We start from the raw sequence: 51,852 nt of genomic DNA on the forward strand, positions 1-51,852 counted from the left end.
GTAGGTGCGTAGGTAACACTATGTGGTGGGTACAGTTGAAGTCAGAAGTTTACACACACTTAGGTTGGAGTCATTAAAACTTGTTTTTCAACCACTCCACAAATTTATTTTTAACAAACTATAGTTTTGGCAAGTCGGTTAGGACATATACTTTGTGCATGACACAAGTCATTTTTCCAACAATTGTTTACAGACAGATTATTTCACTTATAATTCACTGTATCACAATTCCAGTGGGACAGAAGTTTACATAACACTAAATTGACTGTGCCTTTAAACAGCTTGGAAAATTCCAGAAAATTGTCATGGCTTTAGAAGCTTCTGATAGGCTAATTGACATCATTTGAGTCAATTGGAGGTGTACCTGTGAATGTATTTCAAGGCCTACCTCCAAACTCAGTGCCTCTTTGCTTGACATCATGGGAAAATCAAAAGAAATCAGCCAAGACCTCAGAAAACAATTGTAGACCTCCACAAGTCTGGTTCATCCTTGGGAGGAATTTCCAAACACCTGAATGTACCACGTTCATCTGTACAAACAATAGTACGCAAGTATAAACACCATGGGACCACGCAGCCGTCATACTGCTCAGGAAGGAGACACATTCTGTCTCCTAGAGATGAATGTACTTTGGTGCGAAAAGTGCAAATAAATCCCAGAACAACAGCAAAGGATTTTGTGAAGATGCTGGAGGAAACAGGTACAAAAGTATCTATCCACAGTAAAAATAGTCCTATATAGACATAACCTGAAAGGCCGCTCAGCAAGGAAGAAGCCACTGCTCTAAAACCGCAATAAAAAAGCCAGACTACGGTTTGCAACTGCACATGGGGACAAAGATTGTACTTTTTGGAGAAATGTCCTCTGTTCTGATGAAACAAAAATAAAACTGTTTTGCCATAATGACCATCGTTATGTTTGGTGGAAAAAGGGGGAGGCTTGCAAGCCAAATAAACACAATCCCAACTGTGAAGCACGGGGGTGGCAGCATCATGTTGTGGGGGTGCTTTGCTGCAGGAGGGACTGGTGCAATTTACAAAATAGATGGCATTATGAGGTAGGGAAATTATGTGGATATATTGAAGCAACATCTCAAGACATCAGTCAGGAAGTTAAAGCTTGGTCGCAAATGAGTCTTCCAAATGGACAATGACCCCAAGCATACTTCCAAAGTTGTGGCAAAATGGCTGAAGGACAACAAAGTCAAGGTATTGGAGTGGCCATCCCAAAGCCCTGACCTCAATCCTATAGAAATGTTGTACTGAAAAAGGATGTGCGAGCAAGGAGGCCTACAAACCTGACTCAGTTACACCAGCTCTGTCAGGAGGAATGGGCTAAAATTCACCCAGTTTATTGTGGGAAGCTTGTGGAAGGCTACCTGAAACATTTGACCCAAGTTAAACAATTTAAAGGCAATGCTACCAAATACTAATTGAGTGTATGTAAACTTCTGACCCACTGGGAATGTGATGAAAGAAATAAAAGCTGAAATAAATAATTATCTCTACTATTATTCTGACATTTCACATTCTTAAAATAAAGTGGTGATCCTAACTGACCTAAGACAGGGAATTTTTACTAGGATTACATTTCAGGAATTGTGAAAAACGGAGTTAAATTTTTTGGGGGCTAAGGTGTATGTAAACTTCCGACTTCAACTGCAGGTAGGTAGATAGCACTGTGTTAAGTATAGGTAGTTGTAATTCAACCCTGAGCTTGGGATCACATGATGGGAGGACAGAAACACACCTCCCTGAAGAATGATTGGATATTGAGCATGACGCCCCCTGAATAATGATTGGATATTGAGGATGACTCCTCCCTGAACAGTAAAGGTTAAAAATACATCTCTTCAAACAATTCATGTGTTCTGTCCTCTGTGACACGTCACCGCTCTGAATGAACTCCGTAGACTTTGTCTGTTGTCCTTCATAGATTTAGCTTGATGAGAGCTGTGACTTCACAGTATATATTTGCTTTATGAGGACACTTGAGTAGCTCATAGATATGTTTCATACAGGAACATAATGTAATGTAGCTGAGGACTTTGCAGCAAGGACTTTTCCAATTCATATTTAGAGTCATAAAAAAAAAAAAATTACCTGAGTCGTAAAAATGTATTTTTTTGTTGCCTTGAACACACCCTTTCTTGGTATGCTTCTTGGTCTTACCGGGTGAAAGGTCATTGATATCCACTACAGACTTTTGGAGCGTAGAACTAAAGTACACACATGATGTGGCCTGACCATTCTTTCCATCAAAATCATTAGATCAAGAGACATACTGAGTGAACCTTTATAGTCAGGCTATAGATTAAGTCAGGTGTTAAAGTTCAGGTGGGGGAAAAAATGATGTTTTTTATTTATTTATGTACAAAATGTCTTGTTTTCATGTAATTGTATTCATATACTGTACAGTACCTGTCGAAAGTTTGGACACACCTACTCATTCCAGGGTTATCCTTTATTTTTACTGTTTTCTACATTGTAGAATAATAGTGAAGACATCAAAACTATGAAATAACACATATGGAATCATATAGTAACCAAATAGTAACAGTGTTAAACAAATTAAAATATATTTTTTATTCTTCAAAGTAGCCACCCTTTGCCTTGATGACAGCTTTGCACACTCTTGGCATTCTTTCAACCAGCTTCACCTGGAATGCTTTTCCAACCTATGCTGTGCACTTGTATGTAGCTCATTTATTTACATTCCAAATATACTATTGCATTCTTATACACCCCCATTGTATACTAATTTGATCACTTAAATTGATTGTCTAGACTGGTCGGCATTGGTTTCTTGTGTGATCGCATCCAGTTTTAAAGGTAACTCAAAGTTTCTGTTTGCAGAGTAGATAGACATTGCTTAGCCAATCAGCTGCTGTTCTGAGTCTGTTCTTCTAAGATGGCTCAAGGCAGGAAGTTATTCTGAAACCACAAAATACTGCTTCCTCTTTATAAACAGTTCTAAAGAGAACCATAAAGAAAGCTGTTTCTGTTACAGCATGTGACACTTTGACTGACTGCTCAACCCGTCGGTGTCTTTGTTTGGTAGGTCTAAACGTCTCCATACTGGTGGAATGGAGCGTCTTCCTCTGCTGCTACTGCTGTGCTTACATGCATTCTGGCCATGCTGCCAGCCACTGGAACAAGGTACACTTTTCTATCTACCAGATCTCGAAATCAACTTCACTACTGTATTACTGCGTGGTTGTTTCCTAATATCCAGTTAAATTCAGACTGTAATGTAATTATACCAAAGAGTGTCTTTGGTTAAAGCACATGACATGGTACGAAATAGAAAATAAGAATGAGATTTTGGTCTGCTGTGTATATGTGTCACCTGTCCTTTAGCATCTCTGCGGTTCGTTGGGCTAGGGGACTGGGGAGGCATTCCGTTATTCCCCTACTACACCCCTCACGAGCAGGCCATCGCTAAAGAGCTCTCCTGGACAGCACAAAGTCTGGGGCTGGACTTTGTCCTCAGTCTGGGAGATCATTTCTACTACAGCGGAGTGGAGGATGTAAATGACCGCCGCTTCAAGGTCACTTCACACTACAGTTCGCAATACAGTCGCTCTGCAAAACTGTTCACACTGCAACATATAGGCTGCGTTTACACAGGCAGCCCAGGTCTGATCTGTTTGTTCAAAAGATCAATTATTGGCAACAACAAAAAAATCAGAAATGTACTACCTGTGTAAACGTAGCCATAGGCTTGGGTTGAGACGCCACACGACGACAAACATTATTGTGATGACAAACTCATCAACTGTTGTGACAACAGCTAGTAAACATATCTTACCACAGGCAGTTAGATTGTAACTTAACATCTCAACATATTTAACCTATCTGTCGTGTGTGGCATTGTGAAGAATGTGAACACGGAACACACGTACAACAGACATACTGAGGGACTTTGAAAATGGCAAGAGAGCAAACAAAATATCTAACGCTCCATTCTGTGTAACAGATTGTGAAATATACGTTGAGATAAGAAGTGCTGCGTAACAGTTGTTCCTTGTTTCTAGGCAGCTAGCCAACTCTTTGAGAAAGAATGTGTTTTTAAAAATTAATAAAATGTAACCTTTTATTAACTAAGCAAGTCAGTTTAGAACAAATTCTTATTTACAATAATGGCTTACCCCTGCCAAACCCTAACCCAGAAGACTCTGGGCCAATTGTGCGCCGCACTATGGGACTCCCTATCACGGCCGGTTGTGATACAGCCTGGAATCGAAACCAGGGTCCGTAGCGACGCCTCTTGTTAGTTGAAGGACCCAGTGACATAACACAAACTGGCAGATGGAGCGGTGTCCAGATCACCGTGTTCTTGTATAGTGAAGAGGACACTTTCTTTTCTCACTCCTAGAGCACGTGATTCTCCTTTTTTTTTCTCTGAAATAAAGTGAAGCATTACGCCCTCTTGTGGTAAAATATTGTACATCAACTATTTCTTCAGAGCATTCAGATTGTATTAGTGTTGGCAGCACACAGAATTTTATGCATTATAACATGACGATTGATATGTTATATATCAGTTATATATCATATCGCTCTGGTTTTTCATCCTTCAGTCATTTTCCTGGGTTGGTAATGAGCTTCTTTTTTTTTCTCCTGCAAGTGTACCTTTGAGGATGTCTTCTCTCAACCCTCGCTGGTTGACATCCCTTGGTACTTGGTGGCGGGGAACCATGACCACATTAACAACGTTTCCGCTCAGATCGCTTACTCGAGCAGATCGAAGAGATGGTGAGCATCTTAGTAAAGATCTTTAAACTGTGTGGTTTTAATCTTTTACGCCACGCATCCTGAAAAAAAAAAAACATTCACATGCCAATTAGCAGATGCTTTCATTCAAATAGTGTATACATTTAGAGTATGTGATCCCTGTTGGGAATTCACCCACAACCTTCTGTGTTGTTCTCTTCTCTTGTTACCTCAGGAGGTTCCCCGAGTTGTACTATGAGCTGCAGTTCAAAGTTCCTCAGAGTAACGTGTCGGTGACCGTCCTGATGGTTGACACAGTGGTGCTATGTGGGAACACCTATGGGGGGACCCAGCCCAAAGGAGAGGAAAACCTGGGGGCTTCTGCCAAGCAGTTAGACTGGATCAACTCCAGACTGGCAAACAGCAAGTACGTCCATATGGTCCAGTTTCCTGGAACCAGATTAAGCATAGTTTAAGCATAGATAGTCTAGGACTATGCTTAATCTGGGTTTGAGAAACTGGCCCTGAAAGACAAGAGGTCAAAACACAGCCTCTCATTAAGTATACACTGTTCAAGCACATCGGTGAAACAGCTGACAACTTGTTCTGTGAGTAAATAATGGCTTGGATGGATTAAATGTTTATCAAGGTGGAGGAAAATAAAAGTATTTGATCTCATAAATTGTCATTTGAGCCTTGAGAAAAGATTTGGAAGATTTCGGACCATGAAGAGATCCCTGACTGACCACACCCCTCTTTTAGAGATCCCTGACTGGCCATACCCCTCTTTTAGAGATCCCTGACTGACCACACCCCTCTTTTAGAGATCCCTGACTGACCACACCCCTCTTTTAGAGATCCCTGACTGACCACACCCCTCTTTTAGAGATCCCTGACTGACCACACCCCTCTTTTAGAGATCCCTGACTGGCCACACCCCTCTTTTAGAGATCCCTGACTGACCACACCCCTCTTTTAGACTCCTCCACTCTCATCACTATTTGAATCAAGAAATACCTTCACATTGCTACACACACATTCCTCAACTGTTACTGAATGTGGAATAGAAAACTCCTGTAACAGAGTTGGTTTGATGAACCCCACGCGCATGATGAGTAACCTTGCCTGAGACATGAAGCTTCCAGAAGATAATACCTCTGCTTTTAGCTCAGGTGGCTAACACAGTCTTGTATCTGTCCTTCTCTCCCAGGTCAGAGTTCATTGTGGTGGCTGGTCACTATCCTGTGTGGTCCATTGGTCATCATGGCCCTACAAAGTGTCTTCTGGGTAGACTACGGCCTCTGCTGAAGAAGTATAATGTCACAGTCTACCTGAGTGGCCACGACCACAGCATACAGGTGGTTATTATACATGTTATGACCATACATATATACATACAACAACAAAGTGACAGTTTGAAGTGACAGTTTGAAGTGACAGTATGAAGTGACAGTTTGAAGTGACAGTTTGAAGTGACAGTTTGAATAGACAAATGTTCCCATTTTACAGTCACTTATTTGAACAACTGATGTTGACCTGACTCTCTATACTCTCACCAGTTTATCAGAGAGGATGATGGGAGTTCCTATGTGGTCAGCGGGAGCGGGAACTTTGTAGACACATCCACCAAAAACATTGAGACCTTCCCGTCGTCATGGCAACGGTTCTCCAACGCTGTCAACCGTACGTCCGGAGGATTCGCTTACTTTGTAGTCACAGAGAACAGTATGACTATAAGCTACATTCAGACTGATGGGAAATGTGTTTACCAAACAGCATTGGCAAAACGCAAGGTCTGACACACACACACAGAGGCATCACCAGATAGTCAACAATGAGCTGGTGTAGGTCTAATATGCTGTCTGTTTTTAACCTCTTACACTCTGACATTGTTGTCCAAACAAGGCATAATATTGTATACTACCTTCATAAAGTACATTTCAGTTTCAGAACTGTAAGTCCTACAAACACATGCTTAGTACTGTTAGAAAGGTAGGAACTGATAAAGGTGTCAGAAACTGTGACTACAACAGAGCCTGAGGTACAGCAGGCCAAAACAACTGAAATTCATATTCGTATTAATTGTTTTCAGGGAGTGGGGGGGGGGGGTCCCCCAATTGTCCCCATGTTGGTGCATAAGAGACTTTAAAGTCAAGGTTTCAAATAAAATACCAATTACCAATCACCAATTACTGTTCTAAAAGGATAACACATTTTTTTATTATTAGATATTTTACCTAATGGTGGCCCTCTACACATTTGTGAATACTCATTGGAACACAGCCATTTTAAAAGCGCAGCTGTTTTGCAACTTGCCAAGCTGAGTCTCTATCTATCCATTGATTTAAATGTATATATCCCCTGTCTGATACCCAGTTTGTCCCCTAGATGGCAGTAAAGAGATCACATGACGTCTCTTGGCCACTTGGAAACCAGTTGCGTCTGGTTTGGGTAGTGAGTCACTGTACCAAAATGGTTGAACGTATTATCAAGCCTGACATCTTAAAATGAACCTAGCAATCAGGCCTTTAATGTTATATAGTTTATTTATTGAAGTAAATCACAGACAGGTGAGGAAACTTCAAATGTAAACGAGTGAGCTATTGGGCGGCAGGTAGCCTAGTGGTTAGAGTGTGGAGGCGGCAGGTAGCTTAGTGGTTAGAGTGTGGAGGAGGCAGGTAGCCTAGTGGTTAGAGTGTAGAGGAGGCAGGTAGCCTAGTGGTTAGAGTGTAGAGGCGGCAGGTAGCCTAGTGGTTAGAGTATAAAGGTGGCAGGTAGCCTAGTGGTTAGAGTATAAAGGTGGCAGGTAGCCTAGTGGTTAGAGTGTAGAGGCGGCAGGTAGCCTAGTGGTTAGAGTGTAGAGGCGGCAGGTAGCCTAGTGGTTAGAGTATAAAGGTGGCAGGTAGCCTAGTGGTTAGAGTGTAGAGGCGGCAGGTAGCCTAGTGGTTAGAGTATAAAGGTGGCAGGTAGTCTAGTGGTTAGAGTGTGGAGGCGGCAGGTAGCCTAGTGGTTAGAGTATAAAGGTGGCAGGTAGCCTAGTGGTTAGAGTATAAAGGTGGCAGGTAGCCTAGTGGTTAGAGTGTAGAGGCGGCAGGTAGCCTAGTGGTTAGAGTATAAAGGTGGCAGGTAGCCTAGTGGTTAGAGTGTGGAGGCGGCAGGTAGCCTAGTGGTTAGAGTATAAAGGTGGCAGGTAGCCTAGTGGTTAGAGTGTAGAGGCGGCAGGTAGCCTAGTGGTTAGAGTATAAAGGTGGCAGGTAGCCTAGTGGTTAGAGTGTAGAGGCGGCAGGTAGCCTAGTGGTTAGAGTATAAAGGTGGCAGGTAGCCTAGTGGTTAGAGTGTAGAGGCGGCAGGTAGCCTAGTGGTTAGAGTATAAAGGTGGCAGGTAGCCTAGTGGGCCAGTAACCGAAAGGTTGCTAGATCAAATCCCCAAACTGATAAGGTCAAAATCTGTCATTCTGCCCCTGAACAAAGGAGTTAATGCACTGTTCCCTGGTAGGCTGTCATTGTAAATAAGAATGTGTTCTTAACTGACTTGCCTAGTTAAATAAAGGTAAAAAAGTGAGCTATCTAAATGGAGCATACAAGGTCATTTGGAAGTAAATGCATTGTTTTACAATGACCATCAGGATGTACCCTTTTCCATGTAGTGGTAGTGTTTTACAATGACCATCAGGATGTACCCTTTTCCATGTAGTGGTAGTGTTTTACAATGACCATCAGGATGTACCCTTTTCCATGTAGTGGTAGTGTTTTACAATGACCATCAGGATGTACCCTTTTCCATGTAGTGGTAGTGTTTTACAATGACCATCAGGATGTACCCTTTTCCATGTAGTGGTAGTGTTTTACAATGACCATCAGGATGTACCCTTTCCAAGCATACTACATGTTTGCAATTTTGATGACTTGACCTACATTGCGTACTCTATGAATTTGACCATAGTGTATGATTTATGGCTTTTACTTTTAGGTATTTGCCTAAATGTTTGGTATAAATATATATTAAATCTCCAGACAATACTATTTACTGATCACTCAAACCTCTAAACCAGGGGTCCCCAACTGGTGGCACGCGGACCGAATTTGGCCTGCGGGTGTTTTTCTGAGCAAAAAAAAACAAATAAAAAATACTTTTATTTTGTGGACATAATAGACTGTAAAAACAGCAGGAAATCTGCTCCTAGTGATTTTAATTTAAGAAATCTTTTCCCAAGTATTCCCACGCATAAAAGAGAGAAATGTGATCTGATACAAATGTAGGCAAGATTTGAAATGACTATCTGTTTGGGCTTCTTGTGTTCAATTTACAGTCTACAAGTGATTTGTAATTATGTTCCGGCCCCCCGACCATCCGCTCAAGAAAAAAATCAGCCCGCGGCTTAATCTAGTGGATGATCCCTGCTCTACAACATAAATATATCTTAAAATAACCAAATGGACAAATAGTACTTCCAGAATGACTACACATAATACATTAGGGATCTTCATAAAAAATGATATATCCTACTAATCATCATTTCGTTTTCAGCCGTCTCCCAAAATCAAGATATATTTTCCCAAAGATCATATCAAGTTAAAAAACGATATAAAACACGCTGGTAGTGGTAGTGGTAGTGTTATTGGTAGTGGTAGTGTTATTGGTAGTGGTAGTGGCAGTGGTAGTGGTAGTGGTAGTGTTTCTGAAAGCTAATATTCACAGCAGTAGAAGAGCCACTCAACAAATAAAAAGGAAAATATTGGAGCAATGCACGGAAACAAAATATACATTACAGTATGTCTAACATATTCACTGTGCGATTTCACAGAAGAATGTTGACCTGCAGCCTCCATTTCAAAGTCCAGTTTAGCTGTACATTGTGTTCCCAATTGTGTGTCGATGATACATTTTTTACACACTTCTTAGTGGCACTCCTTCTTTCCCACTTGTGTTGGCTTTCCTTGTGCGTCGGCAGCACACCACTGTGACTACGATAGCCACCACTATGATCGCAATGACGAGGAGGATGAACCCAGCGATCACACCGATTCCAAACTCTGGAGAGGAAACGGGATAGTGGACTGTTATTGGGCTGCATGATGATTCACACACACACACACACACACACACACACACACACGAGCGCACGCACGCACACACACACACGAGCACACACACACACGAGCGCACACACGCACACAGGAATTTTTACAGTGTTGCATTTCACATGAGTCTAAACATGAGTCAATAATATTTATTTCACCCTTTGCATCCCATACACATCGACCCACTATGACAAATGATAAGCACCGAAAACCCTCTTCTCCTCATCACTCACAGTGAGTAATGATAAGCACCGAAAACCCTCTTCTCCTCATCACTCACAGTGAGTAATGATAAGCACCGAAAACCCTCTTCTCCTCATCACTCACAGTGAGTAATGATAAGCACCTAAAACCCTCTTCTCCTCATCACTCACAGTGAGTAATGATAAGCACCGAAAACCCTCTTCTCCTCATTACTCACAGTGAGTAATTCTAGATTTGTAATTGTCACGCCCTGACCATAGAGAGCCATTGTTTCTCTATGGTGTAGTAGGTCAGGGCGTGACTGGGGGTGATCTAGTTAATTTACTTCTATGTGGTGTTCTAGTTTATTTTTCTATGTTGGTGATTTGTATGATTCCCAATTGGAGGCAGCTGGTGATCGTTGTCTCTAATTGGGGATCATATTTAAGTAGATGTTTTTCCCACCTGTGTTTGTGGGATATTACTTTGTGTTTTGTGCACGTGCACCACGTAGTCACGTTTCGTTGTTTCTTTATTTTGTCTTTATTTAAGTTTCACTTCAATATGTAGAACCGAGATCAAGGCTGCACGTTGGTCCAAGTATGCTTCCAACGATGATCGTGACAGTAATACCAGGTCTTGGCATTTAGCTAAGTGTTCGATATTCTCAGTAGCACAGATGCATATCAACTCCCTTCATTATAATGTCCAACATGAATTATGGAGTTACAGAATATATTAAAACAGGGCCAGATTTCCTTAATGAATGCAGTAACATGCCACTTAACAGATAAAAAGCCACCTACAGTACAGTGACAGCACAGGAGGTTGGTGGAACCTTAATTGGGGAGGACGGGCTCGTCCAATGATTGGAGCGGTATAAGCGGAATAGTATCGTTCCATTCGCTCCGTTCCAGCCATTATTATGAGCCGTCTTCCCCTCACCAGCCACCTGTGAGTGACAGCATCCGTTATTATTAGCATGTGATCCCTGTGGGACTTGAACCGATAACCTTGGCATTGCTAGTATCCTTACCTTCAAAGAAGGACTTATTGGCACCCGGTGAACACTGTGTTTGACTGAGCTCTCCCAGCTGTTTGTCTGTGCTGCGGGAGGGGATGTAGGCCTGGACTTTAAAGCAGTAGCTCACCCCAGGCTCTATATCCCTCCTGTCTAGCTCTATCTCACTGCTGGCAGACATCTTGGTTTTCTAGAGGGACAATTACATAAAGAAGGTCTTGTATTAGCTCTATCTCACTGCTGGCAGACATCTTGGTTTTCTAGAGGGACGATTACATAAACAAGGGCTTGTATTAGCTCTATCTCACTGCTGGCAGACATCTTGGTTTTCTAGAGGGACGATTACATAAAGAAGGACTTGTATTAGCTCTATCTCACTGCTGGCTGACATCTTAGTTTTCTAGAGGGACGATTACATAAAGAAGGGCTTGTATTAGCTCTATCTCACTGCTGGCAGACATCTTGGTTTTCTAGAGGGACGATTACATAAAGAAGGGCTTGTATTAGCTCTATCTCACTGCTGGCAGACATCTTGGTTTTCTAGAGGGACGATTACATAAAGAAGGACTTGTATTAGCTCTATCTCACTGCTGGCAGACATCTTGGTTTTCTAGAGGGACGATTACATAAAGAAGGGCTTGTATTAGCTCTATCTCACTGCTGGCAGACATCTTGGTTTTCTAGAGGGACGATTACATAAAGAAGGACTTGTATTAGCTCTATCTCACTGCTGGCTGACATCTTAGTTTTCTAGAGGGACGATTACATAAAGAAGGGCTTGTATTAGCTCTATCTCACTGCTGGCAGACATCTTGGTTTTCTAGAGGGACGATTACATAAAGAAGGGCTTGTATTAGCTCTATCTCACTGCTGGCAGACATCTTGGTTTTCTAGAGGGACGATTACATAAACAAGGGCTTGTATTAGCTCTATCTCACTGCTGGCAGACATCTTGGTTTTCTAGAGGGACGATTACATAAAGAAGGGCTTGTATTAGCTCTATCTCACTGCTGGCAGACATCTTAGTTTTCTAGAGGGACGATTACATAAAGAAGGGCTTGTATTATCTCTGTCTCACTGCTGGCAGACATCTTGGTTTTCTAGAGGGACGATTACATAAAGAAGGGCTTGTATTAGCTCTATCTCACTGCTGGCAGACATCTTGGTTTTCTAGAGGGACGATTACATAAAGAAGGGCTTGTATTAGCTCTATCTCACTGCTGGCAGACATCTTGGTTTTCTAGAGGGACGATTACATAAACAAGGGCTTGTATTAGCTCTATCTCACTGCTGGCAGACATCTTGGTTTTCTAGAGGGACGATTACATAAACAAGGGCTTGTATTAGCTCTATCTCACTGCTGGCAGACATCTTGGTTTTCTAGAGGGACGATTACATAAAGAAGGGCTTGTATTAGCTCTATCTCACTGCTGGCAGACATCGTGGTTTTCTAGAGGGACGATTACATAAAGAAGGGCTTGTATTAGCTCTATCTCACTGCTGGCAGACATCTTGGTTTTCTAGAGGGACGATTACATAAAGAAGAGCTTGTATTAGCTCTATCTCACTGCTGGCAGACATCTTGGTTTTCTAGAGGGACGATTACATAAAGAAGGGCTTGTATTAGCTCTATCTCACTGCTGGCAGACATCTTGGTTTTCTAGAGGGACGATTACATAAAGAAGAGCTTGTATTAGCTCTATCTCACTGCTGGCAGACATCTTGGTTTTCTAGAGGGACGATTACATAAAGAAGGGCTTGTATTAGCTCTATCTCACTGCTGGCAGACATCGTGGTTTTCTAGAGGGACGATTACATAAAGAAGGGCTTGTATTAGCTCTATCTCACTGCTGGCAGACATCTTGGTTTTCTAGAGGGACGATTACATAAAGAAGAGCTTGTATTAGCTCTATCTCACTGCTGGCAGACATCTTGGTTTTCTAGAGGGACGATTACATAAAGAAGGGCTTGTATTAGCTCTATCTCACTGCTGGCAGACATCTTGGTTTTCTAGAGGGACGATTACATAAAGAAGAGCTTGTATTAGCTCTATCTCACTGCTGGCAGACATCTTGGTTTTCTAGAGGGACGATTACATAAAGAAGGGCTTGTATTAGCTCTATCTCACTGCTGGCAGACATCTTGGTTTTCTAGAGGGACGATTACATAAAGAAGAGCTTGTATTAGCTCTATCTCACTGCTGGCAGACATCTTGGTTTTCTAGAGGGACGATTACATAAAGAAGGGCTTGTATTAGCTCTATCTCACTGCTGGCAGACATCTTGGTTTTCTAGAGGGACGATTAGATAAAGAAGGGCTTGTATTATGTCTTCTTCTGTAGTTCAATTTCTATTACTTGTTCAATACTGTTGTAAAGTCATTAAAATAGTATATATTAATGACACACATGGAGAGATTTCCCATGCAATATAGTCAGAAGTTTCACGTTTGCCAAACTCAAATCATCCACTGCATTTTATTTCATGATATTCCTTGACTTGCTCCTTTAAAGGAGCCTACACCATTGAGAAATGTCCTCTATCTCACTGGGTTCAGTCCCGGGCCCTAGAATACTCTGAGGAACTGTAAATATTACTCTAGTGTAGGTCTGTCCTCCCTTTTGAGCTTACCTTGCCCGTGCTTGTTGCTTTCCCAAAGGTGACTTTGTACTGCAGCTCATCAGCGAAGACATCCCGCATGGTCTTTAGTTTGTTCTGCTCATTGAACAGGGCTATGGGAGGGTCTTCTACATACAGGGTGATCTTCCTCTTATCTTTGCTCACCTCAATCTTGAACTCAGGTCTGCCTATAAGAGCTGGAAGGGAAATACCACGAGACGTTGACATGCTTCCTTGTCACACCTGGCGCCCACTTGGTGACACTAGCATGCTGTTGAACTATAAAATAAAGTATTTCCCCAGTGATTTATAGAAGAACCCTCTTTTCCCAGTGATTTTAAAGAAGAATCAACATTTTGGCACTGGCATGTGGGAAATATGTCACTGTATGACTGTAGTCAGATGGTTGTTACAGCTGGAGTACCTACTGTCTTGGTAAGGGGTGAACCCTTCCGAACTGGTGTGGGGGAACTCTGTGAGGTCAGAGTTCACTCTGTGTAGGGGTTCTGAGAGGACATCAGCTGAGTATGTGGCCTTCAGGTCAGTCAGAACGTTGGACAGGTCACACTCAGTCGACATGGTCCGAATACAGTGTTGGTTCCACTCTCTTATCTGACCAATACTTAAATAGATGTAATGGTAGGGTTATCATTATCTTCAAACATGTTTGTTTTGTTGCATTAGGTCATTCATTAGGTCTGAATTAGCATTTCAAATCAAATCAAGTTGTATTTGTCACATGCTTCGTAGACAACAGGTGTAAACTAACAGTTAAATACTTAGTTGAACACTAAGAAAAGTACAAAATTGCAATCTTTGAACTTGAGTTATAATCTTGAACTCATTGCACCACGTCACACACATTGTACTTCAATTAAACAGAGACTAGTATTCCTTCTCCCTTCTACTGCCCTCCAACACATCGACCTGACTCTTCAAGGTCAGAGACTGAGTCTCCAACACAACGACCTGACTCTTCAAGATCAGAGACTGAGTCTCCAAGACATCGACCTGACTCTTCAAGATCAGAGACTGAGTCTCCAACACAACGACCTGACTCTTCAGAGACTGAGTCTCCAACACATCGACCTGACTCTTCAGAGACTGAGTCTCCAACACATTGACCTGACTCTTCAGAGACTGAGTCTCCAACACATCAGCCTGACTCTTCAGAGACTGAGTCTCCAACACATCGACCTGACTCTTCAAGATCAGAGACTGAGTCTCCAACACATCGACCTGACTCTTCAAGATCAGAGACTGAGTCTCCGACACATCGACCTGACTCTTCAAGATCAGAGACTGAGTCTCCAACACATTGACCTGACTCTTCAAGATCAGAGACTGAGTCTCCAAGACATCAACCTGACTCTTCAAGATCAGAGACTGAGTCTCCGACACATCGACCTGACTCTTCAAAATCAGAGACTGAGTCTCCAACACATCGACCTGACTCTTCAAGATCAGAGACTGAGTCTCCAACACATCGACCTGACTCTTCAGAGACTGAGTCTCCAACACATCGACCTGACTCTTCAGAGACTGAGTCTCCGACACATCGACCTGACTCTTCAAGATCAGAGACTGAGTCTCCAACACATCGACCTGACTCTTCAAGATCAGAGACCGAGTCTCCAACACATCGACCTGACTCTTCAAGATCAGAGACTGAGTCTCCAACACATCGACCTGACTCTTCAGAGACTGAGTCTCCAACACATCGACCTGACTCTTCAGAGACTGAGTCTCCAACACATCAGCCTGACTCTTCAAGATCAGGCACCGAGTCTCCATCACATCGACCTGACTCTTCAAGATCAGAGACCGAGTCTCCAACACATCGACCTGACTCTTCAAGATCAGAGACTGAGTCTCCAACACATCGACCTGACTCTTCAGAGACTGAGTCTCCAACACATCGACCTGACTCTTCAGAGACTGAGTCTCCAACACATCGACCTGACTCTTCAGAGACTGAGTCTCCAACACATCAGCCTGACTCTTCAAGATCAGAGACTGAGTCTCCAACACATCGACCTGACTCTTCAGAGACTGAGTCTCCAACACATCAGCCTGACTCTTCAAGATCAGAGACTGAGTCTCCAAGACATCGACCTGACTCTTCAAGGTCAGAGACTGAGTCTCCAAGACATCGACCTGACTCTTCAAGGTCAGAGACTGAGTCTCCAAGACATCAGCCTGACTCTTCAGAGACTGAGTCTCCAACACATCAGCCTGACTCTTCAAGATCAGAGACTGTCTCAAAGACATCGACCTGACTCTTCAAGATCAGAGACTGAGTCTCCAACACATCGACCTGACTGTTCAGAGACTGAGTCTCCAAGACATCGACCTGACTGTTCAGAGACTGAGTCTCCAAGACATCGACCTGACTCTTCAAGATCAGAGACTGAGTCTCCAACACAACGACCTGACTCTTCAGAGACTGAGTCTCCAACACATCGACCTGACTGTTCAGAGACTGAGTCTCCAACACATCAGCCTGACTCTTCAAGATCAGGCACCGAGTCTCCAAGACATCGACCTGACTCTTCAAGATCAGAGACTGAGTCTCCAACACATCGACCTGACTGTTCAGAGGCTGAGTCTCCAAGACATCGACCTGACTGTTCAGAGACTGAGTCTCCAAGACATCGACCTGACTGTTCAGAGACTGAGTCTCCAACACATCGACCTGACTCTTCAAGATCAGAGACTGAGTCTCCAAGACATCGACCTGACTCTTCAAGATCAGAGACTGAGTCTCCAACACATCGACCTGACTCTTCAAGATCAGAGACTGAGTCTCCAAGACATCGACCTGACTCTTCAAGATCAGAGACTGAGTCTCCAAGACATCGACCTGACTCTTCAAGATCAGAGACTGAGTCTCCAACACATCGACCTGACTCTTCAAGATCAGAGACTGAGTCTCCAAGACATCGACCTGACTCTTCAAGATCAGAGACTGAGTCTCCAAGACATCGACCTGACTCTTCAAGATCAGAGACCGAGTCTCCAAGACATCGACCTGACTCTTCAAGATCAGAGACTGAGTCTCCAACACATCGACCTGACTGTTCAGAGGCTGAGTCTCCAAGACATCGACCTGACTGTTCAGAGACTGAGTCTCCAAGACATCGACCTGACTGTTCAGAGGCTGAGTCTCCAAGACATCGACCTGACTGTTCAGAGGCTGAGTCTCCAAGACATCGACCTGACTGTTCAGAGGCTGAGTCTCCAAGACATCGACCTGACTGTTCAGAGGCTGAGTCTCCAAGACATCGACCTGACTGTTCAGAGGCTGAGTCTCCAAGACATCGACCTGACTGTTCAGAGACTGAGTCTCCAAGACATCGACCTGACTGTTCAGAGGCTGAGTCTCCAAGACATCGACCTGACTGTTCAGAGGCTGAGTCTCCAAGACATCGACCTGACTGTTCAGAGGCTGAGTCTCCAAGACATCGACCTGACTGTTCAGAGGCTGAGTCTCCAAGACATCGACCTGACTGTTCAGAGACTGAGTCTCCAACACATCGACCTGACTCTTCAAGATCAGAGACTGAGTCTTCAAGACATCGACCTGACTCTTCAAGATCAGAGACTGAGTCTCCAAGACATTGACCTGACTGTTCAGAGGCTGAGTCTCCAAGACATCGACCTGACTGTTCAGAGGCTGAGTCTCCAAGACATCGACCTGACTGTTCAGAGGCTGAGTCTCCAAGACATCGACCTGACTGTTCAGAGGCTGAGTCTCCAAGACATCGACCTGACTGTTCAGAGGCTGAGTCTCCAAGACATCGACCTGACTGTTCAGAGGCTGAGTCTCCAAGACATCGACCTGACTGTTCAGAGGCTGAGTCTCCAAGACATCGACCTGACTGTTCAGAGGCTGAGTCTCCAAGACATCGACCTGACTGTTCAGAGGCTGAGTCTCCAAGACATCGACCTGACTGTTCAGAGGCTGAGTCTCCAAGACATCGACCTGACTGTTCAGAGACTGAGTCTCCAACACATCGACCTGACTCTTCAAGATCAGAGACTGAGTCTTCAAGACATCGACCTGACTCTTCAAGATCAGAGACTGAGTCTCCAAGACATTGACCTGACTGTTCAGAGACTGAGTCTCCAACACATCGACCTGACTGTTCAGAGACTGAGTCTCCAACACATCGACCTGACTCTTCAAGATCAGAGACTGAGTCTCCAACACATCGACCTGACTGTTCAGAGACTGAGTCTCCAACACATCGACCTGACTCTTCAAGATCAGAGACTGAGTCTCCAACACATCGACCTGACTGTTCAGAGACTGAGTCTCCAAGACATCGACCTGACTGTTCAGAGACTGAGTCTCCAACACATCGACCTGACTCTTCAAGATCAGAGGCTGAGTCTCCAAGACATCGACCTGACTGTTCAGAGACTGAGTCTCCAACACATCGACCTGACTCTTCAAGATCAGAGACTGAGTCTCCAAGACATTGACCTGACTGTTCAGAGACTGAGTCTCCAACACATCGACCTGACTGTTCAGAGACTGAGTCTCCAACACATCGACCTGACTCTTCAAGATCAGAGACTGAGTCTCCAAGACATTGACCTGACTGTTCAGAGTCTGAGTTTGGGAAGAACAGATTAGTCCAGACCTCCCATGATCATGGGATTATAGGCACTGTCTTTTTTATATGTCATGGAGACATTTAATTTCATGAATAGAAGTAGGAAGTAATAAAAGCATTTGGTAATTACCTGATATGTAGGAAACTGAGCTTTTTCAATGTTTAGTTAATAATAATTGAAGTGGCAGATAAATACACTACTTGGCAATTTAATGGAATAATTGGAATTGTTCGGTCTTCCTAAGGTCTTCCTAAGTGCAAAACACTAATATCAGCATGTAAATGATTTACTTACACAGAATATTCAACAGTGTATGAATAGTTGAAAGGTTTAGGATCCCACATAAGTAGTGTTTTGAAGTTGATAGACAACCAGGAAACGTTCTGTGCCTTGGGATAGTTACCTACATGAAGAACAAGATCAGTTAACTACATGAAGAACAAGATCAGTTACCTACATGAAGAACAAGATCAGTTACCTACATGCAGAACAAGATCAGTTACCTACATGAAGAACAAGATCAGTTACCTACATGCAGAACAAGATCAGTTACCTACATGAAGAACAAGATCAGTTACCTACATGAAGAACAAGATCAGTTAACTACATGAAGAACAAGATCAGTTACCTACATGCAGAACAAGATCAGTTACCTACATGAAGAACAAGATCAGTTAACTACATGAAGAACAAGATCAGCTACCTACATGCAGAACAAGATCAGTTACCTACATGAAGAACAAGATCAGTTACCTACATGAAGAACAAGATCAGTTACCTACATGAAGAACAAGATCAGTTACCTACATGCAGAACAAGATCAGTTACCTACATGAAGAACAAGATCAGTTACCTACATGCAGAACAAGATCAGTTACCTACATGAAGAACAAGATCAGTTACCTACATGAAGAACAAGATCAGTTACCTACATGAAGAACAAGATCAGTTAACTACATGAAGAACAAGATCAGTTAACTACATGAAGAACAAGATCAGTTACCTACATGAAGAACAAGATCAGTTAACTACATGAAGAACAAGATCAGCTACCTACATGAAGAACAAGATCAGTTAACTACATGAAGAACAAGATCAGTTACCTACATGAAGAACAAGATCAGTTACCTACATGAAGAACAAGATCAGCTACCTACATGAAGAACAAGATCAGTTACCTACATGAAGAACAAGATCAGTTACCTACATGCAGAACAAGATCAGTTACCTACATGAAGAACAAGATCAGTTACCTACATGCAGAACAAGATCAGTTAACTACATGCAGAACAAGATCAGTTACCTACATGAAGAACAAGATCAGTTACCTACATGCAGAACAAGATCAGTTACCTACATGAAGAACAAGATCAGTTACCTACATGAAGAACAAGATCAGTTAACTACATGCAGAACAAGATCAGTTACCTACATGCAGAACAAGATCAGTTACCTACATGAAGAACAAGATCAGTTAACTACATGAAGAACAAGATCAGTTACCTACATGAAGAACAAGATCAGTTACCTACATGAAGAACAAGATCAGTTACCTACATGCAGAACAAGATCAGTTACCTACATGAAGAACAAGATCAGTTACCTACATGCAGAACAAGATCAGTTACCTACATGAAGAACAAGATCAGTTACCTACATGAAGAACAAGATCAGTTACCTACATGAAGAACAAGATCAGTTAACTACATGAAGAACAAGATCAGTTACCTACATGAAGAACAAGATCAGTTACCTAAATGAAGAACAAGATCAGTTACCTACATGAAGAACAAGATCAGTTACCTACATGTAATGTCAGACAATGACAATGAGTGAAAGTGAAATAATTAGGACAGTGCGCCTTTACATAAGAGCATCACATGGGTTATTCCCTGTACTAAGCCAGCCTGATCCAAGAAGTTGCCAACAAAAAGTTAGGAAATTGTGGCTTTTAAATGCAGTATGCGATTTATCCATATAGGCTGGTGGGTTGTTTAGCAACAAAACCGACAGGTGTGCAAAACAGACGGTATTGGCTTAGGTTGTTGACAACATGTAAACTATATTTAGTCTCCAATGTTTATTGAAAACATAAATACATTTGCACAATGAGCACTTGTTGTCTCTCAAATACATTGTTACAGTTGTTGGTTAGCTAGCTAGCGGATTCTTTTGACATATTAGCATAGATATGACATCAGTCAAAACACCTCAAAACAAGATATGGTATCAAGAACAAGAACACGATAAAACTATCTGAAACGAGACACCTGATTCTGCACAAGGCAGCTTCTTGTCATTGACCCGTTTACATGCACAACAATATCCCGTTATTATTCAGGATACTCAAGTATTCAGTTTCGCATGTCATGTGTGTTGTGTGATGTCTCTGTCTGATTGTCAAACAAATTACTTCAAAAAGTAGGCTACCTGAGCATTTCAAGACTCCATAATAATTCCATAATAATCTGTATTTTTTTGCTGATACTCTGTACTGGACATTGTAGCCTAACGTTACTTGACCCTAATTTAGACACGCTTCTACTTATAATTTCCGACATTTGGGAGGCCACTGTTGGTCAACTATAGTTAGATACATGCAGCTTCTCTTCTGTCATAACGTGTTGCCCCAGAAGACTAAATAGAGTAGTGCTCACCAGAATAATGTTTTACATTGATATAATTAATGCATTAGTAATCTATTTAACACTGCTAAAGTTGTATGTTCCATTTAGGGACCGGGGGAGAAAAAAATGCAAGAACTCCAAAACAGTGGAAAGATTGTCCCTGTGCGACATGTCCAAATGTCATCCGTTTGACCCGTTTTAAGGAAATGAAAAGCTGAGAAAACTATGAATCACGTTTATGATAAGACTTCAGTTCATCTTGGGTGCATATTTGATGTGGTTGAAATACTGTCTGCTTGCATAACAGTGTTAAAGATAACATGTTACACTCACATTCGTATTTTCTCAAGAGATGCTGAAAGAAAGAAATCATAAGTAGCTCTGGATAAGAGCGTTTGTTAATAAATTACTCAAATGTAAAAAATATTTATCCGCTGCTATATTTATCCGCTGCTGTTCCCGAGACAAAATGAACCTTTATTGTACCATTTCAATGCAAGAAATGCATATTTCTGCAGGAGTTAATATTATATTATATTATAGGCCTACAGTCATTGTCCAGATTTCAGTTACTATTCCATGTAACCCATATGAATTTAAATTAGGAATTGTCTTTATTTATGGTACAGGGATACTCGTGAGCGGGATATTAAAAGTGCATGTAAACAGTTTATCCCGAATAAAATCTTAAACGGGATATGAGCTACTGTCCCGGATACTGTGCGCATGTAAACATGGTCATTGTTGCTAACTATTTGAACATCCAGAATCACAACGACATAAGGATTTATGCCCCATTGAAGCGTGTGCATCGTTTTCGTGATGTTGTCAGCTAACCCGTCTAGACTATTTGTCTAGTGTACAGCTTTTAGGATTGTAGGCTAGTTTTATATTTTAATTGCACGTGGTGTTTTTGACTCACCTGAAACACAGTTGGTAAAGAATAGTACAGTACACAATCTCCTACAAAAAGCTTTCCTTTCCATTTTCAACATGTTATATTCCAACAGGTCAGTGTGAAAACAGTAATCCAATGGAGGTAGAAGTGAAAAGTGACTCGGGTCTCTGGGCGCCACTGAAACGAGTCTCCAGCGATCCACCTCTGATTGAATTCCGCTCCCTTGTCTTGGCCAGCTCCTGTCTGTCAGTTAAACGTGCTTTCTAAAAAAGAAAAAGACACGTGTATCGTCCAAATAAGGATGTGGTTTATTGCCGGGTGGGATGGGCTTCTGATACTAGTGTATGTAACTTGCTTAACTTTTTGTGATGACAAAAACATCGTAGCCTACTGTATTACGAACAGCTGGTGTATAGCTTCCTGTAAGTAGCCTAGTAACATGTGTCATTCATTTCAAAAAAGTTTTATGCACATATAGTCAAAGAATAAGTCAAAGAATAATATTACGTTTGCGCTCAAGCATATGACATCATCATGCGAGAAAAAAAAAACATTTTAGTGGCCCCCCTGTTGACAGCGGAGAGCAAATGTTATGTTTAAAGTTAATCTACTGCAATTCTACACATTTTCCCCATGGGGTGTAGAGAAAATGTTGTAGTTTTAACACTAGAACCGCTAAAGAAAGTCATTTCGACTGCTGATGAATTAATTAATCCGCCATTTGTTTTATCATGCCCTCCTCCGTCCTTGACTCTTCTTAAATAACACTGTCAGTGTTAGAATCTTAATATCACATACAGAACTGGATTTTATAACCAGGTTTAGGAGGGCATGTCATTTCTTGAATGGTTTTCCCCGTCGCCTCTTCTTCTCCCGACAGTTGAAAGTGCAGTGCCCCTAGCTGATAATCACCCAGATAATTGCCTCATACCGAAACTAATTTCACACATATAACAACAGATGAGATAAATTAGGTAACGTATGATGGGGAGAAAGGAGGTGAATGGGTGAGTTGGTGAGTGAGGGGAAGCGAAAGATGCATCATTATGTAATCATTGTGAATGAAGAACAGGGCCGGCCATTTTATGGTTTTGATCGTTTCTAATTCCACTGAACCAAAAATATAAATGCAACATGCAACAATTTCAAAGATATTACTGAGTTACAGTTCATATAATGAAACCAGTCAATTGAAATTAATTCATTAGGTCTTAATCTACTGATTTCACATGACTGGGAATACAGATATGCATCTGTTGGTCACAGATACAGGGTCAGTTAATACCATACGATATACAGGGTCAGTTCAATACCATACTATATACAGGGTCAGTTACAATACCATACTATATACAGGGTCAGTTACAATACCATACTATATACAGGGTCAGTTCAATAGCATACTATATACAGGGTCAGTTACAATACCATACTATATACAGGGTCAGTTAATACCATACTATATACAGGGTCAGTTCAATACCATACTATGTACAGGGTCAGTTAATACCATACTATATACAGGGTCAGTTTAATACCATACTATATACATGGTCAGTTACAATACCATACTATGTACAGGGTCAGTTAATACCATACTATATACAGGGTCAGTTTAATACCATACTATATACATGGTCAGTTACAATACCATACTATGTACAGGGTCAGTTTAATACCATACTATATACAGGGTCAGTTAATACCATACTATATACAGGGTCAGTTTAATACCATACTATATACAGGGTCAGTTCAATACCATACTATGTACAGGGTCAGTTAATACCATACTATATACAGGGTCAGTTTAATACCATACTATATACAGGGTCAGTTCAATACCATACTATATACAGGGTCAGTTCAATACCATACTATGTACAGGGTCAGTTAATACCATACTATATACAGGGTCAGTTTAATACCATACTATATACAGGGTCAGTTATTACCATACTATATACAGGGTCAGTTAATACCATACTATATACAGGGTCAGTTATTACCATACTATATACAGGGTCAGTTAATACCATACTATATACAGGGTCAGTTAATACCATACTATATACAGGGTCAGTTATTACCATACTATATACAGGGTCAGTTTAATACCATACTATATACAGGGTCAGTTCAATACCATACTATATACAGGGTCAGTTCAATACCATACTATATACAGGGTCAGTTAATACCATACTATATACAGGGTCAGTTATTACCATACTGTATACAGGGTCAATTAATACCATACTATATACAGGGTCAGTTCAATACCATACTATATACAGGGTCAGTTCAATACCATACTATATACATGGTCAGTTACAATACCATACTATATACAGGGTCAGTTCAATACCTGTCACGTTCCTGACCTTATTTCCTTTGTTTTGTCTTTGTTTAGTTGGTCAGGACGTGAGCTGGGTGGGCATTCTATGTTATGTGTTTCTATGTTGGGTTCATGTTCAATTAGCCTGATATGGTTCTCAATCAGGGGCAGGTGTTTTACGTTTCCTCTGATTGAGAACCATATTAAGGTAGGCTGTTCTCATTGTTTTGTTTGTGGGTGATTGTTCCTGTGTCAGTGTTTGTACCACACGGGACTGTTTTCGTTCGTTCGTTCGTTCGTGTGTTCTTTCCTGTTCGTGCGCTCTTGTTTGATGTTCTCAAGTACAGGTCTGTTCACATCGTTTATTGTTTTGTAGTTTATCAAGTGTTTTTTCGTGTTCGTCTTTCTTTATCAAATAAACAAATATGTATTCAACCCACGCTGCGTTTTGGTCCGATCCATGCTCCTCTTCAGACGAGGAGGAAAACGACCGTTACAATACCATACTATATACAGGGTCAGTTAATACCATACTATATACAGGGTCAGGTGAAATACCATACTATATACAGGGTCAGTTAATACCATACTATATACAGGGTCAGTTAATACCATACTATATACAGGGTCAGTTAATACCATACTATATACAGGGTCAGTTATTACCATACTATATACAGGGTCAGTTATTACCATACTATATACAGGGTCAGTTAATACCATACTATATACAGGGTCAGTTCAATACCATACTATATACAGGGTCAGTCAATACCATACTATATACAGGGTCAGTTATTACCATACTATATACAGGGTCAGTTAATACCATACTATATACAGGGTCAGTTATTACCATACTATATACAGGGTCAGTTATTACCATACTATATACAGGGTCAGTTAATACCATACTATATACAGGGTCAGTTCAATACCATACTATATACAGGGTCAGTTATTACCATACTATATACAGGGTCAGTTAATACCATACTATATACAGGGTCAGTTCAATACCATACTATATACAGGGTCAGTTCAATACCATACTATATACAGGGTCAGTTCATACCATACTATATACAGGGTCAGTTAATACCATACTATATACAGGGTCAGTTATTACCATACTATATACAGGGTCAGTTAATACCATACTATATACAGGGTCAGTTATTACCATACTATATACAGGGTCAGTTATTACCATACTATATACAGGGTCAGTTAATACCATACTATATACAGGGTCAGTTCAATACCATACTATATACAGGGTCAGTTCAATACCATACTATATACAGGGTCAGTTCATACCATACTATATACAGGGTCAGTTAATACCATACTATATACAGGGTCAGTTATTACCATACTATATACAGGGTCAGTTAATACCATACTATATACAGGGTCAGTTATTACCATACTATATACAGGGTCAGTTAATACCATACTATATACAGGGTCAGTTCATTACCATATTGACAATGTATAGGGATACTGGAGTGATAGAGGTATATATGTATAGGGGTAAGACGACTAGGCAACAGGATAAAATACAAGATTAACTCAGATAGTCCGTGTAGCTATTTTGGTAACTATTTATCAGTCTTATTGCTTGGGGATAGAAGCTGTTCCAGAGCCTGTTGGTGTCAGACTTGATGCACCGGTACCGCCTGCCGTGTGAAAACAGAGAGAATAGTCCACGGCATGGGTGGTTGGAGTCTTTAACGATTTTCCGGGCCTTCCTTCCACACCGCCTTATATTGATGTCCTGGATGGCAGGGAGCTCGGCCCCAGTGATGTACTGGGCTGTCCGCACCACCCTGTGTAGCACCATGCGATCGAGGGCGGTGCTATTGCCATACCAGGCAGTGATGCAGCCAGTCAAAATGCTCTCAATGGTACAGCTGTAGAACTTTCTGAGGATTTGAGGGTCCATGACAAACTTTTTCAATCTCCTGAGGGGGAAGAGGCGCTGTTGCCCCTTCTTCACTACTATGCGTGTGTGTTTGGACCATTTGGAGTCGTGTGTGGCCACGCAGTCGTGGGTGAACAGGGAGTACAGGAGGGGAATAAGCACACACCCAGGTGTTCAGACTCAGAGTCCTAAGCTTGGTGACGTGCTTGGAGGGAACAATGTTGTTGAAAGCTGAGCTGTAGTCAATGAACAGAGGGAGGGAGTTGCAGAGGGAGGTGTTTAGTCCCAGGGTCCTTAGCTTAGTGATGAGTTTGAGGACACTTCATGGCTACAGACGTGAGTGCTACGGGTCAGTAGTCATTTAGGCATGTTACCTTGGTGTTCTTGGGCACAGGGAATATGGTTGTCTGCTTGAAACATGCTGGTATTACGGACTCAGTCAGGGACAGGTTAAAAATGTCAGTGAAGACACTTGCCAGTTGGTCAGCGCATGCTCGGAGTACACGTCCTGGTAATCCATCTGGCCCTGCGGCCTTGTGAATGTTGACCTGTTTAAAGTTCTTCCTCACATCGGAGAGCTTGATCACACAGTTGTCTGGAACAGCTGGTGCTCTCATGCATGTTTCAGTGTTGCTTGTCTCAAAGTGTGCATAGAAGTCATGTAGCTTGTTTGGTAGGCTCGTGTCACTGGGCAGCTTGAGGCTGTGCTTCCCTTTGTAGTCCATAATAGTTTGCAAGCCCTGCCACAACCGACGAGCGTCGGAGCCAGTGTAGTAGGATTCAATCTTAGTCTTGTATTGACACTTTGCCTGTTTGATGGTTCGTTGGCGCGCATAGCGGGATTTCTTATAACCCGTCCAGGTTAGAGTCCCGCTCCATGAAAGCGGCAGCTCTACCCATTAGCTCAGTGCGGATGTTGCCTGTAATCCATGGCTTCTGGTTGGGGAATGTACGTACAGTTACTGTGGGGACGACGTCATCGATGCACTTATTGATGAATCCTGATGTGGTGCACTCAACGAAATCAGAAGAATCCCGGAACATATTCAAGTCTGTGCTAGCAAACAGTAGCATAGAATCTGCGTCATCTGACCGCTTCCGTATTGAGAGAGTCACTGGTACTTCCTGCTTTAGTTTTTGCTTGTAAGCAGGAATCAGGAGGATAGAGTTATGGTCAGATTTGCCAAATGGAGGGCGAGGGAGAGCTTTGTACGCGTCTCTGTGTGTTGAGTAAAAGTGAGCTAGAGTTTCTCTCCTCTGGTTGCTCATGTAACATGCTGGTAGAAATGAAGTAAAACAGATTTGAGTTTCCCTGCATTAAAGTCCCTGGCCACTCGGAGCGCCGATCCTGGATGTGCGTTTTCTTGTTTGCTTATGTCTTTATACAGCTTGTTGAGTGCTCTCTTAGTGCCAGCATCGGTTTGGGGTGGTAAATAGACAACTATAAAAAATATAGATGAAAACTCTTTTGGTAAATAGTGTGGTCTACAGCTTATCATGAGATGCTCTACCTCAAGCGAGCAAAACCTCGAGACTTCCTTAATATTAGATTTTGTGCACCAGCTGTTATTCGCAAATAGACACGGACCGCCACCACTTGTCTTACCGGAGGCAGCTGTTCTGTCTCCCCAATGGACTGGAAACCCAGCCATCTGTATGTTATCCATGTCATCGTTCAGCCACGACTCGGTGAAACATGAGATATTACAGTTTTTAATGTCCCGTTGGTAGGATAGTCTTGATCGGACCTCATCCAGTTTATTATCCAATGATTGCACGTTGGTTAATAGGACGGATGGTAGAGGCAGATTATCCACTCGCTGTCGAATCCACATTGGCTAATAGAACGGATGGTAGAGGCAGATTACCCACTCGCCATCGGATCCTTACAAGGCACCCTACTACTTTGAAGAATCTAAAGTTTAAAATATATTTTGATTTGTTTAACCCTTTTTTGGTTACCTCATGATTCCATATGTGTTATTTCATCGTTTTAATGTCTTCACTATTATTCTACAATGTAGAAAATAGTACAAATAAAGAAAAACCCTTGAATGAGTAGGTGTGTCCAAACTGTTGACTGGTATGTCTCTTCTTCATGTGAATGACGGGGATTTGAGCCTTGTCCGATGTCTGAAGTAAATCCTTTGTGTCCGACTCGTTAAAGTAAAAACCTTCATCCAGTTTGAGGTGAGTAATCGCTGTTCTGATGTCCAGAAGATCTTTTCGGTCATTAGAGACAGTAGCAACAACATTATGTACAAAATAAGTTACAAATAATGCAACAACAACAAAAAAACACACACACAATAGCACAATTGGTTAGGAGCCCGTTAAACGAGCAGCCATCTCCTTCGGCGCCATTCTTCATTATGGGGTATTGTGTGTAGACTGATGAGAAAAAACAACAAATAATTCATCCATTTTTAGAACAAGGCTGTAACGTAACAAAATGTGGAAAAAGTCATGGGATCTGAATACACTGTATGTCCAATATACCACGGCTAAGGGCTGTTGTTGGGCACGACGCGACGCGGAGTGCCTGGGCACAGCCCTTAGCCGTGGTATATTGGTCATATACCACAAACCCCTGAGGTGCCTTATTGCTATTATAAACTGGTTACCAAGATAATTAGAACAGTAAAAATAAATGTTTTGTCATACCCGTGTTATACGGTCTGATATACCACGGCTGTCAGCCCATCAACATTCACGGCTCTAACCACCCAGTTTATAATTGTGTGTATATACAGACATAGTTCTTCCCCCCCCCCCACAATCCTCTGGCCATACAACGTGTTCAGAAGATGAAATCTAATATCTCGATGTAGCCCACTAGACTTCTGGAACATAGTTTAAATGGGCCCAATGAGTAATATCTGAAGTTACAGGTTTTGATTGATATGTACACACTATGCTGTTACAGTAACAAGACACATGGTACATCCTGCCAAATCAAGCACACACCGCTATCTTACTGATCTCAACTTTGATAACATTGTTCCGGAGCCAAATTGATGTTATGATAAAAAGCATGACTGATGAATAATGTCACAAGAGTAAACTGGGTGTGTGGGGAAAACTTCCACACTATTGTCTCAACTATCATGTTCACCAATTGGGAATTCAAACAGACATCCACACCCCCTGCTTACGCTGACTGCTCGTCTGAAATCTGACATACTATACAGTCTGATCGGGACCAGGAGTTTCCCCAACCACTGCGTGTGTGTGTGTGTGTGTGTGTGTGTGTGTGTGTGTGTGTGTGTGTGTGTGTGTGTGTGTGTGTGTGTGTGTGTGTGTGTGTGTGTGTGTGTGTGTGTGTGTGTGTGTGTGGACGTGTTTAACTATTCTTGTGGGGACCAGAAGTCCCCAAAAGAATAGTAAATGAACGAAAGTTTGACAAACTGGGGACATTTTGTTGCTCCCCACGAGGTCAAATGCTATTTCTAGGGGGTTTAGGTTAGAATTACGTTAAGGGTTAGGGTTAGGTTTAGGGAAAATAGGATTTTGAATGGGACTGAATTGGGTGTCCCCACAAGGTTAGCTGTACAAGACTGTGTGTGTGTTTGTGAACAACAATGTTGTGTGAAAGAAACACACTCCATGAGGGATGTCTCATTGTCCTGATCCTCTCCTGCGTTGTGACAACAAGACAACAAACACATACTAATCCTGCTGTAAATCATTCTGTCACGTGTCTGTGGCTCATAGAATGTTTTACATCTCATGGACTCATCAACCACATGTTCTCCTGCCACAAGACAACAATACACTGGGCCAGTAGGATGTCAACTGTTCATAGACGCTAAGTAAGGACACAATGGTTTTTCATTTATAACTTATTACAGGAATGTTTTTTGATTAAAACTGTGGTACGATGATCCAACCATGCTTATATGAGGATCTATTCCATTGGACGCCCACTCAGTCGACAGCAGGTGAATTGATCAAATCTTTGATTGATTCAAATAGATGACATTACTGATGATATTTCCTATAGGACCTATACTGCATAGCAACATTTCTTGGCCAAGAACCTTGGTCAGTAGTAACCATCCTCCATTCTCTGGAGCCAAGGTCAGTTATTCCCAGGGGCCAGTGACCGACCATATTTAGTAAACCTTCTGTTAACACTTATGGTAATTACAAACAGATTGAGAAACAATGTCAGTGGCTAGTTACACCAACAAGCAGCCCCCCTTCCCTGAAAGAGTCCCATTTGAGACTTCCTGTAATTCTAGAGTACGTAGCTCTCATACCAGAGTAGTGCTACTGTGTCTACAGCTGGTGACCATTGGTTTAACTTTCTAACAATGTGTGTAACATTCAGAGAGATCAGAGAAGGAGAGATCAAAGAAGGAGAGATCAGATAAGGAGAAACCAGAGGAGAGATCAGAGAAGGAAAAACCAGAGAAGGAGAGATCAGAGAAGGAGAAACCAGAGAAGGAGAGATCAGAGAAGGATAGACCAGAGAAGGAGAGATCAGAGACGGAGAGACCAGAGAAGGAGAGAACAGAGAAGGAGAGATCAGAGAAGGAGACATCAGAGAAGGATAGCCCAGAGAAAGATAGCCCAGAGAAGGAGAAACCAGAGAAGGAGAAACCAGAGAAGGAGAAACCAGAGAAGGAGAGACCAGAGAAGGAGAGATGAGATAAGGAGAGACCAGAGAAGGATAGAACAGCGGAGAGATCAGAGAAGCAGAAAATATCATCTATTTAGATCTGTCACTGATATATTTCATTCCAAAGCTACTTTGGAGGTTTGAAAGAAAACCTGAAGAGGAAACATTCTCCAGACACTTTGATTATACACTGTTCCAAATAAAGGTGCTATCTAGAACCTAAAATGGTTATTCGTCTGTCACCATAGGAGGACCATTTGAAGAACCCTTTTTGGTTCCAGGTAGAACCCTTGTGGTTCCCTTTCCACAGAGGGTTCTACAAGGAACCCAAAAGAGTTCTACCTGGAACCAAAAAGGGTTCTACCTGAAACCAAAAAGAGTTCTACCTGGAACCAAAAAGGGTTCTCCTATGGGGACTGCCGAATAAGAACCATTTTGGAACCCTTTTGTTCTAAGAATGTAGTCTTGACTTTCTCTCAGTTTTCTCTCACATTACAACTAAATAGTTTACTGAAAGACACATAAGGAGGCTCATAGTGAGTGTCTCCATGGACTTTGTATCGACACGTAAAGAATGTGTCAGCCAATAACGATACATGAACCAGGCTATCGTTAGACTTAGACCGCAGACATGCACCTTGTAGTAGTTCAGTGATTATCATCATTAGTTTGTTCTTAATTTGATTAAACTTAGGCGCTACAACTAAATTACAATTCACTTTTATCTTTACATTTGAATCAAATTCAAAGTTCTTTCAAAATTCGAAGAACTTCCTGTGTGTGTTTTGTGCAACAGGAAGACGTGATGTACACAAGATCCTGTGTACGTCCCGAATGTCACACTATTCCCTATGTAGTGCACTACTATGGACCAGGTCCCTATGGTCTGATGTAGTGCACTACTATGGACCAGATCCCTATGGTCTGATGTAGTGCACTACTATGGACCAGATCCCTATGGTCTGATGTGATGTAGTGCACTACTATGGACCAGGTCCCTATGGTCTGATGTAGTGCACTACTATGGACCAGATCCCTATGGTCTGATGTGATGTAGTGCACTACTATGGACCAGATCCCTATGGTCTGATGTGATGTAGTGCACTACTATGGACCAGATCCCTATGGTCTGATGTGATGTAGTGCACTACTATGGACCAGATCCCTATGGTCTGATGTGACGTAGTGCACTACTATGGACCAGATCCCTATGGTCTGATGTGATGTAGTGCACTACTATGGACCAGGTCCCTATGGTCTGATGTAGTGCACTACTATGGACCAGATCCCTATGGTCTGATGTGATGTAGTGCAATACTATGGACCAGATCCCTATGGTCTGATGTGATGTAGTGTACTACTATAGACCAGATCCCTATGGTCTGATGTCGTGCACTACTATTGACCAGATCCCTATGGTCTGATGTGATGTAGTGCACTACTATGGACCAGATCCCTATGGTCTGATGTGATGTAGTGCACTACTATTGACCAGATCCCTATGGTCTGATGTAGTGCACTACTATGGACCAGATCCCTATGGTCTGATGTAGTGCACTACTATTGACCAGATCCCTATGGTCTGATGTAGTGCACTACTATGGACCAGATCCCTATGGTCTGATGTGATGTAGTGCACTACTATGGACCAGATCCCTATGGTCTGATGTGATGTAGTGCACTACTATGGACCAGATCCCTATGGTCTGATGTGATGTAGTGCACTACTATGGACCAGATCCTTATGGTCTGATGTCGTGCACTACTATGGACCAGATCCCTATGGTCTGATGTAATGTAGTGCACTACTATGGACCAGATCCTTATGGTCTGATGTAGTGCACTACTATTGACCAGATCCCTATGGTCTGATGTGATGTAGTGCACTACTATGGACCAGATCCCTATGGTCTGATGTGATGTAGTGCACTACTATGGACCAGATCCCTATGGTCTGATGTAGTGCACTACTATGGACCAGATCCCTATGGTCTGATGTAGTGCACTACTATGGACCAGATCCCTATGGTCTGATGTGATGTAGTGTACTACTATTGACCAGATCCCTATGGTCTGATGTGATGTAGTGTACTACTATTGACCAGATCCCTATGGTCTGATGTGATGTAGTGCACTACTATGGACCAGATCCCTATGGTCTGATGTGATGTAGTGTACTACTATTGACCAGATCCCTATGGTCTGATGTGATGTAGTGCACTACTATGGACCAGATCCCTATGGTCTGATGTGACGTAGTGCACTACTATGGACCAGATCCCTATGGTCTGATGTGATGTAGTGCACTACTATGGACCAGATCCCTATGGTCTGATGTGATGTAGTGTACTACTATTGACCAGATCCCTATGGTCTGATGTGATGTAGTGCAGTGTGTAGGGAAAAGTGTACCATGTGAGATGCATATGCTGACTTCATCAGTTGAGCAAAGGGTTCTGGTCTGGAGGGGGAGGAAGATGGATTGGGCTGTATGTAATGTTACTTGGCTTTAGTCCTGCTCCGCTCTGCATTCCACAGCCCACTCTGGCCAAGAGAGTTTAGGGAGATTGGCCTAAATTAAAACAAGGATCTTCAACTGGGCTTTTACACAAGCATTCTGGGAACTCTGAAAGCTGTTTTAATTAGGTGGCTGTTGTTATAGTGCAGGTTCACCAGGTTCTCCTTTTCATCCTTCTCTGTTTCAGAAGTGTGTAAAGCCCTGAAAGAAATTGATGGAAAAGAATCCTCTGGCCCTGATGAACTAGATCCCCGCCTCCTACACCTAGCCGCAGACATCATTGCTCCCCCCTTATTAACATGTATTTTTAACCTCAAGCTTGATGTTAAGGAAATTCCCAAGTTATGGAAATCTGCTTTTGTACTGCCTCTCCTGAAAGGTGAAGATTAATTAGGGCCGATTTCAAGTTTTCATAACAATCGGAAATCGGTATTTTTGGACACCGATTTGGCCGATTTAAAAAATATATATATACACTGCTCAAAAAAATAAAGGGAACACTTAAACAACACAATGTAACTCCAAGTCAATCACACTTCTGTGAAATCAAACTGTCCACTTAGGAAGCAACACTGATTGACAATAAATTTCACATGCTGTTGTGCAAATGGAATAGACAAAAGGTGGAAATTATAGGCAATTAGCAAGACACCCCCAATAAAGGAGTGGTTCTGCAGGTGGTGACCACAGACCACTTCTCAGTTCCTATGCTTCCTGGCTGATGTTTTGGTCACTTTTAAATGCTGGCGGTGCTTTCACTCTAGTGGTAGCATGAGACGGAGTCTACAACCCACACAAGTGGCTCAGGTAGTGCAGCTCATCCAGGATGGCACATCAATGCGAGCTGTGGCAAGAAGGTTTGCTGTGTCTGTCAGCGTAGTGTCCAGAGCATGTAGGTGCTACCAGGAGACAGGCCAGTACATCAGGAGACGTGGAGGAGGCCGTAGGAGGGCAACAACCCAGCAGCAGGACCGCTACATCCGCCTTTGTGCAAGGAGGAGCACTGCCAGAGCCCTGCAAAATGACCTCCAGCAGGCCACAAATGTGCATGTGTCTGCTCAAACGGTCAGAAACAGATTCCATGAGGGTGGTATGAGGGCCCGACGTCCACAGGTGGGGGTTGTGCTTACAGCCCAACACCGTGCAGGACGTTTGGCATTTGCCAGAGAACACCAAGATTGGCAAATTCGCCACTGGCGCCCTGTGCTCTTCACAGATGAAAGCAGGTTCACACTGAGCACATGAGCACATGTGACAGACGTGACAGAGTCTGGAGACGCCGTGGAGAACGTTCTGCTGCCTGCAACATCCTCCAGCATGACCGGTTTGGCGGTGGGTCAGTCATGGTGTGGGGTGGCATTTCTTTGTGGGGCCGCACAGCCCTCCATGTGCTCGCCAGAGGTAGCCTGACTGCCATTAGGTACCGAGATGAGATCCTCAGACCCCTTGTGAGACCATATGCTGACACATGCACATTTGTGGCCTGCTGGAGGTCATTTTGCAGGGCTCTGGCAGTGCTCCTCCTTGCACAAAGGCGGAGGTAGCGGTCCTGCTGCTGGGTTGTTGCCCTCCTACGGCCTCCTCCACGTCTCCTGATGTACTGGCCTGTCTCCTGGTAGCGCCTACATGCTCTGGACACTACGCTGACAGACACAGCAAACCTTCTTGCCACAGCTCGCATTGATGTGCCATCCTGGATGAGCTGCACTACCTGAGCCACTTGTGTGGGTTGTAGACTCCGTCTCATGCTACCACTAGAGTGAAAGCACCGCCAGCATTCAAAAGTGACCAAAACATCAGCCAGGAAGCATAGGAACTGAGAAGTGGTCTGTGGTCACCACCTGCAGAACCACTCCTTTATTGGGGGTGTCTTGCTAATTGCCTATAATTTCCACCTTTTGTCTATTCCATTTGCACAACAGCATGTGAAATTTATTGTCAATCAGTGTTGCTTCCTAAGTGGACAGTTTGATTTCACAGAAGTGTGATTGACTTGGAGTTACATTGTGTTGTTTAAGTGTTCCCTTTATTTTTTTGAGCAGTGTATATATATATTTTTTTACATCTTTATTTAACTAGGCAAGTCAGTTAAGAACACATTCTTAATTTCAATGACGGCCTAGGAACAGTGGGTTAACTGCCTTGTTCAGGGGCAGAACGACAGATTTTTACCTTGTCAGCTCGGGATTCGTTTTTGCAACCTTCCGGTCACTAGTCCAACGCTCTAACCACCTGCCTTACATTGCACTCCACGAGGAGCCTGCGTGGCAGGCTGACTACCTGTTACGCGAGGGCAGCAAGAAGCCAAGGTAAGTTGCTAGCTAGCATTAAACTTATAAAAAACAATCAATCTTCACATAATCACTAGTTAACAACACATGGTTGATGATATTACTAGTTTATCTAGCGTGTCCTGCGTTGCATATAATCGATGCGGTGCCTGTTAATTTCTCATCGAATCACAGCCTAAATTGCCAAACGGGTGATGATTTAGCACTGTCGTTGCACCAAACCTAACCATAAACATCAATGCCTTTCTTTAAAATCAATACACAAGTATATATTTTTAAACCTGCATATTTAGTTAATATTGCCTGCTAACATGAATTTCTTATAATTAGGGAAATTGTGTCACTTCTCTTGCGTTCCGTGCAAGCAGTCAGGGTAAATGTAGCAGTTTGGGCCGCCTGGCTCGTTGCAAACTGTGTGAAGTCCATTTATACAAAGACCGTAATTAATTTGCCAGAATTTTACATAATTATGACATAACATTGAAGGTTGTACAATGTAACAGGAATATTTAGACTTATGGATGCCAACCGTTAGATAAAACACGGAACGGTTCCGTATTTCACTGAAAATAAACGTTTTGTTTTCGAAATGATAGTTTCCGGATTCGACCATATTAATGACCAAAGCCTCATATTTCTGTGTGTTATTATGTTATAATTAAGTCTATGATTTGATATTTGATAGAGCAGTCTGACTGAGCCTGCAGCAGCAGGCTCGTACGCATTCATTCAAACAGCACTTTCGTGCGTTTTGCCAGCAGCTCTTCGCAATGCTTCAAGCATTGAGCTGTTTATGACTTCAAGCCTATCAACTCCCGAGATTAGGCTGGTGTAACCGATGTGAAATGGCTAGCTAGTTAGCGGCGTGCGCGCTAATAGCGTTTCAATTGGTGACATCACTCGCTCTGAGACTTGGAGTAGTTGTTCCCCTTGCTCTGCAAGGGCCGCGGCTTTTGTGGAGCAATGGGTAACGATGCTTCGAGGGTGGCTGTTGTCGATGTGTTCCTGGTTCGAGCAAAGGTAGGGGCGAGAAGAGGAACGGAAGCTATACTGTTACACTGGCAATACTAAAGTGAGCAACATCTGTGTTGACTGCTGTACACCCTCTGTGTTGATGGCTATAGACCCTCTGTGTTGTGGCTGCTGTAGACCCTCTGTAGACCCTCTGTAGACCCTCTGTGTTGACTGCTGTAGACCCTCTGTAGACCCTCTGTGTTGTGGCTGCTGTAGACCCTCTGTGTTGACTGCTGTAGACCCTCTGTGTTGACTGCTGTAGACCCTCTGTGTTGACTGCTGTAGACCCTCTGTGTTGACTGCTGTAGACCCTCTGTGTTGACTGCTGTAGACCCTCTGTGTTGTGACTGCTGTAGACCCTCTGTGTTGACTGCTGTAGACCCTCTGTGTTGACTGCTGTAGACCCTCTGTGTTGACTGCTGTAGACCCTCTGTGTGGACTGCTGTATACCCTCTGTAGACCCTCTGTGTTGACTGCTGTAGACCCTCTGTGTTGACTGCTGTAGACCCTCTGTGTTGACTGCTGTATACCCTCTGTAGACCCTCTGTGTTGACTGCTGTAGACCCTCTGTAGACCCTCTGTGTTGACTGCTGTAGACCCTCTGTGTTGATGGCTGTAGACCCTCTGTGTTGACTGCTGTAGACCCTCTGTGTTGACTGCTGTAGACCCTCTGTGTTGACTGCTGTAGACCCTCTGTATTGACTGCTGTAGACCCTCTGTAGACCCTCTGTGTTGATGGCTATAGACCCTCTGTGTTGACTGCTGTAGACCCTCTGTGTTGACTGTTGTAGACCCTCTGTGTTGACTGCTGTAGACCCTCTGTGTTGACTGCTGTAGACCCTCTGTGTTGACTGCTGTAGACCCTCTGGGTTGACTGCTGTAGACCCTCTGTATTGTGACTGCTGTAGACCCTCTGTGTTGTGACTGCTGTAGACCCTCTGTGTTGTGACTGCTGTAGACCCTCTGTGTTGTGACTGCTGTAGACCCTCTGTGATGACTGCTGTAGACCCTCTGTGTTGACTGCTGTAGACCCTCTGTGATGACTGCTGTAGACCCTCTGTAGACCCTCTGTGTTGACTGCTGTAGACCCTCTGTGTTGACGGCTGCTGTAGACCCTCTGTGTTGACTGCTGTAGACCCTCTGTATTGTGACTGCTGTAGACCCTCTGTGTTGACTGCTGTAGACCCTCTGTGTTGACTGCTGTAGACCCTCTGTGTTGACTGCTGTAGACCCTCTGTGTTGACTGCTGTAGACCCTCTGTGTTGACTGCTGTAGACCCTCTGTGTTGACTGCTGTAGACCCTCTGTGTTGACTGCTGTAGACCCTCTGTGTTGACTGCTGTAGACCCTCTGTGTTGACTGCTGTAGACCCTCTGTGTTGACTGCTGTAGACCCTCTGTGTTGACTGCTGTAGACCCTCTGTGTTGACTGCTGTAGACCCTCTGTATTGACTGCTGTATACCCTCTGTGTTGATGGCTGTAGACCCTCTGTGTTGACGGCTGTAGACCCTCTGTGTTGACTGCTGTAGACCCTCTGTGTTGACTGCTGTAGACCCTCTGTGTTGACTGCTGTAGACCCTCTGTGTTGACTGCTGTAGACCCTCTGTATTGACTGCTGTAGACCCTCTGTGTTGACTGCTGTAGACCCTCTGTGTTGACTGCTGTAGACCCTCTGTGTTGACTTCTGTACACCCTCTGTAGACCCTCTGTGTTGACGGCTGTAGACCCTCTGTGTTGACTTCTGTACACCCTCTGTAGACCCTCTGTGTTGATGGCTGTAGACCCTCTGTGTTGACGGCTGTAGACCCTCTGTGTTGACTGCTGTAGACCCTCTGTGTTGACTGCTGTAGACCCTCTGTGTTGACTGCTGTAGACCCTCTGTGTTGACTGCTGTAGACCCTCTGTGTTGACTGCTGTAGACCCTCTGTGTTGACTGCTGTAGACCCTCTGTGTTGACGGCTGTAGACCCTCTGTATACCCTCTGTATTGACTGCTGTAGACCCTCTGTGTTGACTGCTGTAGACCCTCTGTGTTGACTGCTGTAGACCCTCTGTGTTGACGGCTGTAGACCCTCTGTATTGACTGCTGTAGACCCTCTGTGTTGACGGCTGCTGTAGACCCTCTGTGTTGACTGCTGTAGACCCTCTGTGTTGACTGCTGTAGACCCTCTGTGTTGACTGCTGTAGACCCTCTGTGTTGACGGCTGTAGACCCTCTGTATTGACTGCTGTAGACCCTCTGTGTTGACGGCTGCTGTAGACCCTCTGTGTTGACTGCTGTAGACCCTCTGTGTTGACTGCTGTAGACCCTCTGTGTTGACTGCTGTAGATCCTCTGTGTTGACTGCTGTAGACCCTCTGTGTTGACGGCTGTAGACCCTCTGTGTTGTGACAAACTATATACAGTTGAAGTCAGAAGTTTACATACACCTTACGTTGGAGTCATTAAAACTTTAACCACTCCACAAATTTCTTGTGAAAAAACTATAGTTTTGGCAAGTCGGTTATGACATCTTGAAGCAACATCTCAAGACATCAGTAAGGAAGTTAAAGCTTGGTTGTAAATGAGTCTTCCAAATGGACAATGACTCCAAGCATACTTCCAAAGTTGTGGCAAAATGGCTTAAGGACAACAAAGTCAAGGTATTGGAGTGTATAGAAAATTTGTGGGCAAAACTGAAAAAGCGTGTGCGAGCAAGGAGGCCTACAAAACTGACTCAGTTACACCAGTTCTGTCAGGAGGAATGGGCCAACATTCACCCAACGTATTGTGGGAAGCTTGTGGAAGGCTACCTGAAACGTTTGACCCAAGTTAAACAATTTAAAGGCAATGCTAACAAATACTAATTGAGTGTATGTAAACTTCTGACCCACTGGGAATGTGATGAAAGAAATAAAAGCTGAAATAAATAATTATCTCTACTATTATTCTGACATTTCACATTCTTAAAATAAAGTGGTGATCCTAACTGACCGAAGACAGGGAATTTTTACGAGGATTAAATGTCAGGAATTGTTACAAACTGAGTTTAAATGTATTTGGCTAAGGTGTATGTAAACTTCCGACTTCAGCTGTAAGTTAAACCTTCTTACCTCTACATTGATTTTCTGATTCTCTGACTGGGACACGCCGTGGGGAGACGCCCCTCCTTTTCTTCTCATCGTCACAGCAGTGTGACCTCCTTGTATGTGAATCTCTGAGGGCGTTGAAGGAGAGTCCCCTCCTTACCTCGATGATACACCCAGAAAACAATGCCCCCTCCCAGGGCCCCATCCTGCCAGGGCCCCATCCCGCCAGGGCCCCATCCCGCCAGGGCCCCATCCCGCCAGGGGCCCATCCCGCCAGGGGCCCATCCCGTCAGGGCTCCGTCCTGCCAGGGCCCCATCCCGCCAGGGGCCCATCCCGCCAGGGGCCCATCCCTCCAGGGCCCCATCCCGCCAGGGCCCCATCCCGCCAGGGGCCCATCCCGTCAGGGCCCCGTCCCGTCAGGGCCCCGTCCCGCCAGGGGCCCATCCCTCCAGGGGCCCATCCCTCCAGGGGCCCATCCCGCCAGGGGCCCATCCCTCCAGGGCTCCATCCCGTCAGGGCCCCATCCCGCCAGGGCCCCATCCCGCCAGGGCCCCATGCTTGAAGGGGGATGGGTGTCAGACAGATGTCACTGAATGCACGACGGATAGGCTTCTTTCCCGCTGGGACAGGTCTTTTTTATTATTTGTAAATATGTAGTAAATGTTTTAGTGCGTTAATCTGCCTGCATTGTGACAGAGACATTTTTTTAAAAGGTAAAGTCATGGCAGATACTTCAACCTATAATATCACTCATACTGTCATGGGCATAGAATTATCCAAATATAGACCTATTCTAGATGAATAGACTACACTCAGTCAGTAACAGATGTAATAATCTAACAGTTGATTAACCTCCTGCTACGTAAATTCCAATATTTCACCACATTTATGATTCCCATTGTTGTTATTTTAATCTGGTCCCAAATCTGTTAGGCAAGTTCTTACGGTCGTAGTCATGGGATTTGTCTTTACAACACAAACAGATCTGGGACAAGGTCTGAGTTTGTCCCAATGAGATTGGGTACCTGGCATGCCACATGGCTGTGTCTGCTTTGCCAAGACTGTAGAACAATACGGGGCTTTGTTCCTGTGGTGAGTGTCACACCACCTCCCAGGAAGTAGCCAACCTGGTGCTTCTAGCCTGGTCTCAGATCTGTTTGTGCTGTATTGCCCAGCTCCTATACAACAACCACAGGAGTTGACAAAACAGCACAAACAGATCGGGGAGCAGGCTATTGTAAATGTTCACTCTCAACAGGAACACGCTCCTGTCATTAACTGGCATGCAGCTGAATGGAGTCTTAAGCAACTTGATACGACCGCCCCGAACACGAGGTTATTGTTTAATATTCAACGTTGGTTTGGATAACAATCACCAGTCACATAGTCACATTTGAAAACCTGTAGAAAAGGAGAGGGACTGAGTTCCTTCACAACACTGTAGAAAAGGAGAGGGACTGAGTTCCTTCACAACACTGTAGAAAAGGAGAGGGACTGAGTTCATTCACAACACTGTAGAAAAGGAGAGGGACTGAGTTCCTTCACAACACTGTAGAAAAGGAGAGGGACTGAGTTCATTCACAACACTGTAGAAAAGGAGAGGGACTGAGTTCATTCACAACACTGTAGAAAAGGAGAGGGACTGAGTTCATTCACAACACTGTAGAAAAGGAGAGGGACTGAGTTCATTCACAACACTGTAGAAAAGGAGAGGGACTGAGTTCATTCACAACACTGTAGAAAAGGAGAGGGACTGAGTTCCTTCACAACACTGTAGAAAAGGAGAGGGACTGAGTTCATTCACAACACTGTAGAAAAGGAGAGGGACTGAGTTCATTCACAACACTGTAGAAAAGGAGAGGGACTGAGTTCATTCACAACACTGTAGAAAAGGAGAGGGACTGAGTTCCTTCACAACACTGTAGAAAAGGAGAGGGACTGAGTTCCTTCACAACACTGTAGAAAAGGAGAGGGACTGAGTTCCTTCACAACACTGTAGAAAAGGAGAGGGACTGAGTTCATTCACAACACTGTAGAAAAGGAGAGGGACTGAGTTCATTCACAACACTGTAGAAAAGGAGAGGGACTGAGTTCAGAGGAGGATGATCTGGCCAATCAGCGGTCTACTCTCATGAATATTTTTAATGACTGGTATACGCCCACAACATTCCAAACACATCAAATCTGCTTTTTAACATACAATAAGAGTGAAATGGTAATTAAGTAATTAATTATAGGTAATATTTCATAGAAATCTGGAAACACTGGACAGTAGCTTTGGGGCGGCAGGTAGCCTAGTGGTTAGAGTGTAGAGGCGGCAGGTAGCCTAGTGGTTAGAGCGTTGGGCCAGTAACCGTAGAGGTTGCAAGCTCGAATCCCTGAGCTGACAAGGTAAAAATCTGTCGTTCTGCCCCTGAACAAGGCAGTTAACCCACTGTTCATAGGCCGTCATTGAAAATAAGAATTCGTTATTGACTGACTTGCCTAGTTAAATAAAGGTTTAAAAAATAAACATTTCAATTGAATGTAATGCACCAAGGAATGACAGTGAGAATAAGACAATCCCTGAAGCTGACAAGTGAAACCTCGATGACGAGATCAGAGGATATAACAAACTGAAGTCAACCGAGGACATTTAACTGTTTTCCTTCTCAACTTCCACCCTTGTCTCCTACATTGAAACACCAGTCATCTGCCCCCTTGTGGCCGGCTTGGGAACAGCTTGGATCTTCTTGTCCCATGAGTGCTGCTGGACTTCCAGGACAAGAACTTCACATGTCCACTGATGAGGACCCAGTTAACTGGAGCCTTTACCCATGATATAAACCACAGAGCCAGTCTAAAACCTATGATATAAACCACAGAGCCAGTCTAAAACCCATGATATAAACCACAGAGCCAGTCTAAAACCCATGATATAAACCACAGAGCCAGTCTAAAACCTATGATATAAACCACAGAGCCAGTCTAAAACCCATGATATAAACCACAGAGCCAGTCTAAAACCCATGATATAAACCACAGAGCCAGTCTAAAACCCATGATATAAACCACAGAGCCAGTCTAAAACCCATGATATAAACCACAGAGCCAGTCTAAAACCCATGATATAAACCACAGAGCCAGTCTAAAACCCATGATATAAACCACAGAGCCAGTCTAAAACCCATGATATAAACCACAGAGCCAGTCTAAAACCCATGATATAAACCACAGAGCCAGTCTAAAACCCATGATATAAACCACAGAGCCAGTCTAAAACCCATGATATAAACCACAGAGCCAGTCTAAAACCCATGATATAAACCACAGACCCAGTCTAAAACCCATGATATAAACCACAGAGCCAGTCTAAAACCCATGATATAAACCACATACCCAGTCTAAAACCCATGATATAAACCACAGAGCCAGTCTAAAACCCATGATATAAACCACAGACCCAGTCTAAAACCTATGATATAAACCACAGAGCCAGTCTAAAATCCATGATATAAACCACAGAGCCAGTCTAAAACCCATGATATAAACCACAGAGCCAGTCTAAAACCCATGATATAAGCCACAGAGCCAGTCTAAAACCCATGATATAAACCACAGAGCCAGTCTAAAACCTATGATATAAACCACAGAGCCAGTCTAAAACCCATGATATAAACCACAGAGCCAGTCTAAAACCCATGATATAAACCACAGAGCCAGTCTAAAACCCATGATATAAACCACAGAGCCAGTCTAAAACCCATGATATAAACCACAGAGCCAGTCTAAAACCCATGATATAAACCACAGAGCCAGTCTAAAACCCATTGTATAAACCACAGAGCCAGTCTAAAACCCATGATATAAACCACAGAGCCAGTCTAAAACCCATGATATAAACCACAGAGCCAGTCTAAAACCTATGATATAAACCACAGAGTCAGTCTAAAACCCATGATATAAACCACAGAGCCAGTCTAAAACCCATGATATAAACCACAGAGCCAGTCTAAAACCCATGATATAAACCACAGAGCCAGTCTAAAACCTATGATATAAACCACAGAGTCAGTCTAAAACCCATGATATAAACCACAGAGCCAGTCTAAAACCCATGATATAAACCACAGAGCCAGTCTAAAACCCATGATATAAACCACAGACCCAGTCTAAAACCCATGATATAAACCACAGAGCCAGTCTAAAACCCATGATATAAACCACATACCCAGTCTAAAACCCATGATATAAACCACAGAGCCAGTCTAAAACCCATGATATAAACCACAGAGCCAGTCTAAAATCCATGATATAAACCACAGAGCCAGTCTAAAACCCATGATATAAACCACAGAGCCAGTCTAAAACCCATGATATAAGCCACAGAGCCAGTCTAAAACCCATGATATAAACCACAGAGCCAGTCTAAAACCTATGATATAAACCACAGAGCCAGTCTAAAACCCATGATATAAACCACAGAGCCAGTCTAAAACCCATGATATCAAACCACAGAGCCAGTCTAAAACCCATGATATAAACCACAGAGCCAGTCTAAAACCCATGATATAAACCACAGAGCCAGTCTAAAACCTATGATATAAACCACAGAGCCAGTCTAAAACCCATGATATAAACCACAGAGCCAGTCTAAAACCTATGATATAAACCACAGAGCCAGTCTAAAACCCATGATATAAACCACAGAGCCAGTCTAAAACCCATGATATAAACCACAGAGCCAGTCTAAAACCCATGATATAAACCACAGAGCCAGTCTAAAACCTATGATATAAACCACAGAGCCAGTCTAAAACCCATGATATAAACCACAGAGCCAGTCTAAAACCTATGATATAAACCACAGAGCCAGTCTAAAACCCATGATATAAACCACAGAGCCAGTCTAAAACCTATGATATAAACCACAGAGCCAGTCTAAAACCCATGATATAAACCACAGAGCCAGTCTAAAACCCATGATATAAACCACAGAGCCAGTCTAAAACCCATGATATAAACCACAGAGCCAGTCTAAAACCCATGATATAAACCACAGAGCCAGTCTAAAACCCATGATATAAACCACAGAGCCAGTCTAAAACCCATTGTATAAACCACAGAGCCAGTCTAAAACCCATGATATAAACCACAGAGCCAGTCTAAAACCCATGATATAAACCACAGAGCCAGTCTAAAACCTATGATATAAACCACAGAGTCAGTCTAAAACCCATGATATAAACCACAGAGCCAGTCTAAAACCCATGATATAAACCACAGAGCCAGTCTAAAACCCATGATATAAACCACAGAGCCAGTCTAAAACCTATGATATAAACCACAGAGTCAGTCTAAAACCCATGATATAAACCACAGAGCCAGTCTAAAACCCATGATATAAACCACAGAGCCAGTCTAAAACCCATGATATAAACCACAGAGCCAGTCTAAAACCCATGATATAAACCACAGAGCCAGTCTAAAACCCATGATATAAACCACAGAGCCAGTCTAAAAACCCATGATATAAACCACAGAGCCAGTCTAAAACCCATGATATAAACCACAGAGCCAGTCTAAAACCCATGATATAAACCACAGAGCCAGTCTAAAACCCATGATATAAACCACAGAGCCAGTCTAAAACCCATGATATAAACCACAGAGCCAGTCTAAAACCCATGATATAAACCACAGAGCCAGTCTAAAACCCATGATATAAACCACAGAGCCAGTCTAAAACCCATGATATAAACCACAGACCCAGTCTAAAACCCATGATATAAACCACAGAGCCAGTCTAAAACCCATGATATAAACCACATACCCAGTCTAAAACCCATGATATAAACCACAGAGCCAGTCTAAAACCCATGATATAAACCACAGAGCCAGTCTAAAATCCATGATATAAACCACAGAGCCAGTCTAAAACCCATGATATAAACCACAGAGCCAGTCTAAAACCCATGATATAAGCCACAGAGCCAGTCTAAAACCCATGATATAAACCACAGAGCCAGTCTAAAACCTATGATATAAACCACAGAGCCAGTCTAAAACCCATGATATAAACCACAGAGCCAGTCTAAAACCCATGATATAAACCACAGAGCCAGTCTAAAACCCATGATATAAACCACAGAGCCAGTCTAAAACCCATGATATAAACCACAGAGCCAGTCTAAAACCTATGATATAAACCACAGAGCCAGTCTAAAACCCATGATATAAACCACAGAGCCAGTCTAAAACCTATGATATAAACCACAGAGCCAGTCTAAAACCCATGATATAAACCACAGAGCCAGTCTAAAACCTATGATATAAACCACAGAGCCAGTCTAAAACCCATGATATAAACCACAGACCCAGTCTAAAACCCATGATATAAACCACAGAGCCAGTCTAAAACCCATGATATAAACCACATACCCAGTCTAAAACCCATGATATAAACCACAGAGCCAGTCTAAAACCCATGATATAAACCACAGAGCCAGTCTAAAACCCATGATATAAGCCACAGAGCCAGTCTAAAACCCATGATATAAACCACAGAGCCAGTCTAAAACCCATGATATAAACCACAGAGCCAGTCTAAAACCCATTGTATAAACCACAGAGCCAGCCTAAAACCCATGATATAAACCACAGAGCCAGTCTAAAACCCATGATATAAACCACAGAGCCAGTCTAAAACCCATGATATAAGCCACAGAGCCAGTCTAAAACCCATGATATAAACCACAGAGCCAGTCTAAAACCTATGATATAAACCACAGAGCCAGTCTAAAACCCATGATATAAACCACAGAGCCAGTCTAAAACCCATGATATAAACCACAGAGCCAGTCTAAAACCCATGATATAAACCACAGAGCCAGTCTAAAACCCATGATATAAACCACAGAGCCAGTCTAAAACCTATGATATAAACCACAGAGCCAGTCTAAAACCCATGATATAAACCACAGAGCCAGTCTAAAACCCATTGTATAAACCACAGAGCCAGTCTAAAACCCATGATATAAACCACAGAGCCAGTCTAAAACCCATGATATAAACCACAGAGCCAGTCTAAAACCTATGATATAAACCACAGAGTCAGTCTAAAACCCATGATATAAACCACAGAGCCAGTCTAAAACCCATGATATAAACCACAGAGCCAGTCTAAAACCCATGATATAAACCACAGAGCCAGTCTAAAACCTATGATATAAACCACAGAGTCAGTCTAAAACCCATGATATAAACCACAGAGCCAGTCTAAAACCCATGATATAAACCACAGAGCCAGTCTAAAACCCATGATATAAACCACAGAGCCAGTCTAAAACCCATGATATAAACCACAGAGCCAGTCTAAAACCCATGATATAAACCACAGAGCCAGTCTAAAACCCATGATATAAACCACAGAGCCAGTCTAAAACCCATGATATAAACCACAGAGCCAGTCTAAAACCCATGATATAAACCACAGAGCCAGTCTAAAACCCATGATATAAACCACAGAGCCAGTCTAAAACCCATGATATAAACCACAGAGCCAGTCTAAAACCCATGATATAAACCACAGAGCCAGTCTAAAACCCATGATATAAACCACAGAGCCAGTCTAAAACCCATGATATAAACCACAGAGCCAGTCTAAAACCCATGATATAAACCACAGACCCAGTCTAAAACCCATGATATAAACCACAGAGCCAGTCTAAAACCCATGATATAAACCACATACCCAGTCTAAAACCCATGATATAAACCACAGAGCCAGTCTAAAACCCATGATATAAACCACAGAGCCAGTCTAAAATCCATGATATAAACCACAGAGCCAGTCTAAAACCCATGATATAAACCACAGAGCCAGTCTAAAACCCATGATATAAGCCACAGAGCCAGTCTAAAACCCATGATATAAACCACAGAGCCAGTCTAAAACCTATGATATAAACCACAGAGCCAGTCTAAAACCCATGATATAAACCACAGAGCCAGTCTAAAACCCATGATATAAACCACAGAGCCAGTCTAAAACCCATGATATAAACCACAGAGCCAGTCTAAAACCCATGATATAAACCACAGAGCCAGTCTAAAACCTATGATATAAACCACAGAGCCAGTCTAAAACCCATGATATAAACCACAGAGCCAGTCTAAAACCTATGATATAAACCACAGAGCCAGTCTAAAACCCATGATATAAACCACAGAGCCAGTCTAAAACCTATGATATAAACCACAGAGCCAGTCTAAAACCCATGATATAAACCACAGACCCAGTCTAAAACCCATGATATAAACCACAGAGCCAGTCTAAAACCCATGATATAAACCACATACCCAGTCTAAAACCCATGATATAAACCACAGAGCCAGTCTAAAACCCATGATATAAACCACAGAGCCAGTCTAAAACCCATGATATAAGCCACAGAGCCAGTCTAAAACCCATGATATAAACCACAGAGCCAGTCTAAAACCCATGATATAAACCACAGAGCCAGTCTAAAACCCATTGTATAAACCACAGAGCCAGCCTAAAACCCATGATATAAACCACAGAGCCAGTCTAAAACCCATGATATAAACCACAGAGCCAGTCTAAAACCCATGATATAAGCCACAGAGCCAGTCTAAAACCCATGATATAAACCACAGAGCCAGTCTAAAACCTATGATATAAACCACAGAGCCAGTCTAAAACCCATGATATAAACCACAGAGCCAGTCTAAACCCATGATATAAACCACAGAGCCAGTCTAAAACCCATGATATAAACCACAGAGCCAGTCTAAAACCCATGATATAAACCACAGAGCCAGTCTAAAACCTATGATATAAACCACAGAGCCAGTCTAAAACCCATGATATAAACCACAGAGCCAGTCTAAAACCCATGATATAAACCACAGAGCCAGTCTAAAACCCATTGTATAAACCACAGAGCCAGTCTAAAACCCATGATATAAACCACAGAGCCAGTCTAAAACCCATGATATAAACCACAGAGCCAGTCTAAAACCTATGATATAAACCACAGAGTCAGTCTAAAACCCATGATATAAACCACAGAGCCAGTCTAAAACCCATGATATAAACCACAGAGCCAGTCTAAAACCCATGATATAAACCACAGAGCCAGTCTAAAACCTATGATATAAACCACAGAGTCAGTCTAAAACCCATGATATAAACCACAGAGCCAGTCTAAAACCCATGATATAAACCACAGAGCCAGTCTAAAACCCATGATATAAACCACAAAGCCAGTCTAAAACCCATGATATAAACCACAGAGCCAGTCTAAAACCCATGATATAAACCACAGAGCCAGTCTAAAAACCCATGATATAAACCACAGAGCCAGTCTAAAACCCATGATATAAACCACAGAGCCAGTCTAAAACCCATGATATAAACCACAGAGCCAGTCTAAAACCCATGATATAAACCACAGAGCCAGTCTAAAACCCATGATATAAACCACAGAGCCAGTCTAAAACCCATGATATAAACCACAGAGCCAGTCTAAAACCCATGATATAAACCACAGAGCCAGTCTAAAACCCATGATATAAACCACAGAGCCAGTCTAAAACCCATGATATAACCACAGAGCCAGTCTAAAACCCATGATATAAACCACAGAGCCAGTCTAAAACCCATGATATAAACCACATACCCAGTCTAAAACCCATGATATAAACCACAGAGCCAGTCTAAAACCCATGATATAAACCACAGACCCAGTCTAAAACCTATGATATAAACCAAGAGCCAGTCTAAAATCCATGATATAAACCACAGAGCCAGTCTAAAACCCATGATATAAACCACAGAGCCAGTCTAAAACCCATGAGATAAGCCACAGAGCCAGTCTAAACCCATGATATAAACCCACAGAGCCAGTCTAAAACCTATGATATAAACCACAGAGCCAGTTAAAACCCATGATATAAACCACAGAGCCAGTCTAAAACCCATGATATAAACCACAGAGCCATCTAAAACCCATGATAAACCACAGAGCCAGTCTAAAACCATGATATAAACCACAGAGCCAGTCTAAAACCCATGATATAAACCACAGAGCAGTCTAAACCCATTGTATAAACCACAGAGCCAGTCTAAAACCTATGATATAAACCACAGAGCCAGTCTAAAACCCATGATATAAACCACAGAGCCAGTCTAAAACCTATGATATAAACCACAGAGTCAGTCTAAAACCCATGTATATAAACCGACAGAGCCAGTCTAAACCCATGATATAAACCACAGAGCCAGTCTAAAACCCATGATAAAACCACAGAGCCAGTCTAAAACCTATGATATAAAACACAGAGTCAGTCTAAAACCCATGATATAAACCACAGAGCCAGTCTAAAACCCATGATATAAACCACAGAGCCAGTCTAAAACCCATTGATATAAACACAGAGCCAGTCTAAAACCCATGATATAAACCACAGAGCCAGTCTAAAACCCCATGATATAAACCACAGAGCCAGTCTAAAACCCATGATATAAACCACAGAAGCCAGTCATAAACCCATGATATAAACCACAGAGCCAGTCTAAAACCATGATATAAACCACAGAGCCAGTCTAAAACCCATGATATAAACCACAGAGCCAGTCTAAAACCCATGATATAAACCACAGAGCCAGTCTAAAACCCATGATATAAACCACAGAGCCAGTCTAAAACCCATGATATAAACACAGCAGAACCCAGTCTAAAACCCATGGAGTATAAAACCCACAGAGCCAGTCTAAAACCCATGATATAAACCACATACCCAGTCTAAAACCCATGATATAAACCACAGAGCCAGTCTAAAACCCATGATTATAACCACAGAGCCAGTCCTAAAACCCATGATATAAACCACAGAGCCAGTCTAAAACCATGATATAACCACAGAGCCAGTCTAAAACCCATGATATAAACCACAGAGCCAGTCTAAAACCTCATGATATTAAACCACAGAGCCAGTCTAAAACCCGTATGATATAAACCACAGAGCCAGTCTAAAACCCATGATATAAACCACAGAGCCAGTCTAAAACCCATGATATAAACCACAGAGCCAGTCTAAAACCCATGATATAAACCACAGAGCCAGTCTAAAAACCCATGATATAAACCACAGAGCCAGTCTAAAACCATGATCTAAACCACAGAGCCAGTCTAAAACCCATTGATATAAACCACAGAGCCAGGTCTAAAACCCATGATATAAACCAAGAGCCAGTCTAAAACCCATGATATAAACCACAGAGCCAGTCTAAAACCTATGATATAAACCACAGAGCCAGTCCTAAAACCCATGATATAAACCACAGAGCCAGTCTACAAACCCTAAAAACCCATGATATAAACCACAGAGCCAGTCTAAAACCCATGATATAAACCACAGAGCCAGTCTAAAACCCATGATATAAACCACAGAGCCAGTCTAAAACCCATGATATAAACCACAGAGCCAGTCTAAAAACCCATTGATATAAACCACAGAGCCAGTCTAAAACCCATGATATAAACCACAGAGCCAGTCTAAAGACCATGATATAAACCACAGAGCCAGTCTAAAACCTAGAATAACCACAGAGTCCAGTCTAAAACCCATGATATAAACCACAGAGCCAGTCTAAAACCTATGATATAAACCACAGAGCCAGTCTAAAACCCATGATATAAACCACAGAGCCAGTCTAAAACCCTATGATATAAACCACAGAGTCCAGTCTAAAACCCATGATTATAACCACAGAGCCAGTCTAAAACCCATGATATAAACCACAGAGCCAGTCTAAAACCCATGATATAAACACAGAGCCAGTCTAAAACCCATGATATAAACCACAGAGCCAGTCTAAAACCCATGATATAAACCACAGAGCCAGTCTAAAACCATGATATAAACCACAGAGACCAGTCTAAAACCATGATATAAACACAGAGCCAGTCTAAAACCCATGATATACACCACAGAGCCAGTCTAAAACCCTGATATAAACCACAGACCCAGTCTAAAACCCATGATAATAAACCACAGAGCCAGTCTAAACCCATGATATAAACCACATACCCAGTCTAAAACCCATGATATAAACACAGAGCAGTCTAAAACCCAATGATATAAACCACAGACCCAGTCTAAAACCATGATATAAACCACAGAGCCAGTCTAAAACCCATGATATAAACCACAGAGCCAGTCTAAAACCCATGATATAAACACAGAGCCAGTCTAAAACCCATGATATAAGCCACAGAGCCAGTCTAAAACCCATGATAT

The 51,852-nt window shown here is 42.7% G+C and overlaps 2 protein-coding genes across 4 annotated transcripts; one reads left to right on the forward strand and one right to left on the reverse strand.

The window, feature by feature from the left end:
• Positions 1-2,644: 2,644 nt before the first annotated feature.
• Positions 2,645-6,905, forward strand: acp5b (acid phosphatase 5b, tartrate resistant). Of its 3 annotated transcripts, XM_038997428.1 has the most exons (7): positions 2,645-2,832; positions 3,062-3,159; positions 3,361-3,551; positions 4,631-4,758; positions 4,952-5,143; positions 5,927-6,074; positions 6,276-6,905. In XM_038997428.1, the coding sequence occupies exons 2-7, from the start codon at positions 3,087-3,089 to the stop codon at positions 6,513-6,515; spliced, it is 972 nt and encodes a 323-aa protein (XP_038853356.1). In that variant the 5' UTR covers positions 2,645-2,832; positions 3,062-3,086; the 3' UTR covers positions 6,516-6,905. The 3 variants fall into 3 exon arrangements, with proteins under 3 accessions (XP_038853356.1, XP_038853357.1, XP_038853355.1); XM_038997429.1 differs by lacking the exon at positions 2,645-2,832 and having other exon boundaries at positions 2,853-3,159; positions 3,361-3,530; XM_038997427.1 differs by lacking the exon at positions 2,645-2,832 and having other exon boundaries at positions 2,854-3,159.
• Positions 6,906-8,201: 1,296 nt separating this feature from the next.
• LOC120050275 (tissue factor-like) lies at positions 8,202-20,745 on the reverse strand. Its single transcript, XM_038996852.1, has 6 exons — positions 20,739-20,745; positions 18,538-18,646; positions 14,049-14,242; positions 13,633-13,817; positions 11,018-11,192; positions 8,202-9,750 (listed from the first exon to the last, which is right to left on the reverse strand). The coding sequence occupies exons 1-6, from the start codon at positions 20,743-20,745 to the stop codon at positions 9,605-9,607; spliced, it is 816 nt and encodes a 271-aa protein (XP_038852780.1). The 3' UTR covers positions 8,202-9,604.
• Between the last annotated feature and the right edge of the window lie 31,107 nt (positions 20,746-51,852).

The sequence above is a fragment of the Salvelinus namaycush genome, chromosome 7 (assembly GCF_016432855.1).
Source record: "Salvelinus namaycush isolate Seneca chromosome 7, SaNama_1.0, whole genome shotgun sequence".
Classification (NCBI taxonomy): domain Eukaryota; kingdom Metazoa; phylum Chordata; class Actinopteri; order Salmoniformes; family Salmonidae; genus Salvelinus; species Salvelinus namaycush.

Excerpts from the sequence above, each read along its gene's own strand:
- acp5b (XM_038997428.1), top strand. The coding sequence starts at position 3,087 with ATGGAGCGTCTTCCTCTGCTGCTACTGCTGTGCTTACATGCATTCTGG. Across the intron at positions 3,160-3,360 it reads CTGCCAGCCACTGGAACAAG|CATCTCTGCGGTTCGTTGGG; the intron begins GTACACTTTTCT and ends CCTGTCCTTTAG. Across the intron at positions 6,075-6,275 it reads GCCACGACCACAGCATACAG|TTTATCAGAGAGGATGATGG; the intron begins GTGGTTATTATA and ends TACTCTCACCAG.
- LOC120050275 (XM_038996852.1), bottom strand. Across the intron at positions 14,243-18,537 it reads TACACTGTTGAATATTCTGT|TATTGGTCAGATAAGAGAGT; the intron begins GTAAGTAAATCA and ends CATCTATTTAAG. Across the intron at positions 13,818-14,048 it reads GTTCACCCCTTACCAAGACA|CTCTTATAGGCAGACCTGAG; the intron begins GTAGGTACTCCA and ends TTTCCCTTCCAG.